At 34.8% G+C, this 61,141-nt stretch overlaps 1 protein-coding gene and 1 long non-coding RNA gene across 2 annotated transcripts; both read left to right on the top strand.

Moving 5' to 3' along the window:
• The first annotated feature begins 3,675 nt into the window (after positions 1-3,675).
• Positions 3,676-6,798, top strand: LOC125228006. The gene is made up of 2 exons (XM_048132443.1): positions 3,676-4,371; positions 4,584-6,798. Exon 2 carries the CDS (start codon positions 5,593-5,595, stop codon positions 6,796-6,798), a length of 1,206 nt encoding a protein of 401 aa, XP_047988400.1. The 5' UTR covers positions 3,676-4,371; positions 4,584-5,592.
• A 3,077-nt stretch (positions 6,799-9,875) lies between these two features.
• On the top strand, positions 9,876-11,976 carry LOC125227963. Its single transcript, XR_007177246.1, has 2 exons — positions 9,876-11,326; positions 11,539-11,976. It is a non-coding gene; the product is annotated as an uncharacterized LOC125227963 (long non-coding RNA).
• Positions 11,977-61,141: the final 49,165 nt, after the last annotated feature.

Below are 61,141 nucleotides of genomic sequence, written 5' to 3'. Positions count from 1 at the left end.
ACCTCCTAGATAATAATAGTTTCCGCTATTCTGATATTCCCTATAGATGAGTACCGATACATAATTTATTTTATAGAGCAATTACAACCAACATATTCTTTCAATTCTCATAGTCAAATATACACTTTGTGAAGTAGAAAGAAATGAAATACAATAATTAAGGTGAAAAATTCAATTTATTTGTCAAATTTTTTAGGAATTTTATTTTTAAAGGTGGTTTATCCCCAACGCGTCCTAGTATGAATTACAATACATAGTCGGTAATACATACTAAGCTCTGACCATCAACGTAGAGCTATTTGCCAGTTCAATTCTTTCTTTGAATCGAATATAAAATTGGAACTCTACTTCTATTGTTTCTATTTTAAATCATCAGTGAGAATCAGCGAAAATGAGAATACAACTTCACTATTAATACTATTCAAAGATAATTAAAGGAAAACTCTCAGCAATTCAAGAATTCCAAGAACCCCTTGTTTTATTTTGTATTTAGGGCTTTATTTAGGCAAATACCCCCTGGTTTGCGCATGAGGTATGGTCGCCTATTCTATCATCTAAAATGCCAGGCCTTGGATCCTTTCTTAGAATCATCTTTTCTGGAATGTGAACCTATCAACCGGTTCTCTCAAAAATTTTGAACTTTATAAACCATAGAACCCCAGACTCTCCTCCAACATATCGACAAATGAAAATTACAATTACTATATTTGAACAAGAAAATTCCATTTAATGGCCATCATCGTATGTGGTAAGCTTGTACGCATTGCTATACAAAACTTGCCTCAACTGTCACGTTACGCTTAGCTGATATACTCAAGCCTGGACCTCCTGCCCAAACAAGCATCATAACTCCAATGCCAAGTAGCAAGAGAAAAGACCTGAGTCTCTTTAATTTATCAAAAACAAATCCGAAATAAAAATACTTAATTCAAACTGGCATTCCCGACAGAACCTAGTCCCTAAGCTTCTCAAAACCCAGCTATCCCATATACTTCAGCAATTAAACCTCCAAAGATATAGTCCCCATTAGCAGCTCATTCTACAGATATAATAAATAATAAAAATATAATATCACGTATAAAGAAATAAAAATAATCTTTTATTTCTGAAGAATAAATAAAATATAATTGGCTTCAGCATTTTCTGAAGTTGATTAAGAACCTTAGTTCATTTAAAAGCAAAAGCTTGTACAGAATAACCATATAATTAACACATAAAATATCATTTAGTTTGCTTCAGAACTCCTTGGACTTAAAGTAAGACCCTTGGATCTCAAACACAAAAACATGCAGTTAAGCATTGTTTTTCTGAAGTTGTTTAGAACCTTAGTTCACTTAAAAGCAAAAGCTTGTATAAATAACCATATAATTAACATTGTAATAAGTTCTCATATAAAATAATTTAGTTTGCTTCAGCATTCCTTGGAATTAATGTAAGACCCTTGGATCTCAAACACAGAAAATATGCAATAAGCATTGTAATAAAATTATAATATAATATGCTCTAAAATTTCAGAGAAATATTTAAAATCTATAGATTATTCAAAGTGTATAATAAAAACCCTTAATAAATCAGTTATGTTTCAAAGTACCACAAAATAGTCATATAACAAAGCACAATAGAACATCATAATGAAATCACAAAGAAAAACAGTGATAAATATTAAAGAACTCACATGACTCCTTCTTATCTTTGGAGAGATCTCCCCGTGGCTGCTTCGACCCGCGACTCGTTCCTGAATGTTCCCCCTGCGCCCCGTGTACTGGCTTATATAGCCCGCTCGGGTGCCGGCCCCGCCCGAACCTGCCACGCTAGCGTCCCCCCGGAGCCCCGACGACCCTGCTCGCTTGTATTACCATATATGGGCATCCGACGCGCACCCTGCAGCGCCGACGCGCTCATCTCGATCGTGATTGGCTGTGCACCATCGCCTGACGCCAAGTCGAGTTTCAACCTGTTTCCTAGAACTTTTGCTACCGATGTTTTGAATGATGTTTCTACTTGGAATGAAAATAACGATTATATTTATGCATGCATAGGTTTGTACGAAACGAGATTATCGGATCGTCACACCCTGTATAACGTGGGATTTCCTACATTTACCGGGTACCTAAATAACCTTGAAGTTGTTTCAGTGCGCAGGTAATTTTTGTGTAGATAGATACACTAACAAAACTTTTATAAATAAGAATAATCTTACAGTTTAAGAATGGTACTTTACAGTGTTTAGGTATAATTGTAATAAACAATATAGAGGTACCAACGAAGCGGTTAGTAAACATAATACATATTCAGCAACTTTTAATTCTTGTTGTTGTTGTTGTTATATTTGTGGTGAAAAAAAAAAATTTCCTTACTGTACTGCGGGACCCACTGCATGTATTTGTATACACCTCGTAAATGAGTGCAGGTTACTCACTAAACACCCTGCAGGTAGTTTTGTTTTAAATCAATCGATTGCGAAAACTGAAAAAAAAAACTAAATAATCTTTCGATTGATCATTTCCTCTTCAGTCAACATTAAAACAATTAAAGATTAAAACAGTTTATAAAGATAATAAACTCTTATTATCGGCAATAAGTAATTACAGACAGATTGAAAACCTGCTCGACTCTGAATGCCTTATTCGAATTTACATTCATATATAAAAATGATATCATTTTCTTCTCATTCAAGCACGCATTGCTCTCGTTCCTACTCGTAATTGCGAGCCAGACGGACAGACGAAATGATAATAAACCGATATCACTTAAAAGACGACATGTCCAATAAGTTCGAATTGTCTCCTTGCCGAGTAATCAATCGAGAAAGCGAATACATGGAACTACTGATCCATTTTGAGATAGTACAAAACTGATTGAATACCATTCCATGTTCCGAACGTGTAGAATTTCCAATTGATTTGCACAGTACGTTTGTTACTTTGTCCCAAGCGGCGTCCAGTAGATATTATGCAAACTAATGAAATATAAAAATTCCTCAAGTCTTACGTTTTACCTTTTTAGAGAATGGACATGAATATTTTATATTGTTTTAGTAGATATTATTTATTATAAATACCTATAGGTACCTAGTTCTACCTTAAAACCGGAGGTGGCGGAGGTTGATTCGACCTTCTGAATGTTATCAGTTGGATGCGATTTTGTAATGAAATATGTGTACGTAATACGTAATACATAATGTAAGTACATGTACAATTTAGTGAAAATATTATGATTTTCCATTAAAGATAACAGGCCTACCGAGAATAGAGATTTTCTTTATCTGTCTTGAATATGCAAAGTGATAGAGCGATAGATAACAAACTTTCAATTTTATTATTTTTGACAGGACCACTGACTTTAAAAGTTTCGAGTACCGCTTATCCTGGGGGCTTATTTATAAAAGCGAGCGCTCGATTTCGACACTTGCTAAATTGTGGAAAATGGAGAAATGATTTTTTTTAAATACTTACCTACAAGCGATGGACATTGGGAATCTTATATATATTGACTAGCTTTCAATTGTATTAAGGTAAAGTGGTAAGAGTAATGAACTAGTTTCATATTTATATATTCATATAAACACACAAGCTTACAGCAATAATAACCAAGACGCTTATATGCTACATAATCTAAAATGTACAATATAAAATAACTACTAATAATAATTACACAAAAAGAAATAAATATTGTAACAAAACAAATTTCCTTTCCTTAAATATAGCATTAACTATTGGATTGCCCGGCCTAAGTTATGACTTCTACTGCCCTCTCTTGGAAATAGGCGGGAAGTCTTCGACCGGAGGATACCTGATCGGTTTCTTGCGCCATCTAGCGTGGGATAGCTGCACTCTTGTATTCCTCTATGGACTTACGTGGATCATAGTTGCCATTTTGAAAAATAGAAGTAAATCGTCATCGGGCGTTTGCCTTCCTTCCTTTTATTCGTAACCAGACTTAATTATGGTTTTTTTTTTAAGCTCCGCGTTAATCGCGAAGAGTTTAGTATTATATTTTATTGTTGACTTAATTTCCATTGAACGTCCGGAGCCGGCTGTTTGCGGTGCGAGCCGATTTAGGCTTGGCAACACTAGTCCCGTCCAAAATGGCGAATGAGATGGGATTTCTTTTTGCCGGAGAGAGAGTTGAAGGGATATCGTTGGCCCAAGCTAAAATCGGGCGCAATCGCCCGTTTGAGTGAGTTTCAATAGTGATTCGGTTGTGTATTTCTTTTTAGTTGGTTAGTTTCTAACGAAGCGTTGCATATTTTCCAGCCCCGGAATCGGACGTGAATAAAACCATGTTCTGATGGTGATAGGCGACGCCCAGCGTGCCCGGATGTCGAAATAGGTGCAATTTTGCCCTCTGCTGGCCCTTTCTCCATCAACGGTAAGTCATACATTTTTTAAACCTTGTTAGAAGCCAACTTGTTCCGTAGGTTATGTATATCTTCCAAATTAGCAGTAGGTCGTTTCACGGAACGCGTTGTCGTTCGAAATTTAAATTCCAAGGTAGCCCCCCGTGTCCTGCGGGCGGTATAAACCCCCCTTACGGGCACCATCTTTAGGAATTTTACTTACAGACTGGTATAACCATTCCAGGGTTCACGCCGCGTCGCCTAAACCTCGCGCCGGCCGCGAGAGCTTCCCCTGGTATCCCGGTAACTTGTGGGCAGCAGATTGCTGCTGTTCTACCTACTCCCGACGTTTCACCCCAAGGCTGCTGACGTGGCAGTTGTGGTGTTTCGAGGTCAGATCTTTCCACGTTTACTTATTGACTGAATGAACCGGCCTTTCGGTTCTGGCGCCCATCCGTGTAACTACCTTAATATATATTGACCGCTGTATCCGTTTCTACCAGTAATGATAATTTAGAGCTCGCTGACCCACGTTTGTTCCCTTAAAATATAAACTCAACATTATTGTTCTCGTGAGCTAGCCCTCGGCAAACAATTGTTACCGTGTATCTAGGTTAACAAATTAGCATAAACAATTTAGATTTTTTTTCCTGAATTCAATAAATACCTGGTTCCTCTTCAACTGTTGTTTGATTTTTTTTTTTATTTTGGCGTTAGCTAAAGGAAACCCCCCGTAAAATTAAATATCGTAACAGTGTCAGCCCAACGTGTGGCGTTATATCAGCGAGCCTCTTTAGTCACATTGTTAGCTAGAGGAATTTCTGGTAGAAACGGTGCGGCTTGTATAATTGTAATTAAGTAGGTACTTTTGTTTTTTTTAATTTTAAGTAATTTTGTGTATTGTAGCTGCAAGTACCTCGTATAGTTGTGCGGAATTATTTCTGATATTACTTTCAGTGTTTGGAAAGATAGTTATTTTAAGAAAAAAAAATTTGTTCTTTTACCATTTCTATAAACATTAATTCTTGTGGGTTACCGGGACCCAGTGTGGGAGTTGTAACAATTTTATATTAATAGTTATTAAGAGATTGCATGTATATTGGAGATTACAACCAAGGTACTTGTTTGTTAACGGACGGTTGTGTAAAAGAAAAGTTAAGTTTTTTTTTAAATTTAAAAGTAAGAATATTATATTCTCCCTGTGTGGGAGGTTACAGTGATTGTTTGTAGTAGCCATTGTCAACTTTTTCATAATGGAGGACCGTCCTATTAATTATAATTTATTACATAAAGATGAGTTAGAGTATGAAGTGTCCATTAGGGATGTCACTCCCGCGGGAGATGTAAAAAGCTTAAGGGAACAAATTAGGAAGTTAGCAAGGGAGCTACCTTCGGATGACATTGCGGAATTTGAAGGGCAGTTAGCGCAAGAGCTTACAGTGGTTCAAAAGAAGTTAGGTGAATTGGAGGAATCTACCACGGCTGCCAAGTCTCCAATAACTTTGAAGTCTCTTAATCGGGTACAAGCATTAGGTCACCATTTATATCATCGATTAACACGGATCAAACCAGTAGAGTCCACCGATGTGACCTCGCACTCCGAGTTAATGGAGCGGCTTATGCGAATTCTTTCAAAATTGGATAACATGCTATCGGTATTCGTGTCGACTCATTCGAATGCTGCGTTTACTGATGCGGTCGAAGGGGTGGAGCCTCCTGCTCAGACGGAGACTTCACCAGCGGTTCCTAATGCTTCGTGCTTTAATAAATATCAGACGGTTAGTTCTTTAAATCTTAAATTTAACGGTCGTTCGTGTGTGAAGGCTTTCCTGCAGCGGGTCGAGGAGTTGGCAGCTTCGCGTCGAATTACGGAGGCTAGGCTTTTAGCTTCGGCGGTGGAATTATTTGATGGAGATGCACTGATGTGGTACCGTGGTATCCGTACGGAGGTGTCTACTTGGGATCAGCTGAAGGCCGCCTTGATAGAGGAATTTTTGCCGTTCGATTACGATAGGCGCTTACTTAAAGAAATTAGGAATCGTACTCAGGGTTCTAATGAGAACATTTCCACATACATTAGTATTATGCAGAATTACTTCAGCCGTTTAAATAGTGAATTGTCGGATCAAGAGAAGTTTGACATAGTTTCAATTAATGTTCGTCCGGAATATACAGTGCCCTTGGCTATCCAGTCAGTTACTACCTTAAAGGATTTGAAGAGGGTGTGTCGCGTGCTTGAAGATAGCTGGCAACGGGCCAATGCATTTGTGGAGCCTCCTAGACCTTCCTCGTCGACTTTAGCCGCGGATCTGAGTTTTAAATCCTCATCACGTCCCAAGGTGGAGGCAGCTCACCCGATGGAGAAGCCGTTCTGTGTTCGTTGTCGTGTAGATACGCACAGTTTACGTGAGTGCAAGTCTAAGCGTGTGGTTTGCTTTAAATGTGGTAAGGGGGCGTGACTTATCCGGACTGCCCAAATTGTTTATCTCAGGCTTCCACTTCGTCCTCGTCGCACAATGATGATGTTTCCGGTGCTTCAAAAAACTAAATAGTCCGGGCCGCCGAATTTTGAGTCCCTACGATTCGGAGCGTGGGAACTCGTGTAATTTGGTTGATTTTGGTGGAGATAATATTGGGGTAGGTCCGGATTGTCCCGACTACCCACTTATAGTTAGCACCTTAATGTCTCTTCCCGTTTCGGTGGTTCGGAATCGGTTCGTTATAAATAAGGACGAGCGACCTCACATGTCGGTGGGCATTTTAGGTCATTCTTTTCGAGGCCTCTTGGATACAGGGGCAGGAATAAGTATCATTGGTTCCAACTCTCATGTGGATTTTTTATCGCTAGGAGCTCAGTTAGTTTCTGCCACGGATAATACCCATATTATAGCGGCTAATAAAACTCGTTCGAGAATAGTCGGTTGTATGTATTTAACGGTCAAGGCTAAGAATCTTACGCGTGAAATTAAATTTTACGTGATACCGGATGTAGGCACGCGCATGATCTTCGGGGTTAACTTCTTTAAAGCGTTCAACATTGCGCCCGAATTATTTCGTCAGTACGGGAACTCGGATTCAGACACTACCGTAGATGAGGTAGTGCCTGACAAGCACCTTTGCTCCTTCCAGGAGTTGACTCCGGACCAACAAACTATCGCGGACGGGATTATTCGTGGCTTTGAGAATATTTCGTTCGAGAAGAAAGGCTTAGGGCGTACTCACTTGCTCACCCATAAGATAGACACAGGCGACAGCCCCCCGATCAAGCAACGTTACTACCCGATCTCACCGCACCGGCTGATCGAGCTTAACCGACAATTAGACGAGATGCTGGAGCAGGACGTGGTTGAACCTAGTACTAGTGCTTGGAATAATCCCACGCTGTTCACCGCTAAGTCCAACGGGGACTTGCGCTTTTGTTTGGATAGTCGCAAATTGAATTCGGTGAGTAAGCGCGATGCGTACCCATTACCTTATATTTCGCGTATTTTGGACCAGTTGAGGGATGCGAAATTTTTATCTTCCATTGACTTGAAAAGCGCGTTTTGGCAAATTCCGTTAGACGAGGCCTCGCGTGAGCGCACAGCCTTTACGGTTCCCAAAAGAGGCTTATTTCAATTTAAAGTAATGTGTTTCGGCCTCACGGGCGCACCGGGCACGCAGCAGCGCCTCATGGATAAGCTGTTTGGCCCAGAATTCAATGACAGGCTTTTTGTGTACCTAGATGATATTATAATTGTCAGTCAGACCTTTGAGGAGCATATTTCATTATTGACTCGCGTGCTAGACCGTCTGTCGGCCGCTAATCTAACCATTAACCTCGGGAAATCCCAATTCTTCCGAAAGGAACTCAAATACCTCGGCTATGTGGTAGACGAGCATGGTCTGCATACTGATCCTTCCAAAATTCAAGCTATTATCGATTACCCGGTTCCCACTAACCGCAAGGAGGTTAAGATGTTTATAGGTACCGCATCTTACTACCGTAGATTCATCAAAAATTTCAGCGACCTCGCGGCGCCCCTAAATGCTTTGACGAGCACTCGGAAAAACGCTCCTCCCTTCTTGTGGTCGGAGGACGCCCAAGAATCCTTCCAGAAATTAAAGTCGGCCTTAGTGTCGGCTCCCATACTTTCTTGCCCTGATTTCTCCAAGCCGTTTCTCTTGCACTGTGATGCGTCCGGGTACGGTGTGGCCGGTACTTTGACACAAGTGATGTCAGACGGGCTAGAGCACCCCATAGCTTACGCAAGTCGTTCGTTGAATCGTGCTGAGCGCAATTATTCCGCGACGGAGCGCGAGGCTCTGGCCGTCGTTTTCAGTATAGAGCATTTCCGGCCCTATCTGGAGGGTGGACCCCGTTTTAAAGTAATTACCGATCACTCGAGTTTAAAGTGGTTTTTTAACTTAACTAATCCGACAGGAAGATTAGCGCGTTGGGGTTGTAGATTATCTCCCTATGACTTTGAAATCATACACCGTAAAGGTAAGGATCATGTCGTCCCTGACGCCTTGTCTCGTAGTGTGCCGGTGTTGGAAATCCATACGTGCGAGTGGTATAATAAGCTTTTTAAAAAATGTCAAGAGTCTCCAGGCTCTTGCCCTAATTACGTTATTCAGGGTAATAAACTTATGCGTTACTGTAAAGGTAAATTCAACATTTCGAGAGAATTCGATTGGAAAGAAGCCGTACCGTCGTCTCAACGTTCAGATTTAATTAAAACTTGCCACAATGAGGAGCTTTCCCACCTGGGAGTTTTTAAAACGTACAAGCGGTTATCTTTGCACTACTATTGGCCTACCATGTACAAAGACATCGCTAATTTTATTCGAGGGTGCGAAGTTTGTGCCGCGTACAAGAATTCTCAAAAGGCCCCTCTCGGATTCATGGGGCATCCTAAGACCTGTTCGCGTCCTTTCGACACGCTTAGCATAGATTTAGTGGGTCCGCTACCTCGATCCCGAGCTGGGTATACGTATATTCTGTCGGTGTTGTGTTGTTTTTCCAAATACGTGATGTTTTTTCCCCTCAGGCGCGCTGTAGGGAAAATCATCGCGCAGCGACTGGAGGATGAGGTGTTTCTCAAACATGGGGTGCCGCGCACCGTGATTACGGATAATGGTACGCAATTCACTGGCAGCGAGCTGAAAGCCTTGTTTCAGAAATATTTCATTCCTCAAATTCATTACACGCCTCGTTACACGGCCCAAGTAAACAGCGTGGAGCGTTTTCACAAAACTTGCCTTACGGCTGTCGCTATCATGGTTCAGGACGATCATCGAGCTTGGGATGTAGCCTTGCCCAAAGTCCAATTCGCTATGAATTCCACCACCAGTGAAACCACTCGTTGTTCCCCCTTCTTCCTGGTCCATGGTAGGGAGGCCGTTGCGTGTGGGAAAGTATACGGGGACAGCCAAACGTCTAACCCGGATCCGTCCATTGACTCCCCCGACCGGTATGCGGACTCCCTGGGCGGCCTGAGGGCAGTTTTCGAACGGGTTAAGTTATCACTACTAAAAGCTCACGATAGGGGGCACGTTATTACAACAAAGGTCGTCGTTCCGAAGAGTTCCACGAGGGTGAGGTCGTTATGAAAAAAACTTTTCCCTTGAGTGATGCTAGTAAGTTTTTCATGGCTAAGCTCGCTCCCAAATATGCGAAGTGTCGAATAGTTCGTAAGCTCTCGAGTTTGGTATACGAGTTAGAGGATTTCTATACTGGTAAAAATTTAGGGTCCTGGCATGTCCAGCATATCAAAAAGTTTGATCCGTGATCAATTTAATTAGCTATAAGCTGTATGTCCACAGAGAGGTTGGCAGTGCAGGGCGAGAGCTCGGGTTTCGTCCTGCAGGGCTAGCTTCCCGGTGAAGAGTGTCAAAGGGTAGTTTAGCGGCTTCCTAGCCGAGCTATCGGGCACTAACCCGTAATCGGTTTACGGGTAATTGTGCTTGTCCCGCCTTCCGCCGTGTAGCTTGGACGCGCAGCCCGTTACCTCGGTCGCTCGCTGCGCCGCCAAGATATACTGCGAGGATAGGAGCTTCCAGCTCTTCGTTCTGGCGTTGTGTCGAGTAAGTTATTAGTTGCATGTGGTATCTGGATCACAGTCCTGACTGTGGCCATTATTTTAGAATTAGTAAGTCGTGGGTTCGATTTCGATGGTATTTTTTTTGTATATCAGATTTAGATGTTGAGTTGTAGTAGTCCTTTTACCCATACTCCAGGTAGTTGAAGCTGGGGACCAGCTCAAAATTTTGTCTCGTCAAAATTTTCTCTGGGGAGGGGAGTATTGTAACAAAACAAATTTCCTTTCCTTAAATATAGCATTAACTATTGGATTGCCCGGCCTAAGTTATGACTTCTACTGCCCTCTCTTGGAAATAGGCGGGAAGTCTTCGACCGGAGGATACCTGATCGGTTTCTTGCGCCATCTAGCGTGGGATAGCTGCACTCTTGTATTCCTCTATGGACTTACGTGGATCATAGTTGCCATTTTGAAAAATAGAAGTAAATCGTCATCGGGCGTTTGCCTTCCTTCCTTTTATTCGTAACCAGACTTAATTATGGGTTTTTTTTTAAGCTCCGCGTTAATCGCGAAGAGTTTAGTATTATATTTTATTGTTGACTTAATTTCCATTGAACGTCCGGAGCCGGCTGTTTGCGGTGCGAGCCGATTTAGGCTTGGCAACACTAGTCCCGTCCAAAATGGCGAATGAGATGGGATTTCTTTTTGCCGGAGAGAGAGTTGAAGGGATATCGTTGGCCCAAGCTAAAATCGGGCGCAATCGCCCGTTTGAGTGAGTTTCAATAGTGATTCGGTTGTGTATTTCTTTTTAGTTGGTTAGTTTCTAACGAAGCGTTGCATATTTTCCAGCCCCGGAATCGGACGTGAATAAAACCATGTTCTGATGGTGATAGGCGACGCCCAGCGTGCCCGGATGTCGAAATAGGTGCAATTTTGCCCTCTGCTGGCCCTTTCTCCATCAACGGTAAGTCATACATTTTTTAAACCTTGTTAGAAGCCAACTTGTTCCGTAGGTTATGTATATCTTCCAAATTAGCAGTAGGTCGTTTCACGGAACGCGTTGTCGTTCGAAATTTAAATTCCAAGGTAGCCCCCCGTGTCCTGCGGGCGGTATAAACCCCCCTTACGGGCACCATCTTTAGGAATTTTACTTACAGACTGGTATAACCATTCCAGGGTTCACGCCGCGTCGCCTAAACCTCGCGCCGGCCGCGAGAGCTTCCCCTGGTATCCCGGTAACTTGTGGGCAGCAGATTGCTGCTGTTCTACCTACTCCCGACGTTTCACCCCAAGGCTGCTGACGTGGCAGTTGTGGTGTTTCGAGGTCAGATCTTTCCACGTTTACTTATTGACTGAATGAACCGGCCTTTCGGTTCTGGCGCCCATCCGTGTAACTACCTTAATATATATTGACCGCTGTATCCGTTTCTACCAGTAATGATAATTTAGAGCTCGCTGACCCACGTTTGTTCCCTTAAAATATAAACTCAACATTATTGTTCTCGTGAGCTAGCCCTCGGCAAACAATTGTTACCGTGTATCTAGGTTAACAAATTAGCATAAACAATTTAGATTTTTTTTCCTGAATTCAATAAATACCTGGTTCCTCTTCAACTGTTGTTTGATTTTTTTTTTTATTTTGGCGTTAGCTAAAGGAAACCCCCCGTAAAATTAAATATCGTAACAATATTTAAACATTGCAAAATTTAAAAACATATATATTCCGGAGGAAAATGTTTCTGGGGAGTCATAAAAGACATCAACCTGAGGCTGTTGGACTGACAGGTCATTTAGGAGTGACAGTGCCTGATTGGTGGGAGCATTACCAGCTTGAACAGTCTTCTCCTGCATCGTGGCGACAGAGCGCGACCCTCACTGGCACCAGATACACACGTCCTCGGCGCCTGAGCTAGCAGTTAATGACCTATGAGGATTCGCTATCGGTGTAAGTATTTTCCCAGTGCTTGTCACCAATTAACGTTAGATAATAATTATCTAACGTTATATACTAATTATTAGTACAAATGTAATGAATAGTCTACGCCAAATCGTGGGTTAGTTGCCAAACTCTTTAGACCCCAAACTTTCATAAGACGTGACAAAAAAGCCGGTAATACTGAACGAGAAGACGAGCGGTCGAAATTCAAAAATATCCCGAGCTTATTAACCACGCAATTACGGAACCCGTTTGATAAGGATACCCTTTCGTATAATCGTCTTATTGGAGAAACCAATTAAGCCGAGTGACCGTGCAATAGATTCCTCAAACAGATAGACTTGTTTATTTGTACGCAGGTGCACTTGGCCAAGGTTAACTTTTTAATTATCACTTTGGCTTATTATGGTGCTGCCACACTGGGCTGCACAGTGTTCTTTTTTACCCAAAAATCGGACATTGTACTTTTAATCAACAAGGGGATATCTTATTATACCACAAATGCAAGACTACAACTCCCGCGTGGATATCATACATTTTTTTTAATTTAAAATGATTTCGAAAATTTTATCCCTAAGATAAAAAAATCGAAATCATTTTAAATAAAAACTATGTATGATATCCACGCGGGAGTTGTAGTCATACATTTGTGTTATAATAAGCTATCCATTCGTTGATTAAAAGTACAAAGTAAGATGTCCGATTTTTGGGTAAAAAAAAAACACTGTGTGTCCCTGTCACACTGTGTTATATAACAGCCAGTGTAAGAACACCACAATAAGCCAACGCGATAATTCATAATATAATATTGGGTAGTCGTTGTTGTATGGGGTCGTGGGGCGAGTTTTAATCCGGGTGCTTTTGTTATAATTTATAAAACACGTAGTGGTAGTAGGTAATGGACCCACCTTGTTTATATTAATTATAAAATTAAAATAAAAAGTAACAATTTCTGGTCCTATAGTGGTCGAGAGCACCAAATTAAATCACATTAAATAGTCCTATAAATAGTCTATATTGGTACTGTAGAGCCGATTTGGCGCAATTATGCAGCCATTTAGTGATATAATAGGGCTATAGCAGTATCATCCGTGACGTTTAAGGTCTATAATGGTGATGTGATGATGACTATTGTGCTAATTTGTTGACATAGATGACACAGTAACGCTATTATAGTATCAATTTATGCTATAGTAGCATTTGAGATTCCGTTATACAGGTTTTTTGTTCTGTAATTGCAGTTGCCGTCCCTTTTAATGCGAATGAATGAAATTTCTAAAATAATTTAATGTGTGTAATATTTAACAAACGAGGAACTTTATGAAAAGTGGCGTGTGAACTTGTGAAGTTTAGTGTCAATCAAAATAATTTGGATTTCGTATAATTCCATCATTACTGCAAAAAGGTATGCGATGGAAATTTTACCGTTAAAAGAATATTAGTTTAATGGAGTATTTTAAGTGCGCCCTCGATTTATACCTGTTTTGAATAAAATAAATAAATATAATTTAATACAATAAAATTATTGGCACCATAGTTTCTACTATGGATCCAAGAAGTAAAACATACGCTTTTATAGTTCGACTATGTCACTTATCATACGCATTCACTGCCATAAGCCCGCCATTGTGGATTCAATTAGGATTGCATGAGACTTTAACTATGATCCAGTTTAACTTATAAGTTCTTTATATAGAAAACAATACTTGTTTTCAATGTTTTACTATAGAAAGATCTTCTAAACAATTTTTTTTTTATAAAACATATAGTAAACTCAGCTATAACGCTATTGTGTTTTAAAAGATATACCGAAACCATTATTCCACAGTTCTGTGATATAAAAGAGTAATTGTGACGTATACGGCGATGAGATATAAAAGGCATTAGAAAACGACTATTAACGCTTTTCAAAGCTATATAAACGTATCCTGAAAACTTCATTATACAGCAAAATAGCTCTATAATGGTATTAATATCACTACTACAGTGTTAAATACTGTAGCAGTGTTTTCCAAAGCCACTATATCCCAAAATAGTGGTATAGTTAGGTTTTAATTTCTGTTAAAATACGACTACTAAAAATACTATAAGCGGCTTGTTGGGAACCTTAATAGCGCAAATTGATAGCATAACAGTGATTCCTAACACTATTATACAATAATATTGTTCTTTAGTAGGTTATTTGATCCTGTTATAGACCAGGCCTATAGCGGCTCTATAAAATGGTGATATAAACGTTTACATCACTTCCTAATAACACCTTTTAGCTGTATAACACAACAACTATAGCGGCTTGTCGGGAACCTTAATAGCGTAAATTGATTGCATAACAGTGATTTCTAACACCATTATATAATAATATTATTCTATAGTAGTCATATTTGATCCTGTTATACATCAGGCCTATAGCGGCTCTATAAAATGGTGATATAAACGTTTACATCACTTCCTAATAACACCTTTTAGCTGTATAACGCAACAACTATAGCGGCTTCTCGGGAACCTTAATAGTGCAAATTGATTGCATAACAGTGATTTCTAACACCATTATATAATAATATTGTTATATAGTAGTCATATTTGATCCTGTTATAGACCAGGCCTATAGCGGCTCTATAAAATGGTGATATAAACGTTTACATCACTTCCTAATAACACCTTTTAGCTGTATAACGCAACAACTATAGCGGCTTGTCGGGAACCTTAATAGCGCAAATTGATTGCATAACAGTGATTTCTAACACCATTATATAATAATATTGTTCTATAGTAGTCATATTTGATCCTGTTATAGACCAGGCAGGCAATTATGGTCGCGCGATAAGTGATAAAATAGCAGGCCGTCCCTATCGCACTATTTCTAAGTGCGATAGGGACGGCCTGATATTTTATCGTCTATCGCGCGACCATGCTTCCCGTACAGGCCTATAGCGGCTCTATAAAATGGTGATATAAACGTTTACATCACTTCCTAATAACACCTTTTAGCTGTATAACGCAACAACTATAGCAGCTTGTCGGGAACCTTAATAGCGCAAATTGATTGCATAGCAGTGATTCCTAACACTATTATACAATAATATAGATCTATAGTAGTCATATTTGATCCTGTTATAGACCAGGCCTATAGCGGCTCTATAAAATGGTGATATAAACGTTTACATCACTTCCTAATAACACCTTTTAGCGGTATAAGCTTATAGAGCTAAAAGGTGTTACTGGAGGCTTTTATACGACAAGCGGTCACGCCGGAAACCTTTATACGACATCTATAGTAGCTTTTGGCGTCGAAAACCAAAATTATAGCACTAAAATGTTACTTGGGAAAGTATTGTGAAAATAATGTAATTATGTTTGAAAGTAATGAGAATCATTGGCATATTAATACTCGTAGGTTTGGTTTAGAAAACAATGTTTGACTATCTGGATTCGATATTATAAAATAATATGTAAGTTATAGGTACATATCTTATTTTAGAAGTGGTCTCTGTAAGCACTAGGAGACTAGGACTAATCAAAATCATAGATCCGTTACCATATTTTGCTACCATAATTACATATGTGTAATAATCTGAAAAATACTGAAGAAAATTTACTTCGTAAACTTTAATTTGCCCATTAAATTATGGACTTTAATTTGCCCTAGTTAATAGTTATTTCACAATAAATTTTCTACTTCCACTCACGCTACATTCCTTAAATACTCTTTAAACATACCGGATTACACCAAAACTCCTTTAAAACATGAAAAGAAACCATTTAAGTGCAAAATAACGCTCGAGTAAAAGCTGTATGAACGCATTACGTCATATTACATGTTATAACTGTTATAATCCCCGTACATGAAACACGAGCCCGTAAATAGAGTTTAATCCCTGTTAAAACGATATTTCCATCATGTTAAACCCAACTTTCAGCGCTGGCCGTAAAAGAAATAATCAAACTTGGTTCCCATGCTTGTCATTATAAGCGGGGGACAGGTTAAAAATAAGGACAGGCAAGCTGTTATGAAACGTGATAAACCTTATCGCGTCAGTGCGTCCCTATCGCACTTAAAACTAGTGTGAAAAAGACCGCCTGATGTCATAGGCTTTATTCATATTTCGCTTAACAAATGAGATGTCAGTACAAGTTATTGAACTGAACAGATTTGTTATGTTTGTTATAATTTTGTTGTCGGTAACGTTACGATCTAACCACCTTTCACCATTTCGTTTGTACATCAATCAATCTATGTATTACATAGACTAATAATCCACCTCATATTTTAAATGTTTATACAACTGTTTTACGGAAGTATAAATGACTAAAATATAAGCCATCGTATGGAAAACCTTGACGAAGTTTTAAGTGCATTGAAGAGAAGTCAAAAATTGTGTAGGAATTGCCCAGCTTAAAGTAGCTATATACCTAAGTTATTTAAAAGGTAAAATAAATGGTTATCTTAAAATCATACATGAATTCAAACTAGGATGTGGAAAGTTTTATCGTATTATGCAGTTTTTATTATTCACCGGTCTCTATCACAAACAAAGCCATGTGTTGTGGACTCTTGTTGAAATCAGGGAGCACATGTGGTTATAAACTCCTTGACATTGCGAGAGGGGATTATAAATAGACCATAATAGTTTTAACTACGACTAATAGGTATCTAATATTCGGCTTCATTAAGCTAAATACCCTCTTTTAGCAACAAATGTACATACATACATATAATACATATAATCACGCCTGTATCCCATAATGGGGTAGGCAGAGCACATGAACTACTAAGTTTTAGTGCCACTCTTGGCAAAAGGGGTTGAAAGAAATCCAAATTGTGACATTGCAGTGACAGGTTGCCTGCCTCTCGCCTACGTCATAATTAACCCACAAATCAAAACCAACAAATGTTTAATTAGTAAAATGTATTTTTTTTTGTTTAATTTTAGTTTGTTTTTAATACTTTAGAGTTTATTTTTATAATATGTTAGTAGTACTTAACTCGTTTTATCTTTTTAATTAAAAAAACTTGTATGTCAATGAAAAGAAAATTGTAGTATAATTTTTATATAGACTACCTACGTTTTAACTTTGAGGAGCAGCGTGAGATATAATCTTTATATATTATTCACAGTTAAAAACAGAGAATAAAAATTTTGAATTTATTGATATTTTGTGCACATTATTATCGCTTTTTAACAACATTACGTTCTTTATAAAATGTCAACTCTGGTTAGAGGAGATGACTGCCCAGTTTCTATCGTAAAAAGTAGCGCTAGCACAGAGGGTGGTTTCAGATCAGCGTATTTTTACGCATAAGTACATATAGTACCAGGGTCGTTTGGTGTTACGAGCTTACACGCTCGATACTTTTCCTTACATTGACCTATACGAGCGTACGGCTCGTATACTTGTAATAAAACACAAGTCAGAAAACGCTCTAAGGCAGGCAAGGATACCGAGCTACCTAAAATGGTACAGTCACTAGCAATTACTAAAATGGTACAGTCACTGGCAATTATATAATATTCTATACAACGCAGACCGCAAAATATAAGTAGCTGATTCACTGTTTGCGGCATCCGAAGAGTAACAAAATATTGCAGGTGACTGTAATTTGAATCGTATAAATAAAAGCAATAAATTAAATTATCGTCCTCTAAGAACAAATTAAATTATTTTCATAGAACACTTGGAGGCCTTGGTCAGTTTTTCTTTGTATATGACATTTATTTAATGTTTAAATTAAATTGTCATATTTTACCTCAGTCTCTCAAAAAGTACTTATACCATAGATTAAATCCATTAAAATACAACCGCCTAAGAACGCGCATACACTACACCACACATAGATTGCGCACATAGGGGTATTTCACTAAAAAAGCTGACCATTACTCGATACAAATAAGAAAAAATAAATTAAAATAGTATATTTGGATTGACACAATGGAACTACTTATAAAAATGTATTAAATAATTTTGGCCAGATTTTTTAGTCAAATACCCCTATGTGTGGCGCCACAAAAAATGCCTTGTTGCCATCGATATTTTTGTAGATTGGCGTTAAGTGTGACTTTCCAGCCATAAATCTATCTCAAAAGTGACACCTAATGCCATCTACAAGTATAATAGAAAGCTACAAGACATTTTTTTTGTGGCGCCATCTATGTGTGGTGTAGTGTATGCGCGTTCTCAGGCGGTCGCATTTTAATGTATGGGACGGTATGATCTTCTTATATTTAATATATGCTTATATTCTGTCAAAGAAGTCTGTCAGTAAATAAGAACTAAGAAAACTATAGGTATCCTTTTCTCTAGCATCCTAAAGAAAAGGATGCATATAGTTTTCTTTGTTCTTATTTACTGACAGACTTGGTTGACAGAGTATATATAATATTATTTACTGGACCATGTTCCACGGTGTGTGTTGAAACGTTGAAACAATAAACACCGGTGTCATACCAACAAAAATTTTATTTGTTAAGTTCGCGCGTCAATGTAATCACTAATCATACAATCTATAAGTAGTTAACATTTCACTAATAGCAACTGTAGCAAGTCTGAGGCAACATTCCGAATATTGAAGCTTACCATAATCAGATTTAATATCTGGGCTAAATCAACTAAACCACTCTGATTATTGGTGATTTATTAACACAACGCCGGTGGTGGCAGCGCAATGTAATTTGTATCATTTCGAGCGTGTCGGTACCGTGGCTAGGCCATAATTTTGCGGTTAAGCATGTCCAAATGTTCACCAGTGTACCTACTGTAAAGTAACATGTGCGCAGCTAGGAATACTATTTTAAGAGAGTTTTTGAAATAAACATAAATGTTTATAAATTAAGAGACTTTAGATTTGGAATTAACGATAATTTTATTACTTAACAACCGGTATGTAAGAGCAAAATGAAGCTAAAATTCACGATTAAATAGTTACGATACTCGAAAAGCTTTACTACCAAGATTTGTGGTACAGATTAATGACTCCTAAAATAGAATTTAAATTAAATAGATGTCAATTAACTTTATTTAATGATGTATTTTTTCTATAAAATTAATAAAGTTAGTCTAGAATAACATTCTATTGAGACCAACAATATTAATTAAAGATAACCAATAACTTTAATATAATTTGCATTTTAAATGTTTCCTAATTAGCTAAAACTGGCCGAATATGTTGATTGCGTGTATCAATTTGCCTCCAGCTGGGAACTAAACATATCAAATATATAACAGTTGTTAAAATCCTGATATTAATTAAAAAATGTTAATTGATCATGATTAAATCATACATATATATTTACATAAACTCACCCCTGTCCCAAAAATAGTAGGCAAAACACATTATTTTGTCATGGGTTCAGTGCCACTCTTAGCTTAGCAAGAAAAGGTAGCGTATATACTACGTTGGTGGCAAACAAGCTTACGGCCCGCCTGATGTAAAACGGTCACCATAACCTATGGACGCCTGCAACTCAAACAGTGTCACATGCGCGTTGCCACCCCATTAGAAACTTGTACATACCCTTTTGCTGTGTTAAGTACACAGCAAAAGGAGTGTACAAGTTCTAAGGAGGGTTCGGGTTGCCGACGACTCAAAGGTCAAAAGACGGAACAAGTTAGTTCCGTAAGTCCTCCTGTCATCAGCACACCTCACCCTCGTTGAGCTCTGGCAGCCTTACTCACCGGCAGGAACACAACACTACAACACTACTACAGCGTGGTTACAATATCCATAATACTAGGTAATTTGTATCCACGGTCGACAAAAAGCAGGTACCTACTCATTTGTCTTTTACCGTAAGGACGTTCTTTTCTAATACATTTTTACAAATAATGTGTCAAAGCGACAAAGTGGGACGTTTTGTCGGATTCGGACACATTTAATTTCGATGTATAAGACTACAATACGATACGACACAAATATATCAGACAGTTTCCGATTGTCTCCAATCGATTCCCATTCGGTAACCATTCATAAACATGCGCGGACCTACAAAAAACGATGGGGCCCCGGGGTTCTGGATCCGCGCTTGCACCTAAAACGATGGTTCAGAATCTCGCAGCCGACCAGACTCGGCCTTTCAGGATTATTTTAGAGACCGAATACTCGGATTAACCAGTATTCACAAAGCGGCCTTAATTGCTTCTCTGGCTGGCGTTTAATAGTCGGAGTTTAGGAAATATGTAGGATATTATGAACATTGAACACTCTAAAAAAAATTTGGTTGTTCCTATCAATATTTTGATAGTCGTAGTCAAGCATCTTGATTCCATACGAGCCTGATAAGATCTTAGACAAATCAAATAAGGTAATTTTGATTGCTCTTACTTTTGCAACGTAACTGAATCGATTAAGATCTTGTTCAATAATTCCATGAAAAATAATTATGCTAACTAAATTACCTTAGTAAGTTCAACTAAGGATTGAATCAACCTATGTTACATAGTTATGCCTAACAAGTTAATAATTGATTCAAGGTGTACAATGGTTAGGAATAACAAAACACCTAAGTAATTAGTTCAATCATACATTCCCTTGTTGTTTTTAGTAATCAGCTTTATTTGAATTATATAAGATCGTAATTGTAGTGATTAACTTAACGTCTACTAAGAGAAAACTGCTCTTAGTTGGTCTTCATTTTTTAGAGTGAACGTTTCATAATCATGACATACAAGGCTTATAAACTTTATATACTACACACTAAATCCTTGGTAAAGTTGAATGTTTGTTTTAAATATATAATTGATGGTAAAATATACCCAAATCTTTAAACATTCCAATACACATGGAAAAGTCGTGTTATTGATCGTATTTGACTTACAAAAAACTACTCAACCCCAAATTATACCGCAACTGTTATTAGGTACGGGTATAGTATACATCATAATTTGCTGAGACTTTGCGCAACTCAAGAAACTTTAGCCGAAATATAAAAACCGGCCAAGAGCGTGTCGGGCCACGCTCAGTGTAGGGTTCCGTAGTTTTTCGTATTTTTCTCAAAAACTACTGAACCTATCAAGTTCAAAACAATTTTCCTAGAAAGTCTTTATAAAGTTCTACTTTTGTGATTTTTTTTCATATTTTTTAAACATATGGTTCAAAAGTTAGAGGGGGGGGACGCACTTTTTTTTCCTTTAGGAGCGATTATTTCCGAAAATATAAAAATTATCAAAAAACGATCTTAGCAAACCCTTATTCATTTTTAAATACCTATCCAACAATATATCACACGTTAGGGTTGGAATGAAAAAAAAAAAATCAGCCCCCACTTTACATGTAGGGGGGGTACCCTTATAAAATATTTTTTTCCATTTTTTATTTTTGCACTTTGTCGGCGTGATTCATATACATATTGGTACCAAATTTCAGCTTTCTAGTGCTAACGGTTACTGAGATTATCCGCGGACGGACGGACGGACGGACAGACAGACATGGCGAAACTATAAGGGTTCCTAGTTGACTACGGAACCCTAAAAAATAACACCCGTAGTTGTAATCGCCTTAAAACTTATGTAACAACCTTAACCGCTTTTTAAATCGGGTGATTCGAGTGATATAACCAATTTCCGTCCCATATCAATACTTCCTGTACTAAGTAAAGTCTTTGAGAAGCTAATGTTAAATGATCTACTGGGACACTTCAACAGACATAGATTACTTACAAGCAAACAGTTCGGTTTCACAAGGGGCCGTTCCACGACCGATGCTGCTTCGGTACTCATTAAACATATATATAATATTTGGGAAAATTCTTGTGATGCAATTGGCATATTTTGTGATCTTTCAAAAGCCTTTGATTGTGTGGATCATGGAACGCTCATTTTGAAATTAGAACACTATGGTTTGTCTATAAATGCCCTAAACTTTATGTCTTCTTACCTTAGCAATAGAACACAAACAGTAGTTGTTAACAAAACTCGCTCTAGCGGGACTGTAGTCCAATTAGGAGTGCCACAAGGCTCAATTTTAGGTCCATTCCTGTTTTTGGTTTATATAAATGATTTGCCATGTATAGTGAAAAACTTTTGTGAAATAGTACTTTTTGCTGATGATACATCACTGCTTTTTAATGTTGACCGAAAATCTACGGATTACAATGTAATTAATAGCACGTTAGCTGATGTACTGCAGTGGTTTACTGTCAACAATTTACTTCTTAATTCTAAGAAAACCAAATGTATTCGATTTTCTCTGCCGAATGTTAAACCAATCGATACAAAAATACTTTTGAATGATGAATGCTTAGAGATGGTAGATACAACACTGTTTCTTGGTTTAACATTGGACAAAAATCTACAATGAAGTCCTCATATAAAGAAACTAGCAAGCAAATTAAGTTCAGCCGCATACGCCGTTAGGAGAATCAGGCAACTGACTAATGTTGAGACAGCTCGCCTAGTGTATCATAGTTATTTTCACAGTGTAATGTCATACGGTATTCTGGTTTGGGGCAAAGCAGCTGACATACAGACTATCTTTGTATTACAAAAGAGAGCCATTCGTTCTATTTACAACTTAGGAACACGTGAATCAGTAAGAGAACTCTTCAAAGAAATTAATATCTTAACTGTAGCTTCCCAATACATTTATGATAGTATAATTTATGTTGTTAAGAATTTAGACTGTTTCACTAAGAATTCTGATATCCATAATTATAACACTAGAAACAAAAATAAGCTTGCCATAAAGAAGTTTCGTGTCCGTAAAGTACAGAAGTCATTTGTTGGGCAATGCATTCATTTTTATAATAAGTTACCTGACACTGCTTTGAGATTACCCCTCCCAGCTCTTAAGAACTACTTAAAAAAATCATTGATGTTAAAGGCTTATTACAGAGTCGAGGACTATTTGACAGACAAACATGCATGGCCCGAACCAGAAACTACAAAAAACGAATAGCAATTAAAATAATTGTATTATGTATAGAGGACACAGTTCAGATAAGAAAGCACATCAAATATTTTATATTTTATGTTGTGTAGGTAAATTACATATTTAATGATATTGAGATTCATATTATCTTTTTCTTCTATGACAATTTGATATGTTTTCTCTGAAGAAGAACGACGTATTATTAAGCAATAATATAATTTATTGAAATTGATTTCCATAGAGTACCTAGTCTGTTCATATTCTTTGATGAATACTTTTGCATGTTAAATTGTATGTTGTTATTTAATGCATGTTAATTATAAGATGTAATGTTTTGAAAAGAAGTTGCCCGCCGAGTTTCTTGCCGGTCCCATAGTGGATACCCCCCTCCCAACTGAGGGGGGACTGAAATCTTCTCGAGGCTGAGGCGTAGGGTTAGAGCCGGCGTAGCTTTATTTGACGTTCATATGCGCATTGTAATATGCCTACTTGAAAAATAAATATTTCATTTTCATTTTCATTTCATTTTTCATTTTTAACAGAAGAGAAGAAGAATGTATGTATGTATAAGCGTTCGTACATTCGACATTCAAATTACAAATTAAGAAATTATCCCAAAATACTTTTACACCCACAATCCTACATGCGAGACGCACAGTAGGTTGGTAATTTACAAGGTAAAAAAACCTTATAGGTATATAAGTAGAGCGTACTCGAAATCACAAATTATCGCCAAATCACACCCACGTTTAAAAACAAACGAGTGATACGAGTATGATTGCTTACATGTGATTTCATCTGACCGCCTATTCCCACTCCCACGCACCGCCCGGTAGCCATTTTTCACTGAATTAATTAGAGCTGTGGTAAAAACTCGTGAAAATCGCTCTTTTGGGTGCTGGCTGTTTAAGTGGCCGTGTAAACATGAGGTCATTATGATGTGGAGTGAACACCTTCGAGCCTGATTGCATGAATTTATGAATGTTATTTATATTTTATTTACATGTAAGGTGCATTAGGGTAATTCTGAATGACAGAAATGCTCTGGTAATTCCGAAAGGGGAATATTGATATGATGGAAATAATGGTGGTTTTTGTGCGACTTTCGAAATTAGACGACTTTCGGAGTTACCCTAACGCACCCTACATGTTTTTAATGCTATTTCCAAATATAAAATTTTATCATGTTTTGGTATTTGGATGGTCTTCAGACTCTTGCTTTCGTGGAATCAATTTAGACTTTTTTCTGGAGATATTTCGTTTATTATAAGTATTATAACGTTAAGTACATATGTCTAATCTAATTCATACGTTCTTTCAGAGTCACGAGCATAATTTATTTCTAATTAGAGATTTAAATGCTCCTCCATATTATATATATAGGTACCTATAGGTACTCTTAAAGTAGGTATTTACGCGGGTAGACATGTGTTTTGTAAAATGCATTTTTTCCCACATTACAGTACCCATTCTATTGGAGGACATGTGAAATAAGGTAAAGTAGGCAGAGGTAGGGGTAGGCTAGGTAGAGGCACAACAGAACAGTTATTTTAAACTTCAAGCTTTCACTTACGGTCAGAATATTGAAAACCCTAATGTTTGTGGGCTTGAGTCCTAATATAGGAAGTCGGGCTTTACGAGGGTGTTGTTAGTACTTTTCTTAAGACTATCTCAGTTAATAGTATATGAGATAGGTAAAAGCTAATCTGTTTAAACGCGTAGGTGTGCAAAACAGTTACTTTTTAATGGTTATTAGATTTTGTAAATTTAATGAAAACGAGTCTGTGAGCCATAAAAACAAATTTATTGTCTTCCAATGAGGCCGTTACACCGGCTCATTGTCTTGCAAGTTCAGAAACACATTTATATGTAAATTCATTCCATGCAGCTCAAATTATAATGATTTATGTGAAGGTATGGGTTAAAATGCATTCTTTTGTTTTGTTTCAAAGCTCTTATACATATATGAATATAATATTAAACGTAGTTACCTAACTTAAACGTAAGATGTGTATGTTTAAGGGGTATTGAAACATGTGAGAGTAAAATTAATAGAAGCTAAAGTAATTTGGAACATGGGTTTTATGGGACTTGGATTTTTGAAAAGCGATGTTCAAACATGGTGGCAACGCCTTGTGTATGCAAACTTTTAAGTAATGTTTCGATGTTGATGGAATAAATCGCATTGCCATTGCACCTTTGATATACTTATGGAAGCGTAAGTAAACAGTTAAGTTGAAGAAACAGACCAAATTATAGCCTGTCAACCAAATTTTGGCAGTAGCAATGTACATCAAACTAAAGTATGGTATCCCTATGAAACGTACTAGAAAACCAGCAATGTACGTCAGAACAGTACAGATAGGTTAGGTTTTTTTTGCTCAAGGGGCTCGCTCCTTCCTTACGAATTAGATAATGTATTAGAAAAGGGACGGATATGTACTAGTTATTTCTTTTTGGTAGGACGGAGATTTCTACAGATAAGATAGAAATGACACGCGAACTTCCACCGATTTTCAAAACTAGTTGTTGCTAGCCCGCGATTTTTCAAATTTGCCGCCTTTTTCTAGTGACAAGATTTGGTTGACGGTCTATATTTTCAATATTTTTCTATGTCACTTTATTAAAGTTCAGTTTAATGATGTGGGTATGACGTTTAGAGGTATAATTTGACATATTCGAAAATGATAAGTTAAAAAAATAAATTAAATTACAAAATTCACTGAAAAGTGGCGAGCAACAATACTGAGAGCAAATAAAAATTCCTACATTTTAGACATTTTTAAAACGTTCTTACGTATGTATATAAGGTATGAGAAACGAGCAGGTGAATTTTAGAAAGCCCAATTTCATTATTTGATATGGAGACTGAATAAATGCACCTCGCTTTAGCGCAAATTCTACTGACATTTTTGAAACATCTATCTTAAAACATTTCATATTTTCCCATTTGATAAAATGCAAGAAACGCCTGTTGGTAAAATTGCTGCCATTTTTATTTGAAGTTACCTAGACAGCTCATGTCTAACTAAATAAAAAATATGTGAAAAGGTTCTGAAAAATAAATTTTTTTGTATCTTAATAACATAATTTCAACAAAGGCAACTCAGGAGAGTCAAGAGTTAATTAAATTTTCGGTAAATATTTATATATGTAATGACTCGACACACTTCTTGATTTTTTTACTTTACTTAATACAAACTTTACTTACCTAATACAAAGCAAAGCTCTTAGTAAACTCTGTGCGGAAAGAAAAGAATCACGGAATGTAATGGACGCCATACATTCCACGAATCTTCTTCTTTCTAACAGACTCAAGTAGGTATAGTTGCCTCTATGTATTTTAGCCCTTTTTTACATTTGATAAATCTATTTTATATTGACGACCGGTCTGGCCTAGCGCGTAGTGACCCTGCCTGCTACGCCGCGGTCCCGGGTTCGAATCCCGGTAAGGGCATTTATTTGTGTGATGAGAACAGATACTTGTTCCTGAATCATGGATGTTTTCTATGTATATAAGTATTTGTATATTATATATATCGTTGTCTGAGTACCTGCAACACAAGCCATCTTGAGCTTATCGTGGGACTCAGTCAATCTGTGTAAGAATGTCCTATAATATTTATTTATTTATATAGATCTGGTTCGGCTCGTTCACTAGAACACACAAATTAACCACTCCATAAACAATAGAACGATTTCAAATATCACAATGACTGACTGTACTTAATCGAAAGTCAGTCATGATTACAGCAAGTTTCATTTCACAAGAATTATGAATGGAGCGCCACGTATACCGGAATATTGGATGAACTGCGAACACATTCAACACGCAGCACTGCATACTAAGATTTCTTCTAGAATTCTAGAGTCTAGCCCAAGGCGTATAAGTATTTATATCATGGTTATTTTATATAAAAAAACTAGGTGAAATATACTCGGTGTTTGGCACACGACCAGACCATTTTTTTTGGGGGGTTAGTGGTGTAAAATCCTTCCTTTTCTTCCTTGGAATCTTGGTCGTAGGAGCCAAGGTTCTGAATAAACGTTTTTTTTTCCCTTCTTTATCTGTCAATCTGTCAATTATGTTAAATCTAAATTCAGTTTATCCTGTGTAGTTTGATAGTCTTACAAATTGCATTCATTGAATGCATCATTTAAACACAATACAAAAAAGTTATGGGGCTTCATTTTGGATGAATTAGGAAGGGTAATAAAAAATCGTATCTCCAGGACCGTGGCTCCTAGGATCAAGGTTCCAAGGATGAAAAGGAAGAAAATGACAACACAAACCTCCAAAAAATTTTGTCGGGTCATGTGCCAAACACCCTGTAGATGGTCAAACAAATCTTGCCACTAAAAAAAACGCGCAAAATTCAATATTTCTGTGGAACGATAAACCCTATATATATGCACGTTTTTTACCCGCACTAAGGTTGGTCTCCCATATATTATATTGTAGTTCATTTTAAGAGTATTTGGGTATTTACCCCTTTATTAGTAACTTGATTTTGACAATGGAATACATACGTCAGTTACAATAAACATCCAATCCGACCAATCCAATGAAACCTTAAATAATCCTTATTTTTATTCTCCTTTCTTTGCCGCACCAGACCAATAAAAACAAATGCACCAAGAGACAACGCGTTTGCATGTTTTATACAAATGTGCGAGGCCGGCAGATTGTATCGAGTGTCCAGTTAATATTGCAAGAGCACGAACCTGTGGCTTATCGACCGACAGAGGTCGCAGTTGTGCTGTCAGTAAGACTGCATTCATAGTTACTTGTTAAGCGCAATTGGTAAACCGTGGATAAGGTCGCTTGCGCTGACACAATGTCGTTTGAGGTGACAGCGTAAAGCAAAAACAAATGAATTTAGCTGTGCTTAATTTTATAAGAGTTGTTAGGCATGTCGAGTAGAAATATCACAAGTCAAACCTACGCTCAAAATGCATCCTTAAATGTGGCATTTGGCATAAAGAAGTTAGTCATTAATTGCTAAGTAGACATTCAGTTTCGAATATGCACAAATGAGAACGTCAAATAATCGTTTATTTCAGATCAAATAACAAAAAATCATAGCGTAGCCATATTGCCAAAATTGGAATCAAAAACTAACAACACCGCAATAGCTCTATAAAGTTCTACATGAACAGCAAAGTAAGACATTGATGCCAAAATACAGGAAACCGCATTTCCTTTTGGCCTCTTTGGAGCCGCGTTATTAAATCCCGATCAACACTATCGCTCGAAGGGCCAAAGCCTAGCGAAATCTAGAGAATTATCCAATACCGCCCAAGGATACTCAAGTAGGTGAAGGCTATACTCTATTTATAAAAGGTCAGTCCACGACGACTCGGTCAAAGAAAAATAAATAAGAACGTGGACAAAATTAATGTTTGCGCCAGAAGCCCGCAACTTTTTGTTGGCGACTGCTGCTCATGAAAATAGCGGCGAAGATATTCGTAATTGTCCTTGGATTGCAGTGAGAGATACTAAAGCCGTAAATTATAGATAGTAATAGTAGCGTTTACCGGGCTAATTACCGAGGGATCATTTGCCTTTTAAGTGGCCGACAATACTTACTTAAAAAGATTTCTTGGAAATTTTAATATTCTGCTAATTAGGAAAATAAATGTTAAATTGATATTGTCGCTGCGGGAGTTTACCAGACGAAGCATTTAACTCTATTTTTGTGTAGTCAAAAAATAAGGACCACAGCAAGAATTGTTTACAGTAAGTTGTTTGTTTGTTGCACAGTAAGGACCACAGCACAGTACATAACTACAAAGCATAATCTACATTCCGCTTTCTTTATTGGAGTAGATAAAAACCAGAACAAGTCATAAGTCAATTCTCATTACAATATCAAAACCTTTCCCCGGTTCTACAATCTGAACAAGTCCTGTGTTCTAGAAAGATAATTTATACCCGGACTTAAGCCCGTTTAATTCAATAGAGTATTATAAATGGAATTATTCTGATGTCGAGATATTTGCGCTTTGCTCCCGCCTGTTACGAATAATGGATTGGCGACATTACAGTACAACAAAGTAAACTGGTTATCGGCGCTGGTACATTTCTCAGGCAGGTAAACATTGCTTTTATCTGGCATCGAAATAAATGTTCACAGAGGGCACATTTACTATCTAGGATTGCAGAGGGAATTCTTCAGATGGAACTAAGTTATCGTAATTACCGTTGCTTATTGAAACGTTTGTCGACGTGACACGTCTTATTGCCCACAAGAGAGTCAAGGTATCAAGGTGCCTTGTAAAGAAATAGTACCTATTATGTATACCCACCCGTAGCCATCTTTGATCAACTTGCACCTTGCAGATGACGGGTTGATAGTCATAATTGTCCTGAAAATAGATAACAAAGGAATTAAATTATCGCTAGGCAAGATGAAGCGTTTGTATTTGATTGACAATACTTGGCAAGTGTAACGACCCGATGTCCTCGCCTCTTACAAATCTATGTATATAATTATTTGAATAATCTGACTTTGTTTCTTTTAGACAATTGTCTATGTTAATGTTGTGTTGTATGATTTCATAATAAGTAATATTCTAATCAAATAGTTACACTATTTGAATACAGTATTTGTAAAATTAAATATGCTTAGAAACAAAAATTCCAGGAAATTGAAAATAACAATTCTCGGAATTTGGGCACGCACATTTCGCACAACGATCACTGTTGCTACCCGCAGCACAAGGCCACGCTGGGGAGATCACACGATAGAAAAATAATAATTATTCCCGGAATTCAAACGTACATAATTTACAAAGATCAACATTTCTAAAACTGTTGCCAAAAGCGTTATTATCGAGGAAAGAAGTAAATCGGGATAAAAATATGAAAGTTAGCGTAATTTACAAAATCAAACATTCCTTACACTATTGCCGTAAGCGTTGTTATCGAGGAAAGCGGAACTTTGGACGAAAAACTTCAACCAATGAGACGCTAGAGAATCGCGTCCCGGGCGTTTGGGGAGCGTCACCAAGAACAGCGCATGCGTCATATTCGGGGAATAAAACTCTGAGCGCAGCGTCAGATGGGGTCATTAGGTTCGGGAACGTTGAAGACATAACATTAAAAGAATAGGTAATTTGATTCGAGAAGCTTGAAGAAGTACTTTGTGACTACGGAGGAGGCTGGAGCTAAGGTTTGCATAGTTCAGAATAAGGAGGTTTAGTGAGTAAGCCAATAGAACAGTTATGAAGAATGAAGGAGCTAGCCATCGAAGGCGACATAAAGAAGACCTTCTGACATTAAGAAAACAGGTATTAATTATTCTTTAATAATTTTAGTGCGCAAGTGAACTACATAATTAATTACGTGACGGTTTTCATTGGCATTTTTATGTGTGTTATTTAAATAATACTATATAGTTCGTGTGGCATAAACTAAAGAACCCCGCTTTAAGTACGTAATTGCAATAAAACTATTTTAGCTACATACCTTTTTACATTTACAATCCATCGGGACACTAGCTTGCTTTTATAGTGTAAATATTTCACTAACCAATTCACTAAGACACAAACACAGTTTATAACACAATGCTTATTGCTTTCCATTATTTTTCACATACACAAAAAGTTAATAAAGTGTTGATAATTTAAAGATCTACTCTACATCCCGGCTCTGTGACAAGTCTACAAAGTACGTAAGATTAGATCTTCGCGGTTATAATTTTAGTTCATTATTACACTGTTATTGCAAGTATACTTTCACCACGTAGTTTAAGTATTTGCCTATCGTTATGTATCAATTACAAACAATTTAGATTAAAAAGGCATCGCGTTAAACCGAGCGAAAATGACATGCGAATTATTCCCGTGACGTAACGTTACTGATTCGGTACTAGCCACGCCGCGGGCCGGCGAGTGTTGGGATTTGACCTTCAAGTTTCAAAATGGCGGATTGTTGCGACTCGCGATGACGCGACACTTAGTCGCGAATTCTGTACTTTCGATATTCTATTTAACGTACTAATATATATTCTGTGAATTAATCCAATATCCTGTTTCAATGCGATCTAGTAGTTGTTTTAATATTTACTGTGTATATGAATAGTGATTTCTTAGTGTATTCCTAAAAGTTGAAAATAATTTGGATTGCACGTTCGACGCGACGCGAGGCGGACGGCCATTTTAAATTACACTGTGTCTATTGGTGGATAACTGAGCGCGTCGGGATCAACTTATACTGGGCGTGTTGTTACTATGTTTACTTGAATTATGTGTACATTAAGTAAGTGTCATTCAATTATACGTATTTTTTATACTACGTCGGTGGCAAACAAGCATACGGCTCGCCTGATGTAAAGCGGTTGTTAAAAGAGAACGCTTTAGCGTTGGTAATTAGGTAAATTATTTGATTTGATTTGATTTGATTTACAATTAAGCAGTTTTACTTTTGATTATGAATTATAGCAAGACTGAGCAATCTTGATACTGTAGTATAAATTTAATGATGATAAATAAATAAATATTATTGGACATTCTTACAGAAATTGACTGAATGTAAAGTAAAGAAGTGAGTGATATTTTTTGTTTAGTGTTCTGAATTACGGTTTGATAAAAGAAGTGACTTTACGATGTTTTCCTAAGGAAATAACTATATTATGATATCATGAGATTAGATGATTATTTTGTTTATTATGTATTTTGATTACTATTTGAGTACACATAGTATATTTAATGTGAACAAATGTTACTCGTCAATATAAACAACGAATACGATGAGTTAACACAGACTTATTGCATTACTCAAATACAATGAATATGGGGAATTATGTCCCAAATGATATATTTAATGTGTACAAATGTTACTCATCAATATAAACAACAAATACGATGAGTTAACACAGACTTATTGCATTACTCAAATACAATGAATATGGGGAATTATGTCCCAAATGATATATTTAATGTGTACAAATGTTACTCGTCAATATAAACAACAAATACGATGAGTTAACATAGACTTATTGCATTATTGAAATATAATGAGTATGGGGAATTATGTCACAAATATTATATATAACATGTACAAATGTTACTCATCAATATAAACAACAAATACGATGAGTTAACACAGACTTATTGCATTACTCAAATACAATGAATATGGGGAATTATGTCCCAAATGATATATTTAATGTGTACAAATGTTACTCATCAATATAAACAACAAATACGATGAGTTAACACAGACTTATTGCATTACTCAAATACAATGAATATGGGGAATTATGTCCCAAATGATATATTTAATGTGTACAAATGTTACTCGTCAATATAAACAACAAATACGATGAGTTAACATAGACTTATTGCATTATTGAAATATAATGAGTATGGGGAATTATGTCACAAATATTATATATAACATGTACAAATGTTACTCATCAATATAAACAACAAATACGATGAGTTAACACAGACTTATTGCATTACTGAAATATATTGAATATAGGGAATTATGTCACAAATAATATATTTAATGTGTACCAATGTTACTCGTCAATATTAACAACAAATTAGATGAGTTAACATAGACTTATTGCATTACTGAAATATGATGAATACACTATGCAACATATTACTAAAAGTTCTTTATGGGGAATTATGTCCCAAATAATATATTTAATGTGAACAAATGGACGGTGTTATGGAATAGCGAACTAAGCGCCAAAATCCGAAAAAAAAGTTATGAATGCAGTTCGGATATAAATGTGATAATCTATAGTATTGACTCTTTCTTTGTTGAAAAATCATGCTTACAGCCTTATTTTAAGGGGTAGAATCAAGCGACACGTTAAAATTTGTATGGCCCTGTGTACTAAGTCGTTACGTAAAAACGAATTGAACGCCAAATTTACTTTTACAAATTATAATAAGCGTATATTCTAAATCGCAAAATCGAGTTAAACGCCATAAAGATGTTATTAATTCGTTTTGGTTTAAAGTTTTGATGATTTATAAACGCAATATCGATTTAACCGCCCTAATGGTGTCGTTTAATTCGTTGTTACATATTTGAAATTGCAGGATATTTCGCTTAATGAGAACTAAGTATCAAGCGGTTTTGTTATATCATTATAGCTTATGTGTGTAATCCTGGCTAGTACTAATGAATTATTATTAGTTACAATGGCAATTTTGCCATATATGCTGATTTTTTGACATTTATTAAAAAAGTTGATTGCACAACAAAACTAAATTCTTAGACGGATTAGTCCTAATCATTGTGGAGGAAAACATTGTTGTTGATTTATTTATAATAGCACTATTTACTCAAATATATGGAATTTTATTTTATTCCAGTATTCACTTTACCTCTAACAATTTGCATTAAAGAATCAAGCGACAAAATATGTCTCATAGTACGCTACGGCGAAATAAATTAACCTCATCACAGTATTAGTTCAATAAAGAATCAAGCGGAAAAACGTTAATAACTTCGAAACTAGAATAGGTATGGTGTTATTTTTTTTTTCTATTTAAATTATGAACACTTTTATAGGTTCAATGTCAAAATTAACTTTTTTGCTTTATAAATGAACTTACAACAACTGATTCAAATTTCAAATCTTTCTAGCTCATTTTCTCGATTTCAACTAACTGTCGCTTGATCGCTTATTCCATAACACTGTCCAAATGTTACTCATCAATATTAACGAGAAGTTAGATGAGTTAACATAGAATTATTGCATTACTGAAATATAATGAATATATTATGCATCATATTCCTAAAAAGTCCATATGTGGACAATCCTCTCTCATGTATGTTGAATAACATCATTGGTATAATTTTACCATCTATACTATTTTCTTTTCTATATTATTATTAGCTGTTTCTACTTAGAAGATTTTGAATATTTGATTGAAATTAATTTTGATAATGTTTTTTAACATTTATGAAATATCAGTTCATTTTGATGGCACGAAGTAAGATCTTTATTATTTCTTCACTGCTGTTTGATATGAAATATCAGTTCATTTTGATGGCACGAAGTAAGATCTATGTTATTTCTTCGCTGCTGTTTGACATAATGTTCAGGTGGACATTTTATGGTTTAAGTGCACTAACCGAGCGGAACGCAGAGTTAGGAGTCATACTGTATAATAGAAACAGTCGATTCACGCAACTTATACCTAATGAATTGTATTCCTGACTAAGGTCATATTAAGGCTAAGGCCTATTACAATTATTATCTAAGGGTAAAAATGATCTACGGATCTGCCATCAAAGCTTACAGTCTGACTAAGGTCATATTAAGGCTAAGGCCTATTACAATTATTACCTAAGGGTAAAAATGATCTACGGATCTGCCATCAAGGCTTACAGTTTGACTAAGGTCATGTTAAGGCTAAGGCCTATTGCATTTATTACCTAAGGGTATAAATTGATCTACGGATCTGCCATCAAAGCTTACAGCTTTTGGGAATGGGTTATGGGATTAGCTTAGAGTGAAATGAAGTAGGTAGGGGTTTCTGGTGAATACTTGACGTTTCAATCATCGGAATACCATTAGGAATTGTGAAACGTTTTCTAGCCATTCGCTGAGTCTTATACTCCTAGGAATAGGGAGGTAGGGATTAGGAAGCCCAATCAAGGGACTTTCCCACAGTGATTGGTTTAGGGAGACTCCATACCCCACCTAGTATAGGAAGCGTTAGTTTTAGCATTCAGATTTTATTAGATTAAATCCCATAACTTTAGAGTCACTTCGGTTTATCCGACGCTTCTCGTGCGACAGGAGTCACAAGTAGGAGTTGGGGATTTTTACCAAAAACCTTTTTTATGTTTATGTATTTATTATCTACATCGTTGCACCTGGAAGGACTACAAGGACCATTGTTTCTACTCCAGCTGAGCTACTGCTATTGTCAACCAACTCCAACGACTGACGAGAGTTCCAGTATCCAGATTCTGCAGTATAGTACAATTACATGAATGATTACTTAACTAAATTATTAATGTGTTTGTTATATTACATTGATTAAAGCATGATCTTTGTTACTTTGCTTTTGTTATTTATCTACTTCTCATAATAACCTAACTTTAATATAATCTAACTTTCTAAGATCTAAAACTTTATAGTAAATTACCTTTAATTAATTATCTTAGTTTCATTAAATTCCAGTTTTGTAAGGTATGCAACTCTCCTCCTTGTTAAAGAACCAGGGGTTATTACGCACAACTACGGAGTCCGACGCACTTACTAGACGATCACATCACTTTTATGGCCAAACGTTTAAATGCAAGACAGAGACAGATAGTTAAAGTAGAGTTCCTTGAGATTTAGGTTAGTTATTGGGTAAATGGGTCTTTGGGTTTAAGGTAGCGTTTAGGTGGGGCGAGGGGGTTTTTACAATTTGGTGGCGCCATGACCAGGATTATTATTTACTAAACTTAAATTATTACCATTAGTAGGATGTATTTAAATGTGTTTCGATTTGTTTGTGTCTCTGTTTTGCTAGTGGCACGCGAGTGTCACAATTTGTTGCCGTGTTACGGATGCAAAGAGTTGAGAGTTGCATATTTATTATTACCTTTCTAACATTGTTTTTATATTTTTAGGTCTACATTACTAACCTTGTTCTTGTGAAAAGATGGGTCAAGAGTTTACTAAAAGTGGGGGCAGGTTAATTGAAGCTATATACTGTGATGTTATTCCATTATTTTCTTCCTCATACATAGTATAGGAAAGCTAGGAGTCTCAAAATGAAGAAGATATCAGGCAAAAGATATTAAAAGTAACAACAATTGGTAAGTAGATAAATGAAGCCAGACTATAATATAGCAGTTTATATTTTATCAAGGTAAGTGAGCATGTTTGTAATATTTCTTATTCGTGTTTACTTACGTAACTTTATATATTTATCTTACCGGATTTATATTGTATTCGATTACAATGGAATTTTTCTGTGGATAATTCTACTGCATAGTTGTCGTTTTGATATTTCTACTTTTATTTGAGAAGATTACTTGTGTTAGTTTGTCGTAGCTATTCTTGAAAACGAGAGACATAAAACAATTCAGCTTTTCAATTAACAATTCTATGAAAATTATGATCTTTACATACAAGAGGACATTTATAAATAATATATTTAGAGACGAGTGATTTAGCAAAATATTTCAATTTTAAATAGTCTCTTAAACTAAAGTAATTACTTGTCGGATCATAATTATTAGTTTATTATTTTGAATCAAGTATACGTAATATTGCATTTCAAAGAAAAATATTTTTCACATTTTAGGAATTTTACGATGTGTCGACTCAGTTACGCAATAATTTCACTACTCTGTTTGACTACTATCATATCGTGTTCGATTATTTCATATTTGTATGTTTTGGTAAAATATAAAAAAAATATGTAGAGATCGGAGGATCTAGTGGTGTCAAAGTTTAACTCATTGTACCTGTCAGTAAGACACAGATAATCAAGTCAGGTAAATGTTAATAGTGTCATTATTGTCATTCTACACCAATTTCACAAACTTAAATAAACTTTCATTAAAAGGTTAAAGAGTGAGAAAAAGAAATCAATATTAAACTTAAAAGGGTTTAATTTTCAGAGTTGGTTGTTTGTATGTATGTATGTTTGGAATTACTTAGAATTTATTTACCATCTATTCAATTTTATCAAAATCGATGACGTGAATAATTATTTAGATTTGAATACCAACTTAGCAATAACCTCTGTTTAGAAATTTACAATTGTTTCCAATTTACAATTTCAAATCTAAAACCAATCAATAACCACTGTTAAGCATTTCCTATTTTTATGGTTCCTGAATACCATCATTTTCTATTTTTATAGTCTTTTAATGTCATCAAAATCTAAAGATAGCTTGAAGGAAGAAAGTAGTGCAATAATTTCAGTTTAATCGGCATCTAATTTGGGAATTTAGGAATAGTTATTCGACGTATATGATTATTCAATGACAGATGACAAAGTTTAGTTAACAAGGGGGCAAATAGGTCAAAGTATAAAGAAATCAGTTGTATGGACAATGTAAATGTATGTGTATGTATGTTATTTTTGTTTTTGTTTGCCTCAACTGGTAAACTAAATTCAGTTAGCAGGGGGCCCATATTGCCAGCAATTATAATTGCAAGTAAATAGTTTGTGCATGCAACAGATACATTGTAAGTGTATGTGTATGTTATTCTTGTTTCTGATTAACTTAATTAAGTTAACTTCATCATCATCATCGTAAATATAATATAATGGGATTATATCATAAAATTATTTTAATAATTGAGAATAGACTATAAAGTATAAAATTAATATGTTTCACAATTTTAATTCAAGTCGAACTTATACTGAAAACGTTACGCTGAAACAAAAGAATCCCGAATTAATCATAGCTACTGTTACAATTATTTGGGTACAGGAAAACACTAAAAGGAGAGCGATTCATAAATTAAAGAAAAATATAGTAGGTACCTATACTTATGATATAAGTATGTATATTATTTTAAATTTCTGATCAATTTGGAAAATTTAAATAGCAACAGGAAAAAGAGAGAGCTTTTTAATTATGATATCATACATTATTTTTACTGTCATTATCTAAGTGGACTTGCAGGTATGTCAGAAACAGTAAAATTGGGCGTATGAGGAAGGATGAAATCTGAACGAGTAGTATAGATGAAATTCGCATAATAGAAAGAAGAGAGGTTTAGCTAGATGAATGGATGAAGAGTCGTTTGAAGATATGAAGGGTTTCCTCATGTTTGCAAGTTTGAGAATAGTGACGGCAGTTATTGGAATTTTAGAATGGGGAAAGGGTTACACAAACTTGTTATCACGAGAGTTATGTGTTAGGATAAATAATTTATACCTTTTACAGGTACATTCTTTTGGTAACAACATACTCTACATGCCGCTAATAAACGAACTAAACACACACCCTGTGTCTTTATGGGATAAATCAGATAATTTTGTTTGTCATAAAATGTGACTTAACATTATCAATAAGATTGAAATATTGATTGTCTGATTACTCTTATAAATATACATAGGACATATGCCGAGAAAGGAGGAAAATTATTGACTAGTATTGAGTTGTGGACTGGTTTTTCGAACTATGGGGAGAACAATTGTCGGTGGTTACCTGAGAAATTGAAAGGCTTTTTCATTCTAGTAAAGAGATTTTTGTAGGTTCATAATATCTGGGCAATGTAGATAGCGGGTTACCTAATCGTGCAATGTGATTTAACTACCCATATGAGGATGCAAAGATTTTACCATTAGGGTACATTTGATTCACAACCAAATGCTTTATTGGAATGGGAATTCTGGCTGGTGGCAATTTGACTCATGTGTCTGGATAACCATTAAGTTCATAATTCGTGCTGGATCAGTGAGGTTCCTTTGAATATTGGTCACTTTTACTCACCACAACTACGAAAAGGGGAAATTGAAAATTTCAATAACTGAATTTATTTTGCTGGTTATTTTTGATTAATCAAATTATTTACTATATTTCTCTCTATCTAGGAGAATTATTAAATCAAAATAAGTTTTGTTCACAAAAGTTGAATCATAATTAACACTGGCCTCGAGAATGGCAGACTTTGGAATCATCATTCCATTCTTATAATACTACATACTAACATAAAAGTTACCCTGGAAGTCAAACAATTCTAGCACTGACTAGTGTAACACGATGTCAGGTGATAAATCCGCGATACTAGGAAAGTGGAGTATCACATGCATATAGAATTTATAGTTTGGAATCTCGGACAACTATCGATGGCCATGGCCAAACCATTCAACACATTTCACACCATATGGCAGTTGAATCTAAGGATTTGTCATTCAAAAGGCTAGTTCAACAAGAATTTGTCTTAGTTTTTAAAGATAACCAAAAATGGATACCGAAATAGATATTCAGTTTCCTAGACAATTCAGGAATTAGTTGGAGCGGCTCTCATATAGAGGTTTAATTTACCGAAGTACTCATCCCAGAAACATATCATATTTTACCGGAATTAAAGGGTTAAGACAACGATATCTCATTTTGAATAAAAACATTTGTGCTCCGAGTCAGGTTTGAGAAACCATTCTCTATGCACAAATGTGGGGGCAATTGTAACGACCCGATGTCCTCGCCTCTTACAAATCTATGTATATAATTATTTGAATAATCTGACTTTGTTTCTTTTAGACAATTGTCTATGTTAATGTTGTGTTGTATGATTTCATAATAAGTAATATTCTAATCAAATAGTTACACTATTTGAATACAGTATTTGTAAAATTAAATATGCTTAGAAACAAAAATTCCAGGAAATTGAAAATAACAATTCTCGGAATTTGGGCACGCACATTTCGCACAACGATCACTGTTGCTACCCGCAGCACAAGGCCACGCTGGGGAGATCACACGATAGAAAAATAATAATTATTCCCGGAATTCAAACGTACATAATTTACAAAGATCAACATTTCTAAAACTGTTGCCAAAAGCGTTATTATCGAGGAAAGAAGTAAATCGGGATAAAAATATGAAAGTTAGCGTAATTTACAAAATCAAACATTCCTTACACTATTGCCGTAAGCGTTGTTATCGAGGAAAGCGGAACTTTGGACGAAAAACTTCAACCAATGAGACGCTAGAGAATCGCGTCCCGGGCGTTTGGGGAGCGTCACCAAGAACAGCGCATGCGTCATATTCGGGGAATAAAACTCTGAGCGCAGCGTCAGATGGGGTCATTAGGTTCGGGAACGTTGAAGACATAACATTAAAAGAATAGGTAATTTGATTCGAGAAGCTTGAAGAAGTACTTTGTGACTACGGAGGAGGCTGGAGCTAAGGTTTGCATAGTTCAGAATAAGGAGGTTTAGTGAGTAAGCCAATAGAACAGTTATGAAGAATGAAGGAGCTAGCCATCGAAGGCGACATAAAGAAGACCTTCTGACATTAAGAAAACAGGTATTAATTATTCTTTAATAATTTTAGTGCGCAAGTGAACTACATAATTAATTACGTGACGGTTTTCATTGGCATTTTTATGTGTGTTATTTAAATAATACTATATAGTTCGTGTGGCATAAACTAAAGAACCCCGCTTTAAGTACGTAATTGCAATAAAACTATTTTAGCTACATACCTTTTTACATTTACAATCCATCGGGACACTAGCTTGCTTTTATAGTGTAAATATTTCACTAACCAATTCACTAAGACACAAACACAGTTTATAACACAATGCTTATTGCTTTCCATTATTTTTCACATACACAAAAAGTTAATAAAGTGTTGATAATTTAAAGATCTACTCTACATCCCGGCTCTGTGACAAGTCTACAAAGTACGTAAGATTAGATCTTCGCGGTTATAATTTTAGTTCATTATTACACTGTTATTGCAAGTATACTTTCACCACGTAGTTTAAGTATTTGCCTATCGTTATGTATCAATTACAAACAATTTAGATTAAAAAGGCATCGCGTTAAACCGAGCGAAAATGACATGCGAATTATTCCCGTGACGTAACGTTACTGATTCGGTACTAGCCACGCCGCGGGCCGGCGAGTGTTGGGATTTGACCTTCAAGTTTCAAAATGGCGGATTGTTGCGACTCGCGATGACGCGACACTTAGTCGCGAATTCTGTACTTTCGATATTCTATTTAACGTACTAATATATATTCTGTGAATTAATCCAATATCCTGTTTCAATGCGATCTAGTAGTTGTTTTAATATTTACTGTGTATATGAATAGTGATTTCTTAGTGTATTCCTAAAAGTTGAAAATAATTTGGATTGCACGTTCGACGCGACGCGAGGCGGACGGCCATTTTAAATTACACTGTGTCTATTGGTGGATAACTGAGCGCGTCGGGATCAACTTATACTGGGCGTGTTGTTACTATGTTTACTTGAATTATGTGTACATTAAGTAAGTGTCATTCAATTATACGTATTTTTTATACTACGTCGGTGGCAAACAAGCATACGGCTCGCCTGATGTAAAGCGGTTGTTAAAAGAGAACGCTTTAGCGTTGGTAATTAGGTAAATTATTTGATTTGATTTGATTTGATTTACAATTAAGCAGTTTTACTTTTGATTATGAATTATAGCAAGACTGAGCAATCTTGATACTGTAGTATAAATTTAATGATGATAAATAAATAAATATTATTGGACATTCTTACAGAAATTGACTGAATGTAAAGTAAAGAAGTGAGTGATATTTTTTGTTTAGTGTTCTGAATTACGGTTTGATAAAAGAAGTGACTTTACGATGTTTTCCTAAGGAAATAACTATATTATGATATCATGAGATTAGATGATTATTTTGTTTATTATGTATTTTGATTACTATTTGAGTACACATAGTATATTTAATGTGAACAAATGTTACTCGTCAATATAAACAACGAATACGATGAGTTAACACAGACTTATTGCATTACTCAAATACAATGAATATGGGGAATTATGTCCCAAATGATATATTTAATGTGTACAAATGTTACTCATCAATATAAACAACAAATACGATGAGTTAACACAGACTTATTGCATTACTCAAATACAATGAATATGGGGAATTATGTCCCAAATGATATATTTAATGTGTACAAATGTTACTCGTCAATATAAACAACAAATACGATGAGTTAACATAGACTTATTGCATTATTGAAATATAATGAGTATGGGGAATTATGTCACAAATATTATATATAACATGTACAAATGTTACTCATCAATATAAACAACAAATACGATGAGTTAACACAGACTTATTGCATTACTCAAATACAATGAATATGGGGAATTATGTCCCAAATGATATATTTAATGTGTACAAATGTTACTCATCAATATAAACAACAAATACGATGAGTTAACACAGACTTATTGCATTACTCAAATACAATGAATATGGGGAATTATGTCCCAAATGATATATTTAATGTGTACAAATGTTACTCGTCAATATAAACAACAAATACGATGAGTTAACATAGACTTATTGCATTATTGAAATATAATGAGTATGGGGAATTATGTCACAAATATTATATATAACATGTACAAATGTTACTCATCAATATAAACAACAAATACGATGAGTTAACACAGACTTATTGCATTACTGAAATATATTGAATATAGGGAATTATGTCACAAATAATATATTTAATGTGTACCAATGTTACTCGTCAATATTAACAACAAATTAGATGAGTTAACATAGACTTATTGCATTACTGAAATATGATGAATACACTATGCAACATATTACTAAAAGTTCTTTATGGGGAATTATGTCCCAAATAATATATTTAATGTGAACAAATGGACGGTGTTATGGAATAGCGAACTAAGCGCCAAAATCCGAAAAAAAGTTATGAATGCAGTTCGGATATAAATGTGATAATCTATAGTATTGACTCTTTCTTTGTTGAAAAATCATGCTTACAGCCTTATTTTAAGGGGTAGAATCAAGCGACACGTTAAAATTTGTATGGCCCTGTGTACTAAGTCGTTACGTAAAAACGAATTGAACGCCAAATTTACTTTTACAAATTATAATAAGCGTATATTCTAAATCGCAAAATCGAGTTAAACGCCATAAAGATGTTATTAATTCGTTTTGGTTTAAAGTTTTGATGATTTATAAACGCAATATCGATTTAACCGCCCTAATGGTGTCGTTTAATTCGTTGTTACATATTTGAAATTGCAGGATATTTCGCTTAATGAGAACTAAGTATCAAGCGGTTTTGTTATATCATTATAGCTTATGTGTGTAATCCTGGCTAGTACTAATGAATTATTATTAGTTACAATGGCAATTTTGCCATATATGCTGATTTTTTTGACATTTATTAAAAAAAGTTGATTGCACAACAAAACTAAATTCTTAGACGGATTAGTCCTAATCATTGTGGAGGAAAACATTGTTGTTGATTTATTTATAATAGCACTATTTACTCAAATATATGGAATTTTATTTTATTCCAGTATTCACTTTACCTCTAACAATTTGCATTAAAGAATCAAGCGACAAAATATGTCTCATAGTACGCTACGGCGAAATAAATTAACCTCATCACAGTATTAGTTCAATAAAGAATCAAGCGGAAAAACGTTAATAACTTCGAAACTAGAATAGGTATGGTGTTATTTTTTTTTCTATTTAAATTATGAACACTTTTATAGGTTCAATGTCAAAATTAACTTTTTTGCTTTATAAATGAACTTACAACAACTGATTCAAATTTCAAATCTTTCTAGCTCATTTTCTCGATTTCAACTAACTGTCGCTTGATCGCTTATTCCATAACACTGTCCAAATGTTACTCATCAATATTAACGAGAAGTTAGATGAGTTAACATAGAATTATTGCATTACTGAAATATAATGAATATATTATGCATCATATTCCTAAAAAGTCCATATGTGGACAATCCTCTCTCATGTATGTTGAATAACATCATTGGTATAATTTTACCATCTATACTATTTTCTTTTCTATATTATTATTAGCTGTTTCTACTTAGAAGATTTTGAATATTTGATTGAAATTAATTTTGATAATGTTTTTTAACATTTATGAAATATCAGTTCATTTTGATGGCACGAAGTAAGATCTTTATTATTTCTTCACTGCTGTTTGATATGAAATATCAGTTCATTTTGATGGCACGAAGTAAGATCTATGTTATTTCTTCGCTGCTGTTTGACATAATGTTCAGGTGGACATTTTATGGTTTAAGTGCACTAACCGAGCGGAACGCAGAGTTAGGAGTCATACTGTATAATAGAAACAGTCGATTCACGCAACTTATACCTAATGAATTGTATTCCTGACTAAGGTCATATTAAGGCTAAGGCCTATTACAATTATTATCTAAGGGTAAAAATGATCTACGGATCTGCCATCAAAGCTTACAGTCTGACTAAGGTCATATTAAGGCTAAGGCCTATTACAATTATTACCTAAGGGTAAAAATGATCTACGGATCTGCCATCAAGGCTTACAGTTTGACTAAGGTCATGTTAAGGCTAAGGCCTATTGCATTTATTACCTAAGGGTATAAATTGATCTACGGATCTGCCATCAAAGCTTACAGCTTTTGGGAATGGGTTATGGGATTAGCTTAGAGTGAAATGAAGTAGGTAGGGGTTTCTGGTGAATACTTGACGTTTCAATCATCGGAATACCATTAGGAATTGTGAAACGTTTTCTAGCCATTCGCTGAGTCTTATACTCCTAGGAATAGGGAGGTAGGGATTAGGAAGCCCAATCAAGGGACTTTCCCACAGTGATTGGTTTAGGGAGACTCCATACCCCACCTAGTATAGGAAGCGTTAGTTTTAGCATTCAGATTTTATTAGATTAAATCCCATAACTTTAGAGTCACTTCGGTTTATCCGACGCTTCTCGTGCGACAGGAGTCACAAGTAGGAGTTGGGGATTTTTACCAAAAACCTTTTTTATGTTTATGTATTTATTATCTACATCGTTGCACCTGGAAGGACTACAAGGACCATTGTTTCTACTCCAGCTGAGCTACTGCTATTGTCAACCAACTCCAACGACTGACGAGAGTTCCAGTATCCAGATTCTGCAGTATAGTACAATTACATGAATGATTACTTAACTAAATTATTAATGTGTTTGTTATATTACATTGATTAAAGCATGATCTTTGTTACTTTGCTTTTGTTATTTATCTACTTCTCATAATAACCTAACTTTAATATAATCTAACTTTCTAAGATCTAAAACTTTATAGTAAATTACCTTTAATTAATTATCTTAGTTTCATTAAATTCCAGTTTTGTAAGGTATGCAACTCTCCTCCTTGTTAAAGAACCAGGGGTTATTACGCACAACTACGGAGTCCGACGCACTTACTAGACGATCACATCACTTTTATGGCCAAACGTTTAAATGCAAGACAGAGACAGATAGTTAAAGTAGAGTTCCTTGAGATTTAGGTTAGTTATTGGGTAAATGGGTCTTTGGGTTTAAGGTAGCGTTTAGGTGGGGCGAGGGGGTTTTTACAATTTGGTGGCGCCATGACCAGGATTATTATTTACTAAACTTAAATTATTACCATTAGTAGGATGTATTTAAATGTGTTTCGATTTGTTTGTGTCTCTGTTTTGCTAGTGGCACGCGAGTGTCACAATTTGTTGCCGTGTTACGGATGCAAAGAGTTGAGAGTTGCATATTTATTATTACCTTTCTAACATTGTTTTTATATTTTTAGGTCTACATTACTAACCTTGTTCTTGTGAAAAGATGGGTCAAGAGTTTACTAAAAGTGGGGGCAGGTTAATTGAAGCTATATACTGTGATGTTATTCCATTATTTTCTTCCTCATACATAGTATAGGAAAGCTAGGAGTCTCAAAATGAAGAAGATATCAGGCAAAAGATATTAAAAGTAACAACAATTGGTAAGTAGATAAATGAAGCCAGACTATAATATAGCAGTTTATATTTTATCAAGGTAAGTGAGCATGTTTGTAATATTTCTTATTCGTGTTTACTTACGTAACTTTATATATTTATCTTACCGGATTTATATTGTATTCGATTACAATGGAATTTTTCTGTGGATAATTCTACTGCATAGTTGTCGTTTTGATATTTCTACTTTTATTTGAGAAGATTACTTGTGTTAGTTTGTCGTAGCTATTCTTGAAAACGAGAGACATAAAACAATTCAGCTTTTCAATTAACAATTCTATGAAAATTATGATCTTTACATACAAGAGGACATTTATAAATAATATATTTAGAGACGAGTGATTTAGCAAAATATTTCAATTTTAAATAGTCTCTTAAACTAAAGTAATTACTTGTCGGATCATAATTATTAGTTTATTATTTTGAATCAAGTATACGTAATATTGCATTTCAAAGAAAAATATTTTTCACATTTTAGGAATTTTACGATGTGTCGACTCAGTTACGCAATAATTTCACTACTCTGTTTGACTACTATCATATCGTGTTCGATTATTTCATATTTGTATGTTTTGGTAAAATATAAAAAATATGTAGAGATCGGAGGATCTAGTGGTGTCAAAGTTTAACTCATTGTACCTGTCAGTAAGACACAGATAATCAAGTCAGGTAAATGTTAATAGTGTCATTATTGTCATTCTACACCAATTTCACAAACTTAAATAAACTTTCATTAAAAGGTTAAAGAGTGAGAAAAAGAAATCAATATTAAACTTAAAAGGGTTTAATTTTCAGAGTTGGTTGTTTGTATGTATGTATGTTTGGAATTACTTAGAATTTATTTACCATCTATTCAATTTTATCAAAATCGATGACGTGAATAATTATTTAGATTTGAATACCAACTTAGCAATAACCTCTGTTTAGAAATTTACAATTGTTTCCAATTTACAATTTCAAATCTAAAACCAATCAATAACCACTGTTAAGCATTTCCTATTTTTATGGTTCCTGAATACCATCATTTTCTATTTTTATAGTCTTTTAATGTCATCAAAATCTAAAGATAGCTTGAAGGAAGAAAGTAGTGCAATAATTTCAGTTTAATCGGCATCTAATTTGGGAATTTAGGAATAGTTATTCGACGTATATGATTATTCAATGACAGATGACAAAGTTTAGTTAACAAGGGGGCAAATAGGTCAAAGTATAAAGAAATCAGTTGTATGGACAATGTAAATGTATGTGTATGTATGTTATTTTTGTTTTTGTTTGCCTCAACTGGTAAACTAAATTCAGTTAGCAGGGGGCCCATATTGCCAGCAATTATAATTGCAAGTAAATAGTTTGTGCATGCAACAGATACATTGTAAGTGTATGTGTATGTTATTCTTGTTTCTGATTAACTTAATTAAGTTAACTTCATCATCATCATCGTAAATATAATATAATGGGATTATATCATAAAATTATTTTAATAATTGAGAATAGACTATAAAGTATAAAATTAATATGTTTCACAATTTTAATTCAAGTCGAACTTATACTGAAAACGTTACGCTGAAACAAAAGAATCCCGAATTAATCATAGCTACTGTTACAATTATTTGGGTACAGGAAAACACTAAAAGGAGAGCGATTCATAAATTAAAGAAAAATATAGTAGGTACCTATACTTATGATATAAGTATGTATATTATTTTAAATTTCTGATCAATTTGGAAAATTTAAATAGCAACAGGAAAAAGAGAGAGCTTTTTAATTATGATATCATACATTATTTTTACTGTCATTATCTAAGTGGACTTGCAGGTATGTCAGAAACAGTAAAATTGGGCGTATGAGGAAGGATGAAATCTGAACGAGTAGTATAGATGAAATTCGCATAATAGAAAGAAGAGAGGTTTAGCTAGATGAATGGATGAAGAGTCGTTTGAAGATATGAAGGGTTTCCTCATGTTTGCAAGTTTGAGAATAGTGACGGCAGTTATTGGAATTTTAGAATGGGGAAAGGGTTACACAAACTTGTTATCACGAGAGTTATGTGTTAGGATAAATAATTTATACCTTTTACAGGTACATTCTTTTGGTAACAACATACTCTACATGCCGCTAATAAACGAACTAAACACACACCCTGTGTCTTTATGGGATAAATCAGATAATTTTGTTTGTCATAAAATGTGACTTAACATTATCAATAAGATTGAAATATTGATTGTCTGATTACTCTTATAAATATACATAGGACATATGCCGAGAAAGGAGGAAAATTATTGACTAGTATTGAGTTGTGGACTGGTTTTTCGAACTATGGGGAGAACAATTGTCGGTGGTTACCTGAGAAATTGAAAGGCTTTTTCATTCTAGTAAAGAGATTTTTGTAGGTTCATAATATCTGGGCAATGTAGATAGCGGGTTACCTAATCGTGCAATGTGATTTAACTACCCATATGAGGATGCAAAGATTTTACCATTAGGGTACATTTGATTCACAACCAAATGCTTTATTGGAATGGGAATTCTGGCTGGTGGCAATTTGACTCATGTGTCTGGATAACCATTAAGTTCATAATTCGTGCTGGATCAGTGAGGTTCCTTTGAATATTGGTCACTTTTACTCACCACAACTACGAAAAGGGGAAATTGAAAATTTCAATAACTGAATTTATTTTGCTGGTTATTTTTGATTAATCAAATTATTTACTATATTTCTCTCTATCTAGGAGAATTATTAAATCAAAATAAGTTTTGTTCACAAAAGTTGAATCATAATTAACACTGGCCTCGAGAATGGCAGACTTTGGAATCATCATTCCATTCTTATAATACTACATACTAACATAAAAGTTACCCTGGAAGTCAAACAATTCTAGCACTGACTAGTGTAACACGATGTCAGGTGATAAATCCGCGATACTAGGAAAGTGGAGTATCACATGCATATAGAATTTATAGTTTGGAATCTCGGACAACTATCGATGGCCATGGCCAAACCATTCAACACATTTCACACCATATGGCAGTTGAATCTAAGGATTTGTCATTCAAAAGGCTAGTTCAACAAGAATTTGTCTTAGTTTTTAAAGATAACCAAAAATGGATACCGAAATAGATATTCAGTTTCCTAGACAATTCAGGAATTAGTTGGAGCGGCTCTCATATAGAGGTTTAATTTACCGAAGTACTCATCCCAGAAACATATCATATTTTACCGGAATTAAAGGGTTAAGACAACGATATCTCATTTTGAATAAAAACATTTGTGCTCCGAGTCAGGTTTGAGAAACCATTCTCTATGCACAAATGTGGGGGCAATTGTAACGACCCGATGTCCTCGCCTCTTACAAATCTATGTATATAATTATTTGAATAATCTGACTTTGTTTCTTTTAGACAATTGTCTATGTTAATGTTGTGTTGTATGATTTCATAATAAGTAATATTCTAATCAAATAGTTACACTATTTGAATACAGTATTTGTAAAATTAAATATGCTTAGAAACAAAAATTCCAGGAAATTGAAAATAACAATTCTCGGAATTTGGGCACGCACATTTCGCACAACGATCACTGTTGCTACCCGCAGCACAAGGCCACGCTGGGGAGATCACACGATAGAAAAATAATAATTATTCCCGGAATTCAAACGTACATAATTTACAAAGATCAACATTTCTAAAACTGTTGCCAAAAGCGTTATTATCGAGGAAAGAAGTAAATCGGGATAAAAATATGAAAGTTAGCGTAATTTACAAAATCAAACATTCCTTACACTATTGCCGTAAGCGTTGTTATCGAGGAAAGCGGAACTTTGGACGAAAAACTTCAACCAATGAGACGCTAGAGAATCGCGTCCCGGGCGTTTGGGGAGCGTCACCAAGAACAGCGCATGCGTCATATTCGGGGGAATAAAACTCTGAGCGCAGCGTCAGATGGGGTCATTAGGTTCGGGAACGTTGAAGACATAACATTAAAAGAATAGGTAATTTGATTCGAGAAGCTTGAAGAAGTACTTTGTGACTACGGAGGAGGCTGGAGCTAAGGTTTGCATAGTTCAGAATAAGGAGGTTTAGTGAGTAAGCCAATAGAACAGTTATGAAGAATGAAGGAGCTAGCCATCGAAGGCGACATAAAGAAGACCTTCTGACATTAAGAAAACAGGTATTAATTATTCTTTAATAATTTTAGTGCGCAAGTGAACTACATAATTAATTACGTGACGGTTTTCATTGGCATTTTTATGTGTGTTATTTAAATAATACTATATAGTTCGTGTGGCATAAACTAAAGAACCCCGCTTTAAGTACGTAATTGCAATAAAACTATTTTAGCTACATACCTTTTTACATTTACAATCCATCGGGACACTAGCTTGCTTTTATAGTGTAAATATTTCACTAACCAATTCACTAAGACACAAACACAGTTTATAACACAATGCTTATTGCTTTCCATTATTTTTCACATACACAAAAAGTTAATAAAGTGTTGATAATTTAAAGATCTACTCTACATCCCGGCTCTGTGACAAGTCTACAAAGTACGTAAGATTAGATCTTCGCGGTTATAATTTTAGTTCATTATTACACTGTTATTGCAAGTATACTTTCACCACGTAGTTTAAGTATTTGCCTATCGTTATGTATCAATTACAAACAATTTAGATTAAAAAGGCATCGCGTTAAACCGAGCGAAAATGACATGCGAATTATTCCCGTGACGTAACGTTACTGATTCGGTACTAGCCACGCCGCGGGCCGGCGAGTGTTGGGATTTGACCTTCAAGTTTCAAAATGGCGGATTGTTGCGACTCGCGATGACGCGACACTTAGTCGCGAATTCTGTACTTTCGATATTCTATTTAACGTACTAATATATATTCTGTGAATTAATCCAATATCCTGTTTCAATGCGATCTAGTAGTTGTTTTAATATTTACTGTGTATATGAATAGTGATTTCTTAGTGTATTCCTAAAAGTTGAAAATAATTTGGATTGCACGTTCGACGCGACGCGAGGCGGACGGCCATTTTAAATTACACTGTGTCTATTGGTGGATAACTGAGCGCGTCGGGATCAACTTATACTGGGCGTGTTGTTACTATGTTTACTTGAATTATGTGTACATTAAGTAAGTGTCATTCAATTATACGTATTTTTTATACTACGTCGGTGGCAAACAAGCATACGGCTCGCCTGATGTAAAGCGGTTGTTAAAAGAGAACGCTTTAGCGTTGGTAATTAGGTAAATTATTTGATTTGATTTGATTTGATTTACAATTAAGCAGTTTTACTTTTGATTATGAATTATAGCAAGACTGAGCAATCTTGATACTGTAGTATAAATTTAATGATGATAAATAAATAAATATTATTGGACATTCTTACAGAAATTGACTGAATGTAAAGTAAAGAAGTGAGTGATATTTTTTGTTTAGTGTTCTGAATTACGGTTTGATAAAAGAAGTGACTTTACGATGTTTTCCTAAGGAAATAACTATATTATGATATCATGAGATTAGATGATTATTTTGTTTATTATGTATTTTGATTACTATTTGAGTACACATAGTATATTTAATGTGAACAAATGTTACTCGTCAATATAAACAACGAATACGATGAGTTAACACAGACTTATTGCATTACTCAAATACAATGAATATGGGGAATTATGTCCCAAATGATATATTTAATGTGTACAAATGTTACTCATCAATATAAACAACAAATACGATGAGTTAACACAGACTTATTGCATTACTCAAATACAATGAATATGGGGAATTATGTCCCAAATGATATATTTAATGTGTACAAATGTTACTCGTCAATATAAACAACAAATACGATGAGTTAACATAGACTTATTGCATTATTGAAATATAATGAGTATGGGGAATTATGTCACAAATATTATATATAACATGTACAAATGTTACTCATCAATATAAACAACAAATACGATGAGTTAACACAGACTTATTGCATTACTCAAATACAATGAATATGGGGAATTATGTCCCAAATGATATATTTAATGTGTACAAATGTTACTCATCAATATAAACAACAAATACGATGAGTTAACACAGACTTATTGCATTACTCAAATACAATGAATATGGGGAATTATGTCCCAAATGATATATTTAATGTGTACAAATGTTACTCGTCAATATAAACAACAAATACGATGAGTTAACATAGACTTATTGCATTATTGAAATATAATGAGTATGGGGAATTATGTCACAAATATTATATATAACATGTACAAATGTTACTCATCAATATAAACAACAAATACGATGAGTTAACACAGACTTATTGCATTACTGAAATATATTGAATATAGGGAATTATGTCACAAATAATATATTTAATGTGTACCAATGTTACTCGTCAATATTAACAACAAATTAGATGAGTTAACATAGACTTATTGCATTACTGAAATATGATGAATACACTATGCAACATATTACTAAAAGTTCTTTATGGGGAATTATGTCCCAAATAATATATTTAATGTGAACAAATGGACGGTGTTATGGAATAGCGAACTAAGCGCCAAAATCCGAAAAAAAAGTTATGAATGCAGTTCGGATATAAATGTGATAATCTATAGTATTGACTCTTTCTTTGTTGAAAAATCATGCTTACAGCCTTATTTTAAGGGGTAGAATCAAGCGACACGTTAAAATTTGTATGGCCCTGTGTACTAAGTCGTTACGTAAAAACGAATTGAACGCCAAATTTACTTTTACAAATTATAATAAGCGTATATTCTAAATCGCAAAATCGAGTTAAACGCCATAAAGATGTTATTAATTCGTTTTGGTTTAAAGTTTTGATGATTTATAAACGCAATATCGATTTAACCGCCCTAATGGTGTCGTTTAATTCGTTGTTACATATTTGAAATTGCAGGATATTTCGCTTAATGAGAACTAAGTATCAAGCGGTTTTGTTATATCATTATAGCTTATGTGTGTAATCCTGGCTAGTACTAATGAATTATTATTAGTTACAATGGCAATTTTGCCATATATGCTGATTTTTTTGACATTTATTAAAAAAAGTTGATTGCACAACAAAACTAAATTCTTAGACGGATTAGTCCTAATCATTGTGGAGGAAAACATTGTTGTTGATTTATTTATAATAGCACTATTTACTCAAATATATGGAATTTTATTTTATTCCAGTATTCACTTTACCTCTAACAATTTGCATTAAAGAATCAAGCGACAAAATATGTCTCATAGTACGCTACGGCGAAATAAATTAACCTCATCACAGTATTAGTTCAATAAAGAATCAAGCGGAAAAACGTTAATAACTTCGAAACTAGAATAGGTATGGTGTTATTTTTTTCTATTTAAATTATGAACACTTTTATAGGTTCAATGTCAAAATTAACTTTTTTGCTTTATAAATGAACTTACAACAACTGATTCAAATTTCAAATCTTTCTAGCTCATTTTCTCGATTTCAACTAACTGTCGCTTGATCGCTTATTCCATAACACTGTCCAAATGTTACTCATCAATATTAACGAGAAGTTAGATGAGTTAACATAGAATTATTGCATTACTGAAATATAATGAATATATTATGCATCATATTCCTAAAAAGTCCATATGTGGACAATCCTCTCTCATGTATGTTGAATAACATCATTGGTATAATTTTACCATCTATACTATTTTCTTTTCTATATTATTATTAGCTGTTTCTACTTAGAAGATTTTGAATATTTGATTGAAATTAATTTTGATAATGTTTTTTAACATTTATGAAATATCAGTTCATTTTGATGGCACGAAGTAAGATCTTTATTATTTCTTCACTGCTGTTTGATATGAAATATCAGTTCATTTTGATGGCACGAAGTAAGATCTATGTTATTTCTTCGCTGCTGTTTGACATAATGTTCAGGTGGACATTTTATGGTTTAAGTGCACTAACCGAGCGGAACGCAGAGTTAGGAGTCATACTGTATAATAGAAACAGTCGATTCACGCAACTTATACCTAATGAATTGTATTCCTGACTAAGGTCATATTAAGGCTAAGGCCTATTACAATTATTATCTAAGGGTAAAAATGATCTACGGATCTGCCATCAAAGCTTACAGTCTGACTAAGGTCATATTAAGGCTAAGGCCTATTACAATTATTACCTAAGGGTAAAAATGATCTACGGATCTGCCATCAAGGCTTACAGTTTGACTAAGGTCATGTTAAGGCTAAGGCCTATTGCATTTATTACCTAAGGGTATAAATTGATCTACGGATCTGCCATCAAAGCTTACAGCTTTTGGGAATGGGTTATGGGATTAGCTTAGAGTGAAATGAAGTAGGTAGGGGTTTCTGGTGAATACTTGACGTTTCAATCATCGGAATACCATTAGGAATTGTGAAACGTTTTCTAGCCATTCGCTGAGTCTTATACTCCTAGGAATAGGGAGGTAGGGATTAGGAAGCCCAATCAAGGGACTTTCCCACAGTGATTGGTTTAGGGAGACTCCATACCCCACCTAGTATAGGAAGCGTTAGTTTTAGCATTCAGATTTTATTAGATTAAATCCCATAACTTTAGAGTCACTTCGGTTTATCCGACGCTTCTCGTGCGACAGGAGTCACAAGTAGGAGTTGGGGATTTTTACCAAAAACCTTTTTTATGTTTATGTATTTATTATCTACATCGTTGCACCTGGAAGGACTACAAGGACCATTGTTTCTACTCCAGCTGAGCTACTGCTATTGTCAACCAACTCCAACGACTGACGAGAGTTCCAGTATCCAGATTCTGCAGTATAGTACAATTACATGAATGATTACTTAACTAAATTATTAATGTGTTTGTTATATTACATTGATTAAAGCATGATCTTTGTTACTTTGCTTTTGTTATTTATCTACTTCTCATAATAACCTAACTTTAATATAATCTAACTTTCTAAGATCTAAAACTTTATAGTAAATTACCTTTAATTAATTATCTTAGTTTCATTAAATTCCAGTTTTGTAAGGTATGCAACTCTCCTCCTTGTTAAAGAACCAGGGGTTATTACGCACAACTACGGAGTCCGACGCACTTACTAGACGATCACATCACTTTTATGGCCAAACGTTTAAATGCAAGACAGAGACAGATAGTTAAAGTAGAGTTCCTTGAGATTTAGGTTAGTTATTGGGTAAATGGGTCTTTGGGTTTAAGGTAGCGTTTAGGTGGGGCGAGGGGGTTTTTACAATTTGGTGGCGCCATGACCAGGATTATTATTTACTAAACTTAAATTATTACCATTAGTAGGATGTATTTAAATGTGTTTCGATTTGTTTGTGTCTCTGTTTTGCTAGTGGCACGCGAGTGTCACAATTTGTTGCCGTGTTACGGATGCAAAGAGTTGAGAGTTGCATATTTATTATTACCTTTCTAACATTGTTTTTATATTTTTAGGTCTACATTACTAACCTTGTTCTTGTGAAAAGATGGGTCAAGAGTTTACTAAAAGTGGGGGCAGGTTAATTGAAGCTATATACTGTGATGTTATTCCATTATTTTCTTCCTCATACATAGTATAGGAAAGCTAGGAGTCTCAAAATGAAGAAGATATCAGGCAAAAGATATTAAAAGTAACAACAATTGGTAAGTAGATAAATGAAGCCAGACTATAATATAGCAGTTTATATTTTATCAAGGTAAGTGAGCATGTTTGTAATATTTCTTATTCGTGTTTACTTACGTAACTTTATATATTTATCTTACCGGATTTATATTGTATTCGATTACAATGGAATTTTTCTGTGGATAATTCTACTGCATAGTTGTCGTTTTGATATTTCTACTTTTATTTGAGAAGATTACTTGTGTTAGTTTGTCGTAGCTATTCTTGAAAACGAGAGACATAAAACAATTCAGCTTTTCAATTAACAATTCTATGAAAATTATGATCTTTACATACAAGAGGACATTTATAAATAATATATTTAGAGACGAGTGATTTAGCAAAATATTTCAATTTTAAATAGTCTCTTAAACTAAAGTAATTACTTGTCGGATCATAATTATTAGTTTATTATTTTGAATCAAGTATACGTAATATTGCATTTCAAAGAAAAATATTTTTCACATTTTAGGAATTTTACGATGTGTCGACTCAGTTACGCAATAATTTCACTACTCTGTTTGACTACTATCATATCGTGTTCGATTATTTCATATTTGTATGTTTTGGTAAAATATAAAAAAAATATGTAGAGATCGGAGGATCTAGTGGTGTCAAAGTTTAACTCATTGTACCTGTCAGTAAGACACAGATAATCAAGTCAGGTAAATGTTAATAGTGTCATTATTGTCATTCTACACCAATTTCACAAACTTAAATAAACTTTCATTAAAAGGTTAAAGAGTGAGAAAAAGAAATCAATATTAAACTTAAAAGGGTTTAATTTTCAGAGTTGGTTGTTTGTATGTATGTATGTTTGGAATTACTTAGAATTTATTTACCATCTATTCAATTTTATCAAAATCGATGACGTGAATAATTATTTAGATTTGAATACCAACTTAGCAATAACCTCTGTTTAGAAATTTACAATTGTTTCCAATTTACAATTTCAAATCTAAAACCAATCAATAACCACTGTTAAGCATTTCCTATTTTTATGGTTCCTGAATACCATCATTTTCTATTTTTATAGTCTTTTAATGTCATCAAAATCTAAAGATAGCTTGAAGGAAGAAAGTAGTGCAATAATTTCAGTTTAATCGGCATCTAATTTGGGAATTTAGGAATAGTTATTCGACGTATATGATTATTCAATGACAGATGACAAAGTTTAGTTAACAAGGGGGCAAATAGGTCAAAGTATAAAGAAATCAGTTGTATGGACAATGTAAATGTATGTGTATGTATGTTATTTTTGTTTTTGTTTGCCTCAACTGGTAAACTAAATTCAGTTAGCAGGGGGCCCATATTGCCAGCAATTATAATTGCAAGTAAATAGTTTGTGCATGCAACAGATACATTGTAAGTGTATGTGTATGTTATTCTTGTTTCTGATTAACTTAATTAAGTTAACTTCATCATCATCATCGTAAATATAATATAATGGGATTATATCATAAAATTATTTTAATAATTGAGAATAGACTATAAAGTATAAAATTAATATGTTTCACAATTTTAATTCAAGTCGAACTTATACTGAAAACGTTACGCTGAAACAAAAGAATCCCGAATTAATCATAGCTACTGTTACAATTATTTGGGTACAGGAAAACACTAAAAGGAGAGCGATTCATAAATTAAAGAAAAATATAGTAGGTACCTATACTTATGATATAAGTATGTATATTATTTTAAATTTCTGATCAATTTGGAAAATTTAAATAGCAACAGGAAAAAGAGAGAGCTTTTTAATTATGATATCATACATTATTTTTACTGTCATTATCTAAGTGGACTTGCAGGTATGTCAGAAACAGTAAAATTGGGCGTATGAGGAAGGATGAAATCTGAACGAGTAGTATAGATGAAATTCGCATAATAGAAAGAAGAGAGGTTTAGCTAGATGAATGGATGAAGAGTCGTTTGAAGATATGAAGGGTTTCCTCATGTTTGCAAGTTTGAGAATAGTGACGGCAGTTATTGGAATTTTAGAATGGGGAAAGGGTTACACAAACTTGTTATCACGAGAGTTATGTGTTAGGATAAATAATTTATACCTTTTACAGGTACATTCTTTTGGTAACAACATACTCTACATGCCGCTAATAAACGAACTAAACACACACCCTGTGTCTTTATGGGATAAATCAGATAATTTTGTTTGTCATAAAATGTGACTTAACATTATCAATAAGATTGAAATATTGATTGTCTGATTACTCTTATAAATATACATAGGACATATGCCGAGAAAGGAGGAAAATTATTGACTAGTATTGAGTTGTGGACTGGTTTTTCGAACTATGGGGAGAACAATTGTCGGTGGTTACCTGAGAAATTGAAAGGCTTTTTCATTCTAGTAAAGAGATTTTTGTAGGTTCATAATATCTGGGCAATGTAGATAGCGGGTTACCTAATCGTGCAATGTGATTTAACTACCCATATGAGGATGCAAAGATTTTACCATTAGGGTACATTTGATTCACAACCAAATGCTTTATTGGAATGGGAATTCTGGCTGGTGGCAATTTGACTCATGTGTCTGGATAACCATTAAGTTCATAATTCGTGCTGGATCAGTGAGGTTCCTTTGAATATTGGTCACTTTTACTCACCACAACTACGAAAAGGGGAAATTGAAAATTTCAATAACTGAATTTATTTTGCTGGTTATTTTTGATTAATCAAATTATTTACTATATTTCTCTCTATCTAGGAGAATTATTAAATCAAAATAAGTTTTGTTCACAAAAGTTGAATCATAATTAACACTGGCCTCGAGAATGGCAGACTTTGGAATCATCATTCCATTCTTATAATACTACATACTAACATAAAAGTTACCCTGGAAGTCAAACAATTCTAGCACTGACTAGTGTAACACGATGTCAGGTGATAAATCCGCGATACTAGGAAAGTGGAGTATCACATGCATATAGAATTTATAGTTTGGAATCTCGGACAACTATCGATGGCCATGGCCAAACCATTCAACACATTTCACACCATATGGCAGTTGAATCTAAGGATTTGTCATTCAAAAGGCTAGTTCAACAAGAATTTGTCTTAGTTTTTAAAGATAACCAAAAATGGATACCGAAATAGATATTCAGTTTCCTAGACAATTCAGGAATTAGTTGGAGCGGCTCTCATATAGAGGTTTAATTTACCGAAGTACTCATCCCAGAAACATATCATATTTTACCGGAATTAAAGGGTTAAGACAACGATATCTCATTTTGAATAAAAACATTTGTGCTCCGAGTCAGGTTTGAGAAACCATTCTCTATGCACAAATGTGGGGGCAATTGTAACGACCCGATGTCCTCGCCTCTTACAAATCTATGTATATAATTATTTGAATAATCTGACTTTGTTTCTTTTAGACAATTGTCTATGTTAATGTTGTGTTGTATGATTTCATAATAAGTAATATTCTAATCAAATAGTTACACTATTTGAATACAGTATTTGTAAAATTAAATATGCTTAGAAACAAAAATTCCAGGAAATTGAAAATAACAATTCTCGGAATTTGGGCACGCACATTTCGCACAACGATCACTGTTGCTACCCGCAGCACAAGGCCACGCTGGGGAGATCACACGATAGAAAAATAATAATTATTCCCGGAATTCAAACGTACATAATTTACAAAGATCAACATTTCTAAAACTGTTGCCAAAAGCGTTATTATCGAGGAAAGAAGTAAATCGGGATAAAAATATGAAAGTTAGCGTAATTTACAAAATCAAACATTCCTTACACTATTGCCGTAAGCGTTGTTATCGAGGAAAGCGGAACTTTGGACGAAAAACTTCAACCAATGAGACGCTAGAGAATCGCGTCCCGGGCGTTTGGGGAGCGTCACCAAGAACAGCGCATGCGTCATATTCGGGGAATAAAACTCTGAGCGCAGCGTCAGATGGGGTCATTAGGTTCGGGAACGTTGAAGACATAACATTAAAAGAATAGGTAATTTGATTCGAGAAGCTTGAAGAAGTACTTTGTGACTACGGAGGAGGCTGGAGCTAAGGTTTGCATAGTTCAGAATAAGGAGGTTTAGTGAGTAAGCCAATAGAACAGTTATGAAGAATGAAGGAGCTAGCCATCGAAGGCGACATAAAGAAGACCTTCTGACATTAAGAAAACAGGTATTAATTATTCTTTAATAATTTTAGTGCGCAAGTGAACTACATAATTAATTACGTGACGGTTTTCATTGGCATTTTTATGTGTGTTATTTAAATAATACTATATAGTTCGTGTGGCATAAACTAAAGAACCCCGCTTTAAGTACGTAATTGCAATAAAACTAGTTTAGCTACATACCTTTTTACATTTACAATCCATCGGGACACTAGCTTGCTTTTATAGTGTAAATATTTCACTAACCAATTCACTAAGACACAAACACAGTTTATAACACAATGCTTATTGCTTTCCATTATTTTTCACATACACAAAAAGTTAATAAAGTGTTGATAATTTAAAGATCTACTCTACATCCCGGCTCTGTGACAAGTCTACAAAGTACGTAAGATTAGATCTTCGCGGTTATAATTTTAGTTCATTATTACACTGTTATTGCAAGTATACTTTCACCACGTAGTTTAAGTATTTGCCTATCGTTATGTATCAATTACAAACAATTTAGATTAAAAAGGCATCGCGTTAAACCGAGCGAAAATGACATGCGAATTATTCCCGTGACGTAACGTTACTGATTCGGTACTAGCCACGCCGCGGGCCGGCGAGTGTTGGGATTTGACCTTCAAGTTTCAAAATGGCGGATTGTTGCGACTCGCGATGACGCGACACTTAGTCGCGAATTCTGTACTTTCGATATTCTATTTAACGTACTAATATATATTCTGTGAATTAATCCAATATCCTGTTTCAATGCGATCTAGTAGTTGTTTTAATATTTACTGTGTATATGAATAGTGATTTCTTAGTGTATTCCTAAAAGTTGAAAATAATTTGGATTGCACGTTCGACGCGACGCGAGGCGGACGGCCATTTTAAATTACACTGTGTCTATTGGTGGATAACTGAGCGCGTCGGGATCAACTTATACTGGGCGTGTTGTTACTATGTTTACTTGAATTATGTGTACATTAAGTAAGTGTCATTCAATTATACGTATTTTTTATACTACGTCGGTGGCAAACAAGCATACGGCTCGCCTGATGTAAAGCGGTTGTTAAAAGAGAACGCTTTAGCGTTGGTAATTAGGTAAATTATTTGATTTGATTTGATTTGATTTACAATTAAGCAGTTTTACTTTTGATTATGAATTATAGCAAGACTGAGCAATCTTGATACTGTAGTATAAATTTAATGATGATAAATAAATAAATATTATTGGACATTCTTACAGAAATTGACTGAATGTAAAGTAAAGAAGTGAGTGATATTTTTTGTTTAGTGTTCTGAATTACGGTTTGATAAAAGAAGTGACTTTACGATGTTTTCCTAAGGAAATAACTATATTATGATATCATGAGATTAGATGATTATTTTGTTTATTATGTATTTTGATTACTATTTGAGTACACATAGTATATTTAATGTGAACAAATGTTACTCGTCAATATAAACAACGAATACGATGAGTTAACACAGACTTATTGCATTACTCAAATACAATGAATATGGGGAATTATGTCCCAAATGATATATTTAATGTGTACAAATGTTACTCATCAATATAAACAACAAATACGATGAGTTAACACAGACTTATTGCATTACTCAAATACAATGAATATGGGGAATTATGTCCCAAATGATATATTTAATGTGTACAAATGT

This window comes from Leguminivora glycinivorella, chromosome 7, assembly GCF_023078275.1.
Source record: "Leguminivora glycinivorella isolate SPB_JAAS2020 chromosome 7, LegGlyc_1.1, whole genome shotgun sequence".
NCBI classification, from domain to species: Eukaryota; Metazoa; Arthropoda; class Insecta; order Lepidoptera; family Tortricidae; genus Leguminivora; species Leguminivora glycinivorella.
The sequence above is the reverse complement of the archived record's forward strand: the minus strand, read 5'-3'. Positions and strand labels throughout refer to the sequence as shown.

What these genes read in the sequence shown, in the direction of transcription:
- LOC125228006 (XM_048132443.1), top strand. Translation starts at nt 5,593, where the DNA reads ATGGAGGACCGTCCTATTAATTATAATTTATTACATAAAGATGAGTTA.